At 32.5% G+C, this 60,948-nt stretch overlaps 6 protein-coding genes and 1 long non-coding RNA gene across 12 annotated transcripts; 4 read left to right on the top strand and 3 right to left on the bottom strand.

Annotated features, from left to right (window-relative positions):
• The first annotated feature begins 3,050 nt into the window (after window positions 1-3,050).
• On the top strand, window positions 3,051-6,742 carry LOC108461887 (chlorophyll a-b binding protein CP29.3, chloroplastic). The gene is made up of 2 exons (XM_017761862.2): window positions 3,051-3,688; window positions 6,202-6,742. The coding sequence occupies exons 1-2, from the start codon at window positions 3,185-3,187 to the stop codon at window positions 6,517-6,519; spliced, it is 822 nt and encodes a 273-aa protein (XP_017617351.1). The 5' UTR covers window positions 3,051-3,184; the 3' UTR covers window positions 6,520-6,742.
• Window positions 6,743-9,561: 2,819 nt separating this feature from the next.
• On the bottom strand, window positions 9,562-13,885 carry LOC108464354 (arginyl-tRNA--protein transferase 2). 2 transcript variants are annotated; one of them, XR_001868277.2, is made up of 7 exons: window positions 13,590-13,884; window positions 13,348-13,386; window positions 12,788-12,938; window positions 11,369-12,508; window positions 10,714-11,035; window positions 9,715-9,964; window positions 9,562-9,635 (listed from the first exon to the last, which is right to left on the bottom strand). XR_001868277.2 is itself a non-coding variant. In XM_017764621.2 (6 exons), exons 1-6 carry the CDS (start codon window positions 13,705-13,707, stop codon window positions 9,848-9,850), a joined length of 1,887 nt encoding a protein of 628 aa, XP_017620110.1. In that variant the 5' UTR covers window positions 13,708-13,885; the 3' UTR covers window positions 9,562-9,847. The 2 variants fall into 2 exon arrangements, 1 of the variants encoding a protein (XP_017620110.1); XM_017764621.2 differs by having other exon boundaries at window positions 9,562-9,964; window positions 13,590-13,885.
• A 1,330-nt stretch (window positions 13,886-15,215) lies between these two features.
• LOC108461109 (uncharacterized) lies at window positions 15,216-19,691 on the top strand. 2 transcript variants are annotated; one of them, XM_017760808.2, is made up of 5 exons: window positions 15,216-15,702; window positions 15,800-15,923; window positions 17,263-17,371; window positions 17,906-18,976; window positions 19,179-19,691. In XM_017760808.2, exons 1-5 carry the CDS (start codon window positions 15,510-15,512, stop codon window positions 19,434-19,436), a joined length of 1,755 nt encoding a protein of 584 aa, XP_017616297.1. In that variant the 5' UTR covers window positions 15,216-15,509; the 3' UTR covers window positions 19,437-19,691. The 2 variants fall into 2 exon arrangements, with proteins under 2 accessions (XP_017616297.1, XP_052876581.1); XM_053020621.1 differs by lacking the exons at window positions 15,216-15,702; window positions 15,800-15,923 and adding an exon at window positions 16,261-16,553.
• Window positions 19,692-21,851: 2,160 nt separating this feature from the next.
• On the bottom strand, window positions 21,852-28,130 carry LOC108464024 (uncharacterized). 4 transcript variants are annotated; one of them, XR_008271983.1, is made up of 6 exons: window positions 27,750-28,130; window positions 27,263-27,344; window positions 26,795-27,121; window positions 24,956-26,709; window positions 23,585-24,870; window positions 21,852-22,219 (listed from the first exon to the last, which is right to left on the bottom strand). XR_008271983.1 is itself a non-coding variant. In XM_017764084.2 (5 exons), the coding sequence occupies exons 3-5, from the start codon at window positions 26,987-26,989 to the stop codon at window positions 23,655-23,657; spliced, it is 3,165 nt and encodes a 1,054-aa protein (XP_017619573.1). In that variant the 5' UTR covers window positions 26,990-27,121; window positions 27,263-27,344; window positions 27,750-28,130; the 3' UTR covers window positions 22,271-23,654. The 4 variants fall into 4 exon arrangements, 1 of the variants encoding a protein (XP_017619573.1); XR_001868216.2 differs by lacking the exon at window positions 21,852-22,219 and adding an exon at window positions 22,271-22,486; XR_001868217.2 differs by lacking the exon at window positions 21,852-22,219 and adding an exon at window positions 22,271-22,481.
• A 15,384-nt stretch (window positions 28,131-43,514) lies between these two features.
• Window positions 43,515-46,635, top strand: LOC108462272 (probable LRR receptor-like serine/threonine-protein kinase At3g47570). Its single transcript, XM_017762243.2, is given in 4 exon segments — window positions 43,515-45,831; window positions 45,834-46,217; window positions 46,384-46,483; window positions 46,572-46,635. Coding segments are annotated over 4 exon segments (2,865 nt in total).
• A 117-nt stretch (window positions 46,636-46,752) lies between these two features.
• Window positions 46,753-47,189, top strand: LOC128282486 (uncharacterized). Its single transcript, XR_008272763.1, has 2 exons — window positions 46,753-46,797; window positions 46,897-47,189. It is a non-coding gene; the product is annotated as an uncharacterized LOC128282486 (long non-coding RNA).
• Window positions 47,190-50,240: 3,051 nt separating this feature from the next.
• Window positions 50,241-52,182, bottom strand: LOC108462273 (kinesin-like protein KIN-7K, chloroplastic). Its single transcript, XM_017762244.1, has 6 exons — window positions 51,970-52,182; window positions 51,424-51,922; window positions 51,316-51,367; window positions 50,857-51,124; window positions 50,527-50,775; window positions 50,241-50,324 (listed from the first exon to the last, which is right to left on the bottom strand). Exons 1-6 carry the CDS (start codon window positions 52,180-52,182, stop codon window positions 50,241-50,243), a joined length of 1,365 nt encoding a protein of 454 aa, XP_017617733.1.
• Window positions 52,183-60,948: the final 8,766 nt, after the last annotated feature.

Genomic DNA, 60,948 nt, shown 5'->3' with positions numbered 1-60,948 from the left:
TAAGACCCCGAGTTACCAAAGGACCACCCTTGACTATAAATATTTGTCTCTAATGGTGGGAAGGGATAATGTTTCTCCTTTTACCTTTCTACTTAACTAGAGACATCATAACCTCTCTCTTACAGTTCTCCGCACGTCTTTGTGTGAACTGTTACCCAACCTCAAAGGCGAACCCAGAAATTCTACTTAAAAAGAGGCCGAAATAAAATTATAAAATTTTGGAGGGTTAAAACTAAACATTTTAGAGTAGGAAATAAATTTATAAAACATTTAAATAAATCACATAAATCAAAATGCCATTGAGCATGAGTGTGTTGCATGAACATTGTTAGAATTGAGCCAAAGCCCTATTATTTTTGGGTCATTGTAAGGTCAAGAATGTAGTAATCACAAATTTGGGCTTTTTTCATGGTGAAACTGTATCCTCTTTCTGGAAAATGTTGGCCCAATTTTGCTAAGAATAGTTTCTGATCAATGCATATATAATGGACTAATCACTATGTTAAAATAATAATAATAATAATGGACTAATCACAGCTTATTAAAGCTTATTATGTTATCAACTTATGGCCTGATAATTAAGGGTGTTCACCGCCTTAGGTGTAATTTAGGTTCGAGTCGTGATAGTTGCATTAATTGTTTGAGCTTTACCCTGTTATTATAATAATAATAAAAACTTATTATGTTATAATATTGTGTACATGTTCAAATATTGTACGGATTTAAACTTTGTCATCTCATTAGCTGGGATTAGTTTTAGGTCATATTAACTTAAATTGTCTCAATTTAAGTTTTAAAAATTTTCAGTGGTTTCGGCTTGTGTCAAATTTAGTATTTAAGTTATTTGAGTTTGGGTTATTTAAGTTTAAGATTCAATTTCTTTTTTAAAATCTGGGTCAAGTTATAATGAAATCGAATTATTTTGAGTTCAGATCATTTTAGTTTTAGATGGATTTGAATTTAAATCAATTTGGAATCGAATTATATGAATTTAGATTGTCCACACTTTATGATTAGGGGTTGGATTCACGAATGATGTAATGTGACTGGTTGGAGCCAAAGTTCAGCAGCTGAAGAATTGAACCATAGTATCAAGTTTATCGCCATTACACACCAACAAAAGCAATAAACTAATAAAGCTTTGAAAAGTTAACGCAAGCATTCACTCAAGCAATAGCTATCTGTTTCATCCATTGTAGAAGAACATAAACTCAAACTATACATTGTTCCTTTCATCAACACAAACAGAGACTGGCGAAGTATACAACATGCATGATTAGGTTGCATGTTCCTCAATTGTTAGCATCCAAACCAAGTCTATATATATGGTAGTACTCTTCGTTCTGTCTCGAATCTAAAATTCGAATATATCTGAACTAATCTGATTTGACTATATAAAGTTAATAATTCAAAATTATTCAAACTTAAAAGCACCAATACTCAAAGTAACATAAATTTGAAATGACTTGAGTTGATTCTTAAATGGCCTGATCTATAGAGGCGAATCTATAGAAAGGGCAAGTAGAAGCCTGGGTCTCCCAAAATTAGAATATTGCTTTTTAATCCCTTTATAAATTATAAAATTAGAAATTATCATTGTACTTTGACCAGCAAAATAAAAAGATTTATTTTTAATCTCTTCAAAAACAATGAAATTATAAGTTAATACAAGATAAAAATTCACTTTAAATACATAAAAAAATTATAATTTAATTCTAGCCCGTAAAACGATTATGATTTCGCCCCTACTAATCCATAAAACTCAAAATGATTCAATTTTAAAATGATCTAAATTCGAAGTAACCTGAACTCTAAACATATCGAACTCGGAATCAACTAAATATAATTTATATGGGAAAAATATTCTCTTAAAATCATAGTTAAATCTGCCCATATAAATCTTGTCCACTTGATGTTGTAACATCTTTCCCATTGAGTAATTGGATGAAGATATTTTCACCAATTTATTTATTTTCTTCAATATAGCACCCCAATTTTTTTTTTCTTTCTCATTATAAAACAATCTAATTGTTTGTTTGGTTAAAAGGAATCCTAGAAAGCTGTGCTGGAAAATGATAGAAAAAAAATTCCATAAGACCCCACAAAATAATAAGGTGAAGAAGCCATGAAACCATATCCAACCTCACCCATAGATGGATAAGCCAGAAATGAGAGCCCTAAAATTCTCATTCTCATCAATTTGATAAAAAAAACTAAACGTAAAATTATATTTTGGTCCCTGTACTATGGTAATTTTATAATTTAATACTTATATTTTAATTTAACATAGTTTGATATTTCTATTTCATAATGTTATTAGTCAGTTGAAATTGTTGATACAGTTAACTATTCTAGGTAAAACGGTAACGTGATTTAGAAAAAAACAGTCAAAATAACTTTATCAGATCAATAAATTTACATGTTAACTGAATGTTTAAGGATTTTTTTATTTATTTCATATCACTATTTTATTGAGAATAATTAATGGTTTAACAATTTGTGTTGACTAACAACGTTATAAAAGTAAAGACTAAAATGTGTTAAATTAAAGTATAGAAATTAAATGCATAATTTTACATGGTAGAGAAATTAAAATAATAATTTAACTGAAACTAAAATAATAGGAACAACAAAAAAATTGAGTAAAAATACAAAGGTTAAAATATGCTCCAAGTCCCTATCTTATTCATATATTTGAAATTTAGTCCCACTACTTTTATAAAATGTCAGTGCAATTGTTAATATCGTTAAATTTTTTCTATTAAATCTAAGTAGATTACGTTATTTTTTTGCCACATGACTACTAAATGAGAAATGTTTTACTTCAAAAGGTTAGGCCAAAAAATTTAACAAAATTAGTATTAAGGTGTTAACAATTGGACTTAATTTTTAAATTCGAAAAGTAGATGAAATAATTCCAAATATATGAAGAATATAGGGACTTGGATCATATTTTAACCAATTCAAAAAGTAAAGAACTAATTCTAAATGTACAAAAAGCATAAGGACTTGGAGCATATTTTAACCAAAAATAAAACAAAGGGCATAATTAACTAGACATTTTTCAATACATGTGATTCCCCAATTTTCATAACACACGATATATATCGTACAAACTTTGCATACGTGTAGACTCAATATCCTCCAAAGCAATTCAACCACCATCACTGCCTACTCCTCAGCCATGGCAACCACCACAGCTGCCACCGTGTCACATTTTTTCGGTACCCGTATCCAAACCTCTAACCCAAGCTCCGGTAGAATCCAAGCTAGGTTCGGCTTTGGAACCAAGAAAGCACCACCCCCACCAAAAAAGGCCGCCCCTAAACGGCCATCCGATCGCCTTGTTTGGTTCCCCGGCGCAAACCCACCGGAATGGCTTGACGGTACAATGATCGGAGACCGTGGGTTCGATCCTTTCGGGTTTGCTAAACCGGCTGAATACTTACAGTACGATTTGGACTCGTTGGACCAAAACTTAGCCAAGAATGTGGCTGGTGAAATTATAGGGGTGATTAGCGAGACGGCGGAGCTGAAACCGACGCCGTTTCAGCCGTACACGGAGGTTTTTGGGATTCAAAGGTTTAGAGAGTGTGAGTTGATTCATGGGAGATGGGCAATGTTGGGTACGCTTGGTGCTATCGCCGTTGAGGCACTCACCGGCGTTGCATGGCAAGACGCAGGGAAGGTATGTCATTTTAGAAGTTCTTGCATTTGCATGTAATTTTATGTGTTATATTGCATAATCAGATTGCATTCTTTTTTACTTAAAAAATAATAAATTAGTGGAGAGTAAATTAATTTTTTATCAAAAACATAATTTATTAGAACAATTATTTTGGAATCAGAATTAAATAATAAATTTTGATAAGAGTTAAAATATAATTTTACTATTATATTAGTTAATATCTTTATAAGTTTTAAAGAATTAAATTAAAATCTTATTATTTTTAGGATTAAAGTAAAATTTTATCATTAATAATTTATAATTTTATACATTTTAAGGAGGAAATGCAATTTTTCAATTTTTGGGAGGCCTTGCCTATCACTCTCGTCGCTTTTGAAAACTAGCGTGATGACAAAATAACGATAGAATATAAGGATAAATTAATTTTCATTATTAAATCTTTAATATAAATATTTGTTAAAATTTGTGAAGTGTTATTTGAATTTTAAAATTCTCTCACCTAATTTCTTTTATATATATATATATATTAATATATATTGTCTATTATTTGGAATAATATATTAGGGTTTGACATGTGATTGACTTAAATTTAATGGATTTTATTTTATCAATAATTTTATTAATAATTTTTTTATAATCAAAGTATTATTATTATTATTATATTTTTATGTGTAGAACAAAAATTTTAAAAACTTCAATTAGCCTCTCAAAAATTTTAAAAATTCTAACTCCAAAAACTTTAAAAATTTTAATTAAACCATCTAATTGTTTTTAAAAAATTATTAATCCTCTCAATTTTTTTAAAAATTCATTAAATCTTTAGTTTTTAATAAAAAATTCAATTAAACCTTTTAATTTTTTTGAAATGGGTGTTAGTGACACGATCGTCGACCCACCTAAACATGTAAAATTATTGTTGTTTAGGGAGGAAACTAAAAAAAAATGAGTGGAGGAAAATGATAGATGTATAAAAAAAAATCTGTCCTTTGGAGGGATATAAAATGGGTTGGTTTCCCTTTCATTCATAAAAGCAAATTTTCATCGAGGGACCATCTGAAAATTACAAACAATGGCTGTTTTCCACAACCCATTTTCTTCTTTTTCTCAATGCAATCGTGTCTTCATATGATCCAAACGAAATTTATGGTTGCATTGGCTGATAATTGACAAATGCTGATGTTGATATCCATGGCAGTATCAAAGATGAACAAACTTCTTTTGTCATCATCATTTAAATGCTGATTTTTTTGTTCTTTGTAGGCCATGGAATTTACTTAATTCATGTTTTTGGGTTAATTGTAGCAAACATTTTCGATTTAAGATATAAATTTGTTGCTAAACTTTCAAACGTTTTAATCGAATTCTCAAAGTATTAATATTGTATTGGTCAAGTCTTTTATTCATTGTCTTGAACATTAAATATCAGTTCAAATTTGACGTGGAGCATATTTGAAACATACGAGATCAAATTGCAATCTTGTCTGTACCTATCGTGTGGACAATGTAGATCTAATGTGTTAAAAAAAAAAGAAATAGTACTTTTGTTGTCATTGTCTATTTCTTTTAACGTGTCATATTCAAGTTATTCATGTGATAATACACATGTTTAGAATTTGATCCACATATTTTAAATATGTTCCATGTCAGATTTAAACTATAGATGTTTATGGATTGGGCTAGGCTTAAGTATAATATTAACACACTTTGTGTTTACCCAAGCTCGGCCTGAAATATGGGCTTAAAATTTTACACAATCTTGTCCATATTTGCAAATGGTTAACTTAAACCCATTCTAATAAACCCATCCATATTATGTTTAAATTTTTGAAAAATATTTTTATAATTTTATTTTTTTCATTTTTTAAAATACAATTTAACATTTTTTTAATGTTTACATTATAGGATTATATATTATTATATATTTATTTTTTTATGTGTTATAAATTACATAATATGATTTACTATAGGCTTCGAAAAATGAGTTGAGCTGGGATTTGGCCTTGAATGCATGAGTCGAACCCATAATTTAAATGAGTCTAATAGCTTATTTTTAAAATCTAATATTTTTACTCAAACCTTACTAAATTTCAGGCAGACCTTCAGGCTTGGGTAGTTAGCCTGACCCATAAACAAGTCTAATCTGAATTAGAATTTGAAATTTAGCCTAACCCTTGAATAGGTTTAATTTAAGCTGGTATTTAACATCTAAATTGAAAGCTAGGTTGATGAAAAGTCTTGATTTTTTGGTATAACTAAGGTTTCCTCCATATCTATTTTACAATCTACGAAAGCTAATCATTTTGGGGATTTGTGATTGTCCCTCTCAACAATGCTATCTTGTGTCTTACTATTGCACCAAATACTTGTTGCTGAGAGAAAGATTTGATAGATGCAATACTAACACTTTGAGGACTCAATTTAAATGTTCTAAATTTTAGGAACCAATTTAAAATCTAGACAACAATTCAAGGATGTCCAATGCAATTAACCCTTTTTATGTTTTCCTTTTTCAGGTAGAGTTAGTGGAAGGAGCATCATACTTAGGGCAACCACTTCCATTCTCATTGACCACATTAATATGGATTGAGGTATTGGTGATTGGTTACATTGAGTTCCAACGGAATGCTGAGCTTGACCCTGAGAAAAGGCTATACCCTGGTGGCTATTTTGACCCACTTGGCTTAGCTTCTGACCCTGAAAAAATTGATAACCTCAAGTTGGCTGAAATCAAGCATTCTAGGCTTGCCATGATTGCTTTCCTCATCTTTGGCATTCAGGCTGCTTACACTGGCAAGGGTCCTATTAGCTTCATTGCTAGCTTTAACAGTTGATCTCATATGGCTCCTATATTAGGGATATGGCCATTTCAAAAAATAAAAAAACACTTAATATATGGTATGTTATTGTAAAAGAATGAAAAAGAAAAAAAAAAACGTTAAGTGGCTTATTTGTATGACATTTGCCTCTTTTTTAAAATAAATTTTCATGAAAATAGGCTTGTCTATAGGTTGATGAAATAATTAATCCAATTTAATTAATATTTGAATAAGAAAATTTTCATCTCAAGCAAGCTAGTTTTGCTGAATATGAATATGATTTTTTTTAACATTAATCTCATTGTAGATTTTTATTATATTTGTTATTTTTGATACAATGCTTAGAATTATCTATAGTCCCTCTCCAACCCTTAAATAGGAGGATAATGCGTTTCAACACACTCGAACCTATATTTTGCTGCACTAAAAACAATATTGATGCCAATCAAATTAAAATTCAATCGACGAAGACTTAAATAATAAAAATATTTTATTAATATATTAATAGTGAAACGGGTTGTCAAATTGGAGTGGTTTTTTTTTTTGTCTTTTCTTTTCACAAATAAAATAAGAATTTCATTTAAAAAAATGTTGTGCATCTTTCATTATTGTTAAAATCAACAACTTTATACATAATTATGGATTCATTGGTGTATGAAAGTGGTTGGTTTTAACCTCGTTTTAATTTTTAATATAATATGAAATTTATAACATATAAAAATTAAATTTATAGTGATATACAACATTTAGAGTTATTCATGGTTAGATTATTTGTCCAAACTTGAAGATTCACTTAAAACTTGAAAGGATTTTGGCAAAAAATATTTGACCCAAAAATGGGGCTTAAAAAAAAATAATTAGGCTCATTTAAAATATGAAACATGTTTGGGTTTAAACAATCAACGCCTAATCTCGACATGTTTTCTAATTTTTGATATATTATATTATATTATATTTATATATTATGTAAGTTATAATACAAAAATTATATCGATAGTAATATAATATTATAATTTGAAAATTAAAAATATTAAGATATCCATATATGTAATTATAATAAATAAAAATATATAATCAAATATTAAATTAAAAAATATAAATATTTTAAAAAATTAAAAAATAAATATGGGCTAATCCAAATTGTCTTAAATTAACCACTTATAAATATAAATAAAATTGAATAAAATGTTAAATTTATACTTTATATCGAGAAAATATATTAATATTGCGCTTCACTCCTATTCAAACCTGATTTAGCTCAATTATTCAACCACTAGTGAATATCATTTGTGGGGTAAAAATGTGTAGAGCTTTAGCGATACCATATTTCAAATTTTATGGTTTATATGGATGTACTTGTTGATGTCATTTTCATGGATATTTTTGTTATAGGAAACTTCCCATGAAGAAGAACCCGATGTAGAAAGGAAAATTCGTCCTTGAATAGTAGGAAATATAGAAAGAAACCTGGTTTTGGTTATGGATTAAAAATATTAGGCTCGAGTTGGATTGATATATAATATCGATATCATACATAATTGCTTAAACTCAGTTCAATCTAAAATACGAATATCAAATTAGTCACAACTTGTACATAGTTGTAAATATCCAACCTAAACCCATCTAAATCTGATTGATAAAATTTTCAAAAGATTATTTAATTTTATATTTAAATATATAATTACCATTATAAATTTCTTTTATTAATTTTTTAAATAAAAACAATTTAATATATTTTAAATAAATTTAATTTTTTATCTAAGTCCATTTATAAATTTAATATTTTATTCAACCACTCTCAAATATTACACCGACCTTCAAATTTGATAAGTAATCTGACATTTGGAGTACATTTCGGATATTGTTTGATTGGCAATGAATTGTAAATTTGAGTTGGGTCAATTTGAACTCAGTTCCTCTGAATCCATTTAAGGCCTAGCATGTCAATCTTGATCTGAATCTGGAAAGATGAATGATTAACCCGAATTTGATCCAACTTGATTTGACCATGAAAACTCAATAACTTGAACTCAAATTTACCTTAAATTCAAATTGACCTAAACTAATTTGATCCAACTTGATTTGACCATGAAAACTCAATAACTTGAACTCAAATTTACCTTAAATTCAAATTGACCTAAACTTGAAACGATCCAAACATTAAGCAACCCGAACCCAAAATTAGTCAATAAATAACTTGAAATGACGCGAACTTGAAGCAACTAAAACATGAAATAACCCAAACCTGTTATGGCTCAATCCAAAAACTCAAGCCTCAAGCCGAATGACCTAAACTCAAAACAACCCAAATCTGGAATAATCCAAACCCGAAATGACCTAAAATTTTTAAAACCTAGGAATTTTTGAACCAACTAGAGCCATCCAAATAACATGTCTAAGACGCAACACATAGGCACTGGGTAGAAACTTCACTGTCCATATCATACGGCATGCGAAACAAAAGGGTCCCATTCATCTGGCTAGGCCCTACTATCCTAATAAGGCACCAATATGCATAATTGATTGATATTGACCCATCCATTTGTAAATAAACTAGAGATTGTCCTGAAATAAACCCTTCAGACAACAGTATTAATAACTTTTGTCTTTTGTTTATTTTCCCTCATTTGCAATGTAAATTTATCATACACCTTGAATACACACACACACACACACACACACACACAGATATATATATATACTGTGGCTGGCTTGGCATCCATTGAAATGTGGGAAAGGTGAAACATGACATAATGCAAAACTAGGTAGCACTAGGACATTAAGCAGAAATACTTAGCAGTTCCTTATTCAGATATGATTATCTAATACGGGTGTATGCCCGACATGGATATTTCATGTATTTGTAGAATTCTTGAAGCATCATATCATGTACTTATGTTGAAAACTGTGTAAAGAAAAATGGAAAACCAAAGCAATATAGCATTTCATTTGATCTGATTGATTTCAACACATAATCAGAATATGCCACTTCTAAAGAAGAAAAAGGTTGGGGAAATGACCAAATTGTATAAACACTAAATGTCAAAGCAACTACAATAATGGCAAAGCAAATCTTATTTAATGGCATATAATTGTCACTACAAGTAAAAAGCATAAGCATATTTGAGTTCCTGAAACGAAAAAACGCACCCAATTTCATTTGCCAAACCAATAGAACATGTCGGATGTGTATAAGAGTGATAGACGTACCTATTAAGGAATCTTTGCTGCTTTAACTGAATGGATTTACACTGAAGTGACCCCTACTCCAAGTAAAGCTTAGAAGACTTAAGGTACATTGACTCAAGACCAAACTTTTCAAGCCATCCAAATCGAATTAAGTCTAGCCAAGTGAATAAACCATTCGCTCGGACAGCTCTACACCCACCACTCTCTGGTAACTGTGCAATTGTGTTTCCAAATAATTCCTTTCGGAGGGACCAAATGCTCGTTGTAGATCCTTTGCAAAGAAGCAGTAAATTAGAATAAAAAGCAATTATAGAAATGCCTAACAGATGCCACTATGTGACAATTAAGGGGTGAAAGGGAGGCCCTTGTACTATGAGTCAGATTGCATTTTGTCCTATCTACAAAAAATGTCAGATTGCATTTTGTCCTATCTACAAAAAATGAGCAAATTAGTTTCTGTACATTAGATCAAAGAATAAACTGGTCCTTCTGTTAAAAATTCTATCCATTTCTCCTTTTAAAAACTGGTTTCTGCATGTCAGCATAAAGTACATGTGGCATGTCACATGTAATTGTCTGGTTATTTTGTTAGCTACACTAATTTTTAACAGTTGGAATAGATGAAATTTTTAATAGAAATTACAAGTTTGCTCTTTAATCTAATGTACAAAAACTAATTTACCCATTTTTAAGTAAAGGGGAAAAATGTAATCCGACTCCTAGTAAGGGGCCTCTATGGTACTTTTAACCAATTAAAGGAGATTTATATTTAGCTTCTGATCCGAAGGCCCAGTTTCTTAAATATACCGGTAAGTTATATAGCATAGATCATAGAGGTACGGTTTAGCTGCATCAAATTCTTTTAAGCCACTTGTGAACTAGAAAAAGAAATCAAGACATAAAAAGCCTGCAAACTCCCTGTGGGGTGATTATTACCAGCTCCTTTTCTTAATGTTCTGATCTCCTCTTGTTAGCATATAAATAAAAGCTAAGCATAAAAAGAACCTAGCATTTACTTACCTTGTATCTTAGTCGAGAACCTCTAAGTCCAACTAAAACATTAGTCACATCACCACCATCTATTGCAGCAGATCCCAGGACACTAGTTTCCGGCTCCAATTCTTCATCAGAGCTCTCAGATTCAATCTCAATCATCTGTTCATCTTCACCCATAAGAACATCATTTGAGTCTTCTAGTCCATTCTCATCATGCTGCAATTCCATGGCACTTTCAGGAATACAGGATTGGGAGGACTCCCCATCTTGTAAACTGGCAAAATCAGATAAGACCGCATATTTCCTTTTATCAAGCAACGGCCTCGCTATGTGACATGCAACCCACCTGGAAATATAATTTCAGCTTCGTAAGACTTCAAATACCACCACCAGTACATGCAAATATAAGATCTTCAAGTCCAAGTTATATACAATAAGGGCAGCCTAGATGAAATTTTTGCATATAGGCTAACTACAAAAGACCAAATAGAGTATAAGATATTGAGAGCAAAGAAATGTAAAAAATATTGAAAAATGGAATGATTAAAAAATTGCTGGATGCCCCGTGTTTCAGGATATTTGCTTAAGAAAATTTAAGTTCAATACCAATGCACATTCAAAATGTAGAAATCAGCAAATGTGTGAGTCAATGCACATGGTCAGTGGAGGCAGAACTTACTGGTAACGAAGAGGGCAAAGAAGCTCAGACGGGTAATATGCTGCTTTATATATCATCTTGCGGCAGGAATGTATATAATAGCCCATATAATAATACTGAAGACTGGAACAATGGGCTTGGTTCTCTTTCACCCAACCAATCTCTTGCAAAGCTGAATATTTACCCAATGATAAAAATGCATAATCAGGATCCCAAAATAAATACTTACTTGACAAGCATCTGGGAAGGACATCCACCACACCAACAGCAACTAGCTTGCCATCAATGATGTATTGCTGATGGAATGAGCCGAAGCCACATGGAGGAACCATGCCATCAGTGGATGGAGAAACAAAAAATAAGGGAGTGTCAACAAGAAACCTCTTGTATGAGCTTTCTGTGACACGATCTGGTGTATCATTGTGCACTTTAATTTGATAACACTTATACAATGCATACTCTTCCGGATCAAAAGTGGACCTTTTCATACGAATCTCAAGCTTCCTCTTTTGCCCTTGACAGTGTTCAGAGCTCTTCTTTGTAGAAGAGCTTTGATTTCTACTCCCAGATTCTTCAGGCAAAGAAACAACTTGATCATCTTTACCTGAAGATCCACATTTTGCAGTAGAATAAAAATTAATATGGCCATTGCATGCCCTAATAGACAACTCAGGAATATTTGCTAGTTGATTTAAAGAGGCTGCCAATTTTTCAGCAATAGATTTGGGGCACAGATCAACTTCTTCTGCACTATGCTTTGATGTTCTTAATTGTTGGACATCCCTCTCAGCTGATCGTGTCCTCCTCAAAGTGGCTGCTATCTGGAAGGCAATGTTGCTGGAGTATAGAAGATCTTCCGACCCTTGAACTGATAACTTTCTTTTGGCATGTGAAACCATTTTCACTGCAGCTTTTGGCAATTGAATTCCAGAAGGAAATTCACCACTTTCAGTATATGCATGTACCACTTTGTCTATTTGGTTAGACAAATGGTTCATAAACTCTTCTGCCTTATTTTCCCTTTTAGTGCCACAAGATAAAGATTCATTCCCTGATGAGCTTGAGACTAAATCATTGACAGAGCTGCCTGTATGCTTAGAAGCATTTGGATCATCCGCAAGTTCCATTGGTTTCCCCACCTCAAGTGTGCCATCCAAAAACCTACGCACACGCTACTGTCAGAACTCAGGATCTACGCATTACAAAAGAAAGTAACCAATGAACGTTGAAATATATGTCCATATTCAGAAATCCTTTTGGTCGTTAGGCATATGATGGTTAATCGGCTCAACTAGAAGAGCTTATTTTAGAATACAAAAGCATGTTCCTTTAGCAGTCCAATTAAAAAAAACTTACTACTGTATAACACAAAAAGGCATCAAAATTAGAAATTCGCAATTAGAAACTGAGACAAAAAAAAAGGTATGAGCATGACTATACCTCTGCATTCGTCTATAAACTCGACGTTGCTCCTTAGAAGGAACAAAATCACTTGCCTTCAAACGAATAGTATAAGATGGACAGCATGTCCTTTCCATCTCAGGTTTATAGAGGAAACAGCCGGATCTCCTCCAACCACGGTCAAGAAGATCTAATAAAAAGCAATGAAGAAACAGTGTAAACCAATAAATCTAAAGATACTAATGATCAGTTTATCACTACCCCCATTACTCTAATTACACACATTCCTAACAACAAAATAATAGTTTTTTCTTTCGCAATAACCGAAATTTCTAATGCCTAATCACATGTTCTACTTCTTCGTTCCTACTTTTCGTGTTTTTTTTTTCATCACATGGTCAAAATTTCATTTTCACAGCTAAAAATTCGATAAAATTTATAATGCCTAATCACGCATTCCACTTCTTCATTTCTACTTTTCATGTTTTTTTTTTTTCGTTTGAACATAACGAGAATCACACGATCAAAATTTTATTTTCACAGCTAAAATTCGAAAGCATAAAATCCGCTTAGAATATTTCTGAGAATTAAAAGAAAACCTTGATAATCATTAACTGTAATACTATGCGCCCATAAACCTGCAACAAAAAACACAAAATAAAAAAAAAATCAGAAATTATCAACAAATATTTCAAATAGTTCAGAATCATTACCGATATATTAAATTAATTAACTATTGTCTATATCTAAATCGATGAAAATTAAGTCAACCATATCGAAATTAAAAATTGAAGTAAATCCAGGGAAATTCAGTCTCGAGAAAAGAAAAAAAGAACCAGACCGTGAGAGATACTGGTTCGACCCGCGGATTTACAATAACCGCAAGAGCTTCGACGGCGGCCGCAATCGACGACCAAGCTTTCTTCTTTGCTATTGCTACTGCTTGCTTCGTTTTTCATTTTCGAATCCTTTGGAAATTAAACAAAAAGGAAGAAGAAAAAATATTGGGATTTCTAAAGCCTATAAATTCCAAAGCTGTATTTTTTTAACCTTTAAAGTGCTAAACGACGACGTTTTGTACTAGAGGAATCTCTCTTTGTTTGTCTATAAATCAATCTTCAAGCATCCCTCATAAACTAAAATGTAAAATATGATATAATAAAAAAATAAATAAATGTTAAAGTTATTAAAATCAATGTTTTTAAAATTGAACTAGAGATTCAATCGATCATATCATTATTTTGCCAGTTTAGTAAGTTCTATCAATCCGTTTAATTCAGTTAAATAAATTATTAAAAATTTATAAAATATAATAAAACTATCAAAAAAATTAATTTAAACAGTTTTTTTCTCAAAAAAATTGGTCTATAGCAATTCCCGAGTTAATCAGATTAATACACTTCTTCATATCAGCATCCTGGTCGATTTCTGTTTTGATTGGCTGATTCAATTCGGTTCAAATAACCTTCATTTACATAACAAATTATTATCTAAATTTAAAAGCCTAATTTGATCTACTCTAATCTAAATTTGATTCAATTCGATTATAAAAAAAAATTAACAACTTAAAATTACCTAACCTAATCTTAAAATGACCTGAAACTAAAGTTGATTTGAACTAAAAATAATCTAAACTTAAAATAACTCAAATTGAAATCTAAAATGACAATAAATCAAAATGATCCCAATATATTATCACTTAACTAAGGGAAACTTGACACTTAAACTCGATATAGCTTAAATAAAAATAATTCAAATATAAAATAACTTGATATTGTAAAATAAAATAAAATAAAACAACTTGAGTAGATCTAGATTGTCCTAATCTAAGATCAATGGACCTTTCTATTTAAAAAAAAAGGGTTATTTAAACAATACTTAAACAATTCCAAGGACATAAATGCAGAAGTACAAAAGGAAAATCTATTTCTCCAAATATACATGGTCAAATTTTGCTATTAGACATTATATTATGTAGAGGTTATGATTTAGTCCCTATACTTTAATTTGATAATTTTAGTCCTTTAACTTTTTAAGTTTTGAAATTTTAGTTTTGACCAAACGATAATTGTTAAATTTGTTAAGTTAAATTCTATTATTTCTAAAATATTATACTGTAACCATATTGTCACCTGTGTAATACCATGTCTGTTTGTTATTTTAACGTAATTCTCATAGAAAAAGCTTGTTATTTGAGTTAATTAAATTAAGGACTATCATTTGAGTCAGGGTTGAAAATTTAAAATTAAAAAAATATAGGAACTAAAAATGATTAAGTTAAAGAATATGGACTAAATTTCTAAAATTTCTAAAATCAAAAAGTAAAGCCATCAAAATTGGCCGATTTAAAAGTACAATAATCACCAAATTAGAGTATAAGATTAAATCCACAAATTATACGCAGACGGGGACTAATTACACAATTTGACCTATATATATTTAAAAAAGAGGGTATTATCGTGATTATCCATCCACCTAAAACCAGAAATCTGAAAACGTAGCCTTTAAGTGAGAGGCAAAACAATGAGAGCTCTCTAGTTTTCAGCTGTCTCGTGATTCAACAATTTCCCTTTTTCTTCCCATTTCACCCTTTTCTCTTTCTCCTTATTTACACTTCTTTGCCACTTTCCGCCATTGTCGATTTCCTCTTCTCTCCCATGTCGCTTCACTTTTTCAGCTGCGAAGCTCATTCTAGCTCTTTCTAACGCTGCGTTTAAGTCTCCCTTTCGATCCGTGAGAGTAAAATTTCTGAACAAGAAAGATGAATCGGAGCTTTAGGGCTCAACAAGAAACGGCAATGCAAACGGCGGCGTTGAAACAACGGCAACAGTTACGAGCTTCGATGATGAAAGATAAAGAGGAAGAGCTCGCATTGTTTCTCGAGATGCGGAAACGTGAGAAGGAACAAAGTAGTTTTCTTAATCACTGCTCAGAAGACTTCGATGCTCCTTTAGGTATTTTCTTTTTGAAAAATTAGGCTTTCTCTTTCGTGATTTGATTTTGTAGGTTTAGTTGTTGTGTTAATTTGGTAATTTTTTGAAAAACGTTTAGGATCTAAACCTGGAACTTCTCCGATATTTAATCTCTCGGCATCGGCAACTGCTCCGGCGAGAAAGATGGGAGGTGCTGCTGACGATTTTCTTAATTCTGAATGTGATAAAAATGATTATGAATGGTAAATTTTTTTTGTTTATTTTTAATTTAAGCTATTACTTTTAGCTGAAAGCAGAATCGAAAAAGCGCCTTTCGATTTAGAAGTGAAATTTTTGGATAACGGAATAGCTATGTCGTAATTGGCTTTAGAGTTTAGTTACTTGTTTAATTTTAGTTAATTATCATATTGGATTATATAAGTCATATTCATGCTTAGATTATGTTTGCATTTGAATGTTCTTTTGAATCATTTATTGGTAGTTTTCGGTTAATTTACTTAAAAATTTGCCAAAAGATAAATAAAACAATAGGAAAAGAGAGAGGAAAAGAACAAGACAGTAGGATGATAATTATTGATGACATGTGTGATTGATTAAAGTTAATAATTTGATGGTTTGTGTTGGGCAGTTTTAGCATGTGCTCTGGGGTCAGTAGCAGCCATTTGAGCATTTTTATTTGCAAAAAGTATTTGTGGCTGCTTTTGTTTTGTCTGCTTCAAAGTTAGTAAAGTAATAATGATGATGAGGACTTGTTATGGTGTCCTTTGATGAATTGGTTTCAGTCTCCTAATGGGGACTCAAACCACTGTTTCCTAGCTAATTGCGTTGAGTTGAACTGCATTTCTCATGGTTCTATCTCCTTTTTATGTGCTGTATGATCAGATTCCGATTATTATTTGTGAATCCTATTACATTCCTTTTAGGTGTACCTTTTCTTTTCCTTTGTTTTTCTTAAAGAGTTTGGAAAGTTTGTCGATTGTAGCTGCTTCTTTGCGGACAAGTCTAGACTAGTTGCCTTAAAATGTTAAGTTGATTCCTGCAACAAGCCAAATATTCAATAACAATGCCACGAATCTTGAGAATAGTTCCTTAAATGATTTTGATATTTAACTTTCATTCAGTTGTTTGATATAAATAGAGAAATGGCCCCAATAAAAGGACTGGAACTCTGACTCCCGTTATAATGCTTGTCTATCAGAAATTTTGGACTTGTAAATTGTAATAAAATTCAGTGAAATTCTTAATCTTTAACTTTTGAAAAGTAAGCATGTTCTTTCTTATTTCATGGGTCTGATTCTTTGCTTCCTGAAATGTTCTGGGTCGTGATGTTGTGAATCATAAGATGTGCATTTCCTTGATGTGAAGAATGGTTAAGGATTTTGAAATACGGGCTCTGATTTCAAAATCTTTTAAACGGCAATTTTTGGAAGAATTCCCACAATCTTTTGAAAGTAGTGTTAAGGTCTTGCACTTGCTAGAGCTCTGTGCTAATCCTTTCCTTTTCCCACATGAAAGTAGTTAAGTGAAAAATATTTATTTTAATATGACTCTGTAACATGAACTGTCTCATATTTATTTCAGGCTTTTAACACCTCCTGGTACTCCACTTTTTCCTTCCTTGGAATCACAAAAGACTGTAATGAGTCAGATTGGCGCTCCTAAGGCTAGCCCGACTGTGCTGAAATCCAAGGTAAGAAAAGTTTTCTTAATGCTATAATATGGATTGCACACCTTTTGAAAAGTTTGGATTATTTAAGTATATGATATGGTAATTGCTTTAAACAGGAATTTATTCCATTCCACATTTATTAAATGGATTTCCTCCTTGTCCTTGTTTGAACAAAACTTTGATTAGAGTGTGGTCAAGAATCAGCAAAACTGAAGAGACTGTTTTTGTAACAATATTAACTAAAGAGCCTTTATTAAGTAGGAATCAACTTGGATGACTGCCTGTTATCTTGGAACTCATTAATCTTCCTCTATGTATGTTTCCAACTTGCCTTCAAAATCATTGATCCCCAAATTTAGAAAATGCTTTGAAGTTTTAAAATTTTGTGTGCCTGTTAAAATATTATGGATGATCTATATTCTCAGATATATTTTTGTTTTCGAAAATTTCCAAGGTTATTTCTATGGTTTTGTTTAGTTTTTTGGACCTTTAAGTGTTATGGTTATCAGGTTCATGAACTTATTGGCAATAGATATTTGTTCATTGTGTTTATAGCTAGCAAATCCCCAGGCTGAGTCTGCTGCCAGGAGCAACTTATCACCAAAGCAACCTGCTTTGTCCCCTGGGTTGAATTCTACAGGGATTCGCAGGCCTTCATCATCAGGGGGTCCAGGTTCAAGACCTGCAACACCCACTGGGCGCCCTACATTGACTGGAGCTTCTAAACCTACAAGATCATCAACGCCTACATCTCGGGCCACATTGACCTCAACAAGATCCTCCAGTTCTGCAGCTAAGCCTGTAACATCTACAGCAAAGCCTGCAATATCGGCAACTAAGTCTGCAACAAAACCTGTAGTGCACACAACTAAGCCCACAGTTTCTGCCGCCAAGAGTGCATCTTCTGCTACTAAACCCACAGTTTCTGCAAGATCTGCCACACCGACAAGGTCCACAGCAAGGTCTTCAACACCACCTGCAAGACCTTCTATACCTTCATCCAAACCTGTATCAAGAGTAGCCACGCCAACTCGTCGTCCATCAAGTGCTGCTAATGTATCTGCTCCTCCAATCAAATCATCTCCGTCGGTTACAAAGCCAACTCCTTCAGTGTCCAGAAATTCTGTACCATCACGTGGTGGTGCCTCTCCGGTGGTAAAGTCTAGGCCATGGAAGCCTTCTGAGATGCCTGGTTTCTCACATGACGCTCCACCAAATTTAAGAACAACACTACCTGATAGACCACTTTCAGCGACAAGAGGCAGGCCTGGAGCACCAAGTTCTCGATCTTCTTCTGTTGAACCAGCTCCTGCTGGTAGACCAAGGCGACAATCATGCTCTCCTTCAAGAGGACGTCTCCCTAATGGTTCTATGCTGCATGTTAGTGGGAGCTCCGTTCCTGCAATAAGTCGTGGATATTCGAAAGTCAGTGACAACGTGAGCCCTGTTGTAATTGGAAATAAAATGGTTGAGAGGGTAATAAACATGCGGAAACTGGTACCTCCCAAGCAAGATGATAAACATTCTCCTCACGGTAACTTGTCTGTGAAGTCTTCATCACCAGACAGTTCAGGCTTTGGAAGAACACTTTCAAAGAAGTCACTCGATATGGCTATAAGGCATATGGTAAGTATCTCCTAAGATTTTCTGAGGCATATCTTTTAGATTGCTTAAATCATGATCTATTACATGGGAGTACAATAATCTAAATATGTTGTTTACAAGGTATCCCAAATCCTCTAGTTAATAGTTATATCCCAATACACTAAGAGATTGAAGGTTGGGGAGGTGGCTAAATCTTTATCTGACTTCACATTGTCTTGACCAGGATATAAGGCGACGCATTCCTGGTAATTTACGGCCATTAATGACAAATATTCCAGCATCATCTATGTACAGTGTGAGATCGGGTCCCACACGAAGCAGAAATATTAGTGTCTCCGATTCCCCTCTTGCTACAAGCAGTAACGCTAGTTCTGAGCTTAGTGTCAACAACAATGGCATTTGTTTAGATGGTAGTGAAATAGAAGATGATATTGGCAGCGAGATAGGTGGTCGATCCCCTGCCAGCATGCATGCCCGATGATGGTCAGGGTGTAAAGACCATGAGGTATGGCAATACATTAATTGTTTTTAATTCTACGATATTTGACATTTGGCAGAGAACCAATTCCCAGGAAGAACCACGAATCGAATCATTATTCTAATATCAATGTAAAGCTAGTTAGATTTGCTTACTGTTTTGTAATTTGCAATCATTGTATTATTAGGGAAACCAAGGTAGATGCTAGACATCTTTCTTCTCCTATTCCGATTTCTAACACGGTGAGTTGTTATGAAACTAGCTTTGAAATGGTTAAATCTTGTCAATTGAAAACCAGGGTAGATGCTAGATATCTTTCTTCTCCCTCCTTACTAAAGCTCATAAAAATTGCAAATCCCACCTGTGTTACTCAGACCCGGGTGTGAATGTCAGATCTAGGTATGTACCCGACACTGGAATGATTAGTCTTTTTTAAGTTCTTCCATGTATCTTAAGGAGCTTTAGAGGTCATATTCACATATCTATGTGTCAGACACAAGAGTCCCAAGCAATGTAGGTTTCATCAATTTTATTTTCCATATATATAGCTCTGAATTAGTTTTAGAATTCAAAATCAAATAACAAATTCTTATGAGATGGTATACTTCAACCAAGGTTGTTTGAACCGGACCGGTTGGATTAGGAATTTGGTCTAAGTATCAGTCTTGAGAATGACATTGAACCGATTGACCAAAACTAGTACAAATTGATTTATTTAATTAAACTGGTGATCTGATCAGTTCAACTACCGGTTTGATTTTAAAAACTTAATATGCAATTTTGTCTTGTATCATTAAAAAAAAAAAATGAAGCTTGAAAACTGACTAGATAACTTTTTAGCATGTGAGCAGGCACTTTCAGATTCCCCAATTTAGAAGATAAATATTCAAAGGCTTTTTGCAGCTGTATTATTGCTTGCAAAAGACTAATTATTGAAAGTGACCTCAGACACAAAACTATCCAGTCCCAAAGGGAAGATAAATAAAGGTAAAATTCTAAAAAAGGTCCTTGTACTATGCATATTTTGGAATATTTAATTCTGCTACTATGATTCAATCATATTTACCCTCTTTACATTTTCAACATGTGTTTTTAATTTTGAAAAGTTCTCTCAAATAATATATCTTTTAAAACATGTGATAACTGACATTTTTTGAACAATTAGAAAAAGTTTTTGCATATGTAAAAAAGACAAAAGAAAATGCATAATACAAATGTTTAAAAAATAAATAAGACCCATTAATATTTAACTATTTGACGAAATTAAAGGAAAAGAAAATGATTTTAGGATTGAAATATTTATTTCGAAAAATAAAGGTATTAGAAATGATGAGGGGTTAAATTTGCTGAAATGCATAGTACAAGGGCCTTCTATAGAATTTGACCATAGTTGGTCATCACGATGTCTGCTTTTTTTTTTTTTTTACTTCTATTCGTATGAGTGTTACATCATGATTCTTAATCTTTGCTTTTGATACAATACTAGAACTATTTATACCTTCTTTTTAACTTTTAAATAGGAGGATAATGCATTTCAATACACTCGAATTTATATTCTCATGCATCGATAATAATATTGATATTAATTGAACTAAGACTCAATCGGTCTATCTTGGACCATTTTTATATTTTGATGAAGCACAATGCTCACATAAAAAAATCAATTTATTTTTTTATAAATTGTGATGCAATATAATTTTTATCTTACGTTACGCTTGTCCAAGAGCTAAGCTATCTGTGCAAATTTAAAGCACACTCCGAGCATTTGAATAATAATTAACCCATTTATATTTTGGATATTCAAGATTCAATATGCTTAACTTAACCTTGACCTGATTTATTTTTAATTTAATTTATTTATTATTATTATTAACATATTATGTAATAAAAAATAATATATTATAATGTAAATATTTAAAAAAAAAAAAGAACACACATTGGGTATGTCAACGTCAAAAGGCCAAATGAGGTGTAGGACACTTAGTCCAATCTTTCTTATCCTTATCACTTTAGATTTTTATCATGTTTGGCATGGGATGGTCTTGAAGATCATTAGAAGGGACGCCAGGTTTACCTTTTTGGTGTTTCTCTTTTCTCATATTAGTTCTTAATTTTTTTCTTTTGAATTAAAAATTTATTGATATTGATGTAGTAATATATAAAAACTTAAAAATAATAAAATATTTATAAATTTTAGAAAAAACATAATTTTTTCAAAAATTATCTATGTTAACAATGAAAATACATTGATAACTTGCAAGACACCACATCAATTTCACTAAAATTTTAACAAATTAATCAATTTTTCTGTTAAAAAATAATTTAACTAAATTTTAAAAGTGAAAAATCAAAATGAATTAACGTTATAGTCTTAATTTATCTTTATGCGTAAATAAAATTTATATGAATAAGTTCATTAAAATTCACTAAATCTTTAAAATTAAGCTCTCACCAAAATTTATGAGCCATAAATGTACATAAAAAATTCTAGCTTTCTGAAATAGGTGCCTTGATTGAACTACCCAATTTGGACAACCATTATTTCTCTGAGCTCGTTGCACTGTTTTAGGATTCAGACCCATTAATTGGACAGAAAATCCGTAAAAATCTTGATTTGAAATAAAACTCGATTAATCAGATTAATTAACCAAATTCAATTGAAATACCCCCTTTCTGAATGTATTTAATTATGTTGTTTTTCTCAGCTGCAGGTACTGGTTTCATCATGGCTTGAACTGAAGTTTAGCCCATTGGCTTGTGTTTGTTATTACCATCTTTGTTTAATCCTGTAACCATATTTGATTTTAGTTACAATCTCCAAAACTTAGTGTCTGCAATTTTTATGAATAAAAAAATCACATCAACCATAAAAGAAATTAAGACTTTACACTTCACCCACAAAGAAATGAAAGTGAAACTCAATTTAAATAAACAGTCGATGGTGATGTCCACAAAAGTATAATATATCCTCCATGGGTTCCAGCTTCTCCTCACTGTGTGTTGAATGTCTTCCTCTCTCTTATCATTTTTCTTTTAGAGGAAATTAATCTACTCTGAACATATATATATATAGATTAATAAATGTTCAATGCACAAAAGTGGGGCCACAGTGAATCAAATTATTAAAGATTTTTTAATTGCAAAGGCATCCATCCATTTTTTTCTTCAAGCTATTTTCCCCTGTTTACGAGGCTATCTATTCTACTCTTGTGTCTTAACCATTTCATTTCATGTATATATTCTAGCTTTTAGTCACTGGGCCAAACCTACTGTTGATATACACTCTTCATATATATTGGTAATACATGGCTGCATCCTTCAATGTTTTAAATCAGACCACCTATTTACCAGACCAATTAAAAATTCATAAAAGAATAAATATAGATTCCCTGTTCAACCGGTCTAATATCCAGCCAATTCATGACCCGACTGACCGATCCTGTCCGGTTCAATCATCACTGACATCAACAATCACAATGCGATTGATTTTTTCAAGCCACCTTGCAAAAAAGCTAAACTTAATGCACTGTTTTCAAAACAAGGGGCTCAGACAGTTAAACCGGTGTTCTCTTTTTAATATTTTTTAATGATTAATTCAATCGAACTGGACCAGTTAAACAAGAAACCCGTCTGGCTCCGGAAACCACGACTTAATGACAATTTGATCAATCAACAGATAAACTAATCATCTCCTACTATGCCACTGTAAACAATCTTTGCAAAACATACCATCAATATACTTCCATGGCTTAAAAATGCATCTTTTCTCAGTACTTTTGAATACATTTTTATAATATAGTAAATATGATGATTTTTTCCCTATGGGTGCAAAGAACCTAACAGTAAATAATATGCTTGTCTGTAATCTTGTATTAGAAAAAAAGAAGCATAATCATTAAAAGTAAAAACAAACCTCTTTTTTAACTTTAACTATGGAAAAGAGAAGTAAAAGAGGTGAAAAAAAATTCTATGCAAAGTGAAACTACAAACTAAAAAGAAAAAAAAATAAGGAGAGGGAATTTAGATGGCATGCTGCCCTGTAAATGGAATTGGTAAAAAAGAAGGTGAAAAAAAAATAAAAACAAAAATCTCCCACCAGCCAGGCCAAATACAAGCATATATGATTGGGTAAAAGAGAAAAGAGATATTACCTCTTACAAGGTTTCACATCTCCCTTTTTTCCAGCCAAATCCTGTCACAGTTGTGCATATAATCTTAAATTCACCTATCATCACTGGCTGTCCTAGGTGCATCAGCATCATCGGGGCGTCTAGATGAGACCCCAGTTGAATTAGTCACGGTTGAAGAGTTCTTAGCCATGTATGAATCTTCTTCGTTATAACGAAACCGACGGGCTCCACCATCTGTATCGTAACACCTCACTCGATGAATCATTGGATATCTGCTACTATGTTTACCATCTTCACTGGTTTCATATTTACACCCTTTACCACCAGTAGTCCTATCGGGAAATCTTCTAGGTCGAATCATGGGGTTGAAGTAATCGTGTGAATTTAATCTCCGAAAGGGGCGGACTTGATCAAACCTTTGATCTTGTTGAATCATTCTCATGTGTGATTTCCGTTCCCTAAAATGGTCTAAACCAGGATTACTACGATCCTCAAAGATCTTGGAATTTCGTTGTGGTGAAACACGACTTCGTGGTGAGGACATGAACTCTCCGTAACCTGCAGCAAATCGCTTTGCAAATGGCAGCCTCACCCTATCTATTCTAGCATCAGACCTAAAATCGGGTGACCTGTTGCGACGTCTTGAACCCTCATTTCGATCCCTGTGCAATAACCAATCAATGGGAGAGCGGCTCCTTGATCTTGATCGAACTCTCTTGTAAGGTACAGTATGGTGAGGTCTTCCGCCGTGGGGGGAAATGCTTCTTTCTCTCCTGTCTATACAATGTGGCATGCGACTCTCGTACCGTGAGCTGTCATCAGGAATATGCCTGAGATATTGATCTCTGATGCCTCTACTAACTCCTTGCGGATATCTTCTAAACCTGTTCCGATCAGGACTAGTATCTCTTACGTTTGGCATCCTTGGAAACATACCGTAAGAATCAGCCCTTTCAATTGGTGATCTCCTTCTAAGCAATGACCTGTTAGAGCCCGTAAATTGCCGGGTAATACGGTGGTCAGTTCTTGGAACACCAGCAGCTTCCGAAGGTGCTTGGTCTGCACCCATGGGATATTCTCGGTTGTCAAAAGCACTTTTCGGTCTGGGGCGCCCAAAACCGTAAGGGCCATGATAAATAGATGGATCCTGCCGCTTAGAATCCCGATAATTAGCTGAAGGATTGAAAAAATGAGCACCTCCTGGGCTTCTGACACGCATATGTGAAGAAGATCCATCACAACCAACAAATCTGTCAGAACCAGAGCCTCTTTCAGCTCGAGGATACAAACCATTAAAATTGTCAAACCTGAAATATTAGAATAAGCAGAGTAATCAATCAAAGCTAGAAATGTACATCCAAGAGAAGAGACAATTGCATCCAAAAAAATCACCTGCTTCTCTGTACAACATCAGTGGACAATGATCCTTCAACACATGAAAGTATTTCCCTTTTTGATACCTTGGATAAATCTACTCTAAGATCATAATTAGACCTATCCAAGCAATCAATTTTCATAGCCTCACCATCGGAAACTTCCACAGTTCCAATCTTCAAGCTCACTGAATTTTTCCTCAAACTCTCTCCTGCTTCGTAACATTTAAAACTGCCAGTTAGTTCCGGATTTGATCCTCTTTCTACCTTTAGTTCCTGCTCACCACTCTCAGCTTCCAAGCCAAATGATCTTTCTTCCTCAAATTCAGTGTCATAATCCACCTGTTCAGCTTCCTCCCAACATTGAACATCTGATTCCCTCAACTCCCCATCCTCAAATTGTGAATCATAACCAGAGCATCCTTCAGTGTCCTGTTTCTCTCCATTCAAGTCATCAGTCTCAACAGGCAAAGTTCTCAAATCTGAAGTCATCCTATTACCCCCATCAACATCAGGTGAAACCACATCATTCGTATTATCATCTTTTATATCCTGAGGTTCCTTAGCCTGCAACTCTTCACTTCTCACAGAAATAGTATCAAAAGAATCCTTTGGAGAATCATAGCTAGAGCATCCTTGAGATTCCTGTTTCTCTGTACTCAAGTCATCAGTCTCAACAGGCACGGTTCTGATGTCTGAAGTCATCCTATTACCCCCATCAACATCAGATGAAACCACTTCGTTCATAGTACCATCAACATCAGATGAAACCACTTCGTTCGTTGTACCATCAACATCAAATGAAACCACTTCATTCGTAGTACCATTTTTTACATCTTGAGGTTCTTTAGTAGGCGACTCTTCACTTCCCACAGAAATATTATCAAAAGAATCCTTTTGAGAATCATAACCAGAGCATCCTTGAGATTCCTGTTTCGCCGTACTCGAATCATCAGTCCCAACAGGCATGGTTCTTGAGTCTGAAGTCATCTTATTACCCCCACCAACATCAGATGCAACCACTGCGTTTGTAGCATCATTTTTTATATCATGAGGTTCCTTAGTCTGCAACTCTTCACTTCTCACAGAAATATCATCAATAGAATCCTTTTTAGAATCAACATTCCCACCATCACAAGGCCAAGCATCCATTGAAACATTTAAATCCCAAAGTAACCTATCATCTGGCAATGGAACAGAACTTTCTGGTGTTGTCTCCTTGTCACTAGGAAATTCATGCAAAACAGCAAAGGAATTGTCCTGGGAAGATGAACCCTCAGACTTACTTTCATTTACTGATTCTTTTGGAAAGCTGCACGCCACCTCCAATGATGCAGTAGTTTCTTCCAAATGAATTGAAGAAGCAGAAGACTGAATTTTCTCCTGCGTTGGTTCTTCTACTAATGGATTTCCCTCATTTTCAGTAACATCATTACAGATGCTATCGCTGCAAGCAGCAGCTGCAAGTATTTCAATCCCTGAGAAATCATCAACACCATTTATTACCTCTGAAATCTTCTCAACATCGATACTAGAGACAAATGACTTGGCAGAACAATCAGATTTTCTGAGCTGTTGCCCCTGCACAGCACCTGAACCAGAATCCTGATCTGGAGCAGGCTGAAAATCTACATGCCGTGCAGAGGCTTCCAGGTGCAGATTAGGAGTCGATGGGGGTGGGGGTGACGAAGACTGGAACATAAATCTCCTTTTCTTAATTGGAACATTCTCTACTTTTTCACTAAAGCGCCGTCCTAAAACATCCACACCAACCTGCTAATAGAAAAACAGATAATTAGTTGAAACAAGTGAGAAACCCTGAGGGTAGTTTTATAAGTACAAAAGAATGTAATTTAACCTTCTCTGACTCTGAAACCGTAACATCCTCCAGTGTTCTGGCATTTTTATCAGCTAGCCCCTTTCCAAATGTCAAGCTATCAGCTACCAGTTTCCTACTACGCCTTGTTGCACTCCTATTCCTCTTTGAAACAGTCTTCCAAGTCCAATCGGGATCTATAAAACTTGTGAGTTCCAGGCCTACTGTGCTCATCATGCCTGAAGATACAGACCCTATTCCATCAACTAATGGTCTACCACAACAAATCTTGCAGGATGCCGTGGCTTCTGGCTTACTACTTGACACCAGTGTAGAAGAGAAACTCCCGGTGCAAGTACAAATACGGCTCTGAAAACAATTAAGCAAAGCTCCAATAAAATATTGCATCAATACTAAAAAAAACTGAAAGGAAATACACAAAATAGCACCTATATTGTACCAGAACAAAATTACACTGGTATTATTTAACAACAAGGCCAAGAAACCTACAGCTAATTTGGTTCCTCCAATCTTGTCAGATAATTAGCAACACAGATCAGTATAAAACTCCAGTCTTCAACAGGTTAAGTGCCTGCATAACAACATCAAAGAACAAGATCAACAATATATAGTATATACACATAATAAAAAAAGAACAAAAGCTTAAGCATCCAATCCACTTAATAAAAGTGATATGTATCATCGCATATTGAGCCCCGGAGTTGACAATAAGACTATCAGCATATGCCTCGAAATGCCATTTACCTTAAGACAGATCATGATAACAAATTTCCCTTTGGATTAAAAAAAAAGGAATTTTTCGCTTGATTCTATTTTCGTTTTATTTTTATATTTACTTCTAATTTTAGTTTTAGCTTTGATTTATCCTCAACAATTAAATATTAGAAAAAAATAAAAAAAAAACAAGAAAAAGAAGAGCGGAATAAGTCAGAAAACCAAGGATATCAAAAGTAAAATAAATCATAAATAAAATAACCTAAAAATCGGCCAGGAGGGTATTTTTTGACCGATCCGAAAGGTCAGCGAGTAACGCTTGAGGCGAAAAAGAATATAGCTCGATCTCAGGCCGATTCAACGGTCAGATTCCGAGATCGGAATAAGGACACTTCGAAACTCGAGACTCCAGTTTTGCCTCTTTCCGAGGATTGATTTTTAGGGAATCTACACCGATAAAAAGGAATAGGAGACGCGGAGCTTCAATTCGGCGTAAAAATACGGCGGATCTGAGGCCAGACGGCGGCGACAACGGTGGCTTTGAGCGGCGGCTACGTTTCGTCTTTGGGGAAGAATGAAGATAGAAGGGAGAAAAAAGGTAGAAAATGGGAGAGAGAGAGAGAGAGAGAAAATAAGGAATGTTAAAAGAAAAAAAAAAGTAGGATCCGCGTCCTGACCCACGGGTCTCTTGATCCGGTTTTAACCCGACCCGTATCTGCTTTGTATCTGTGCTTCCTCGTATTGGGCCTTCATTCCAAGTAGACTTTTCATGACCAGTTAAAATCGAAATTTTGAAGTGTTTAGAAAAAAAAATTTATGTTTGAAAAATATAAATGGGTAAAAAATTAAATTCATTTAAAGTATGGGTTGGTTTCGAATTTAAACATATAAAATTGGGGCTTAATTTATTTTTACATTTGTAATACTTTTTATTATGTTATTTTTTATATTATATAACTTATAACACATAAAATTAAATCTATAATAATATATAATACTACTATAATGTAAACATTAAAAATGTTAAAGATGATTATATATTTTGATATATAAAATTATTAATATTAAGTTCAAATTAATATAAATATATTTTTAGTTTTTTTAAAAAATTAATATGAGTAAACCTAAAATGAGTTTAGATTAACCATTTATAAGTATGGGTGGACTTGAACACATTTTTAGCCACATTTTTCAAGTCTAGCCGAGCTAGGGCTAAACCTAGAGTAAAGATAAAATATGTTAATATCATGCTTAAGTCTGGTCTAAACTTGATCTAACTCGACTCGACCTATAAACACCTCTAATAAAACGATACTTAAGTATGAGATAGCCCAACTATCCATCTTGTACATTTGTTTATTTATTTATATTATTTAAGTATTCATATTTCCATTTAATAATAAATATTTATATTGTTATGTTTTGAATAAAAATATTTGTATATGTTTATATAATTATAATATAATATTTATTTATATATTATTATTGTGGAACAAAAAAATTCCTTTAAATACGTTTTGAAAATTAATTTGCAAAAAGCTTTTAATTGAATTACTTTGAACTTCCTTTACTTGCTATTCTAGAAGATATGGGATTTCCTTTGTTGTTCATCTCTTAGATCGAAGGCTGTATTCAGTGAATGGAGGTCTAGTAGGATAGTTGAAAGGTGCAAGAGGAGTGCATCAAGCAAACTCACTTTCTCCATACTTATTTCTAATAGTTATAAATATTATTTCTATTTTTTTTTATGTTACTGTCAATGGCCTCTTTCATTATCATCCTAAGAGTCAAAGAATTAAGCTAATGCATTATGTTTTATAGATGATCTATTGGCTTTTACAAAAGCAAAGGTGAAGTCCATTGTCTGGATACAATATGTGTTGCAACAATTTCATGGATTTTTTTGGTTTGCAGCTTAATTCCTTCAAAAGTGAAGTATCAAAACTCAAAATATCAAGGAAGCTATTGGATTTGTGTTTGAGCAAACTTTTTTGTAAGGTACTTGAGGGTACCCCTAATCACAATGCAACTAATGGAGAGGGATTGTGCTCCAATACTAGATAAAATTAAGTTAGAGGATACATTGTTGGTAGTTAGGGTTTTATTATATGCTGGTAAATCCCAATTGATGTAGGAGGTGTTATTCAATATACTGAATTTGGCTCTACATTTTATACTCCCAAAGGTAATTATTTAGAAAATTAATAAATTATGCTTGAGATTTTGGGGAGGGAGGACGATATGGGACTTCAATGGGAGTGAAAATTAGTTGGGATTTAATGTACGACCCTATGATCGAGGGGGGCTTGGATTAAAGAACCTTTATAGTTAGAGTCGGACTTGTATCATTCATCACAAAAGAGCCATCATAGTACAAGTAGGATCCTTATGGATTACTTAGATTAACGCCTATGTGGTCACAAGAAGATCATTAATGCAAATTTTGTATTCAAAAAATTGTAATTGGTATTGGAAGATGCTCCTAAAGTTAAGAAGCTTAGTTGTGTAGGTACTTAGACTATAAGTAGGTGATGAGATTATGTAAGGACAAAATTTTTTTATGAGCAAGGTTTAGAATGAATTAAGGCCAAAAGCAATTAAGGTATTGTAAAGAAAACTAATCCAACTTCCTTTTTATATACTAAATCACTCATTAGTTCCATGGGTGGTAATTTTGAATAGGTTGCTTGCAAATGATAAGTTATTTGCGTAGAGGAAAAATATAGGTAGCAAGTGAAACTTTTGTTTTATAAAGATGGAGAGACATGACAATTTATTTTTTAGTGTATTCAAAAGCAATTTAGCAAGAGATATTGTTGCTATTTACATTGCATCAACGACCTATGCAATAGTGTTTGGAACTACAATAGGACGTAACGAAGCTTAATGAAAAAACACTTAATGCGAAGGGAGAGTGATGCTCCTTAACAATAGTGAATTCTCCATTTAAAAAAGCATTGTTTATGTCTACTTTCTTGAGTTTCTAGGCTTTTAACACAACAACAACAAACATTGTATGAATTGTATTTGACATTACAATAGTTAAGAGTTCCTAAATAGTCATGGGTTGTAGTGTGTGAGTACCTTTTGGCTCTAAGCCTAGACTTGTACCTTGCAACTAAGCAATTTAGATTTCCTTTAATACAAAAAATTACATTTACATCTAACTGATTTCATTCTAGGTGGTAAGTGTTGCAATGTTTAGGTGTCATTCTTAAATAAAGCATCAAGTTCTTTGTTCACTACATCTTGCCATTTTAGATGTGTTTCCTCATAAATGTTATTAGGTTTTTGTTTGGAGAGGAGGTATATGATTTTAGGTATGTCTTGGTTTAAAGATACCAACATTGCTTTTGGTAACCATTGGATGAGTATTAAGAGTAGTGGGTGGACGGCCATATAGATTATTGTTAGGAATGTTTTATATAGTTGGAAATAACAAAATTATAGGTATCACATAAGTGATTTATAGCGATTTATTTTCTTTTCTTTTTTTTCTGATAAGTTGTAATATGTATAAATATGTACTTTGGGGTAGATTGCAATAATACTTGTCATCCAAATTCTTCCATTCTTCTTCTTTTATTAAATTTCATTTTCATGGTATCAAAGCCTCTTGGCTCAGTATGTGTTTCGTTGCTTTTAAAAAAATGTATGTGTATTTTTATGGGTCACTTTTAAAGTGATCGTTAGTGTGCACCGCCGTCATAAGGAAGTGTGCAAATGTCTCCTCAGCTAATTTGGAAATTTAGACAACCTGAATGCGAGTACATGAAGCTCACGCACAATAAAAAGCCCTTGCAAACCTTCTTCACTAACCAATACATGAAGGCACGTGTGACACCACTTATTCACTAAATCTCTACATTGATGTCAATTCACTACTTTGACCTAAACCTGGTGGTTGGGTGTTTAATTGGAGATGGCATCAAGGGTGTTTAGGGGTTATTTAGGGGTTGATCACTATTTGTCTTTGTTTTCTCACTATTTAAAGTCTGATGGGAATTTTATGGTTTGGATAAAAGTAGTAATGTTTTGGGGGTTTCTACAAATCATGCTTTGAATTTGAATTTTTGGGTCATTTGTTATTTTGGGTGTTTGATTTTATTTGTGATTGCTAAAGTTACAAAGTAAAAATGAGTGATATGATTGTTGTGAACAAGACGATTCTATTGATGTCTAAGATTATAAAGTATAAATTGAACAGATTAAACTATCTAGATTGGAGCAAGAATGGTCAAATTTTATTTAAGAAGTATCGAAAAATATGACCATTAGGTTAAGGATTCACCCCCTGATGATACAAATCAAGCTTGGCTAAGAAATGATGCACTTTATTTTTGCAAATCTAGAATTCTATTAACGGTGAGGTAACTGTATTGATCAATCATTGTGAATTTGTGAAAGAACTTATAGACTATTTATATTTTTTATATTTTGAAAAATGAATTATCTCTTATATGTGTGCAGTTTTCCAAGCATTCTATCATCAAAAAAAGTAAGAAAGGTATTTGAAAACCTATTTATGGATTCAATAGGGTGTATAAAAGGCTTAATCTTTTGTTACCATTTAATTTGGATGTGAAAGTTCAAAAAACTTAACATGAGAAAATGATGGTTATGAGTTTCTTTTCCTACCTTCCTTCAAATTTTGAGGCTACCAAATCTCAAATTCTCTTTACAAGATTTTTTCTTGAGAGTGTTACATCCTAAAGACTCTTATATAGTTTAGACCACTAATAAAGCTCTTATGAGTTATGGTAATAAAACAATAGGGTCAATTAAGAACGACAATTGTAGTGATAATTGCATTTAGTAGATAGGAGGAATTGCGTATTGCTATTATCATAAGCTAGGATATGCAAAGCTTTATTGTGTGAAGCTATAGAATAAGACACGAAGATCACAGCCAACAAACATTGCAAAATCAAGTACTGAGACCATTCTTCCATCTAAAAAATCAACTTCTTCTATCATTGCTATAGTCAAGTCAGGTAACTTGACTAAGTGTCTTCAATTTCCTCATCATCCAAATAGGTTATTCATTCTAGTATTACAAATAATATGATATGTAATTTGAAACTCTTTTTCACCTTTAAACCTCACACAAACATTCTTAAAGTTTTGTTGTCAAATAGTTTAACATATTGTGTCCTTGGATCTAAACCATTCATCAAACACCATCTATTTCTTTAAACTTTGTGTTAAACTTAATTTCCCTTTAACCTAACATCTATTAGTAAGCTGTTATGCGCCTTGGTGTAGGATCTAGTCACAGGTCTAGACGAGAAAGAATTCTTGCTTCGACCTATGGTTACTCAAAAGGCAGATTCGTCATTGACTGAACCCCCTCTCAAAATAATGTTTCTTTTGATAGAATAATTGCTTACCTCTTTATTTCATATTGGCAGCCTTTTATAGACTGTTAATAAAAAAGGAAAGAGTCCTAATTGACATAAAATAGAATTCATAACTTAGAGTTTATGAAGGAAACAAAAACCTAATATAGTAAACCTAAAACTCTTAGTAAAACCTGATATAATAAATAAATAAAACTAAAAACTCCTATTGCAATTAAAGCGTCCATATCATTACTCCCATTCTCGGAATTGAGCTTGTCCTCGAGCTCAAATTCAGAATAAACTTCAGAACTTATCCAAAATCATCTATCTCATCATCATCTCGCTTGACTTCAACATCTGGTACTTCTATCCAAAATAGCCTTTTACATTTTTGTCCCATGGAATAAGACTCGTCACAATTATAAAACAGCCCTTTAGCCCTTTTTTCCGCCATTTCTATCAGTGTCAATCTCTTAATAAATGGTGCAGAAGAACCTATTTTGCCGTTGTTCCCTGTTGGTCCTATTGTTTGTCCCCCTCCCTTTGCAATGTTCTTAGTTGTTGGAATGATTGAATTGCTATCAGTGTTTTGGGAAGTTAACCAGTTTAGATTAGTTTGAGATAACATCTTGGAAGAGACTTTTTGTTTACGTTCCAAAGCTCGAGCCATATTCATTGCAACTCCAAAGTTTCCCAGTTGTTGCATCTCAATATCAATTCTAAGTTCCTCTACCAATCCAACAGTAAAAAAGTGTACTTGTTGTCGAGGTTTAAGATCAGTAGTCCTAGCAAGTAGTGATTGAAATTGGCGTTGATATTCTTCTACCGTCCCAGTTTGTCTCAAGTTTGCAAGTTCCCCCAAGGGGTTATTACTCATAGGTGGCCCAAACCTAAAATGACAACACTATCTGAAGCGTTCCCAATCCAGATTTGCCTCCTCTTCTTCGATTTGATCAAACCATAAATGTGCCTCTCCTAAAAGATGGAATGAAGCTAGGCTGACTTTGTCTTCTTCTTTGGTCTGTTGATTGCCAAAAAAATTTTCGCATCTTTTTAACCATCCTAAAGGATCTCCAACCCCATCATAAGTGGGAAATTCCATTTTAGAGTATCGTGGCACCATGCCCCACCGTGTTGCGAATCTGAATTTCTTTTGTTGCCTCTACTGCTGCTTTGTTCTTCATTATTTTTTTTCTAAATCCCCTTTCGTTGTCTTTTGGACCGAAAGAGATAACATCGCCACCTGCTCCTTTAACGCTTGTTGCCTTGTAGCCATTTGTTCCATGAATGCCTCCAGCTTGGCTGTCAAAGTTTTTTTGTCACCCATGACAGTTGGCTCCGATACCAAGTTGTTATGCACCTTGGCGTAGGATCTAGTCACAGGTCTAAATGAGAAAGAATTCTTGCTTCGACCTATGGTTACTCAAAAGGCAGATTCGTCCTTGACTGAACCCCGTCTCAAAATAACGTTTCTTTTGATAGAATAATTGCTTTCCTCTTTATTTCATATTGGCAGCCTTTTATAGACTGTTAATAAAAAAGGAAAGAGTCTTAATTGACATAAAATAGAATTCCTAACTTAAAGTTTATAAAGGAAACAAAAACCTAATATAGTAAAACTAAAACTCTTAATAAAACCTGATATAATAAATAAATAAAACTAAAAACTCCTATTGCAATTAAAGTGTCTATATCATAAGCTTACTTCTTCCATAAATTGTTGTGTCTTACTGTTTCCTTATTATTGCCTATTTAGGATCTTGCAACGAAATAGATTATTGGTAGAGGCCATAAGTTTGCAAGTCTTTACGTTCTTAATACACAAGTGTAAGATCCATTGCTTGTTCTAGTGTCGTGTCTTCTTTTAAGGTACATTGCCAGTAGTCATCCTTCCTTATATTCTTTAAAGAAATTGTATAATCAATTTAAGAATTTCTTACCATTAGATTGTGAGTTTTGTCAATTTGCTAAGCATCATCATCTTACTTTAATGTCAATTTGTTTAATCTCATCTCTAATGTTCCATTGTGTTTATTGCTTGACATTGTTTGATTTAGATGAGGCTTTTTCATGTATAAGATTTGATTCAATTCCAAAGAAATGAAATTTTTTTCATTGCTTTTAAAATGGTATTCCTTCAAAGGGTATTAACCCAAGAACTAGGTAGAAGTAACAACTTTGGTTACTCATCAACTATCAAATGACTTTGGAAATCAAATCTTACATTTTCTGTTTTTCACCCAAAAAAATAAAAGGGAACTTTAAACTTTGCTCTAACTTTCATAATAACAAAGAACTGAAATAGTCAATGAATTGGGACCATGCTGAGTGTAATTTCCATGAAATCTAATTTTTTCTTTAGTGTTACTTGAAGTCTCCCTTTATCATAATTAATTACAATGAATTTTTACAATTATAATATTTTCATAAAATTATTTATAAACGAAATAGGAGAAAAAAATTATTTTACATATTAAATTATTAAGTCTAACCAAACAAAGGAAAGAATTATCCTTTCCCTTACTTTCTTTTCCTTTTCCATCCCAACCTCCGATCAAAACATAGGCTAAGATTTTTTTATATATTTTTTCAATAATTTTTGATTTAGTTCTTAATGGATCAAGCTTAGGTTTTTGTTTGTATAAGTGAATTTATTCGTAAATATTAATCTAGAATCTTCATAAATATATAATTCACCATTCTTTTTTCTTTTTCGAAATTAATGTATTTACTGTTGATTAGACTTTATCATAAGTTGGGCCACTCGGCCTGGTCCAAAGGCCCTCCCGAAAAGTAGGAGGATTTGGATAAAAATATAGATCTAAAAAATGAGTTTGGACAAAAAAATGAGGCCTGTTTTCTAAACAAGTTGAGCATTGAGTAAGCTTTTTTCTTTATCAGGCCCGATTTGACCCGGACTTACAAAAAAAGTTGTTTTTTTCTACTATTTTGTTGTCATTTCGCTATTATATTGCAATTATTTTGTTGTTATAGTTTAGATATTGTATAAATCTTGTTTTATTGTTAATTTTGCTACTATTTTAGAGACATTTGCTTACTAAGTTGTACTTATTTTAATGTTATTTGAGTATACATACTTTTTTAATTTATTCTCAATTTATTGAGAAAACATTTGTTTTAATGTTTTTAGTATATTTGATGTATTATATTTTTAAATTTATTTTATATAAAAATAATAATATAAAAAATAATATGGGTGAGCCAAACCGGGCTAGGGTTTTAATATTTTATCCAGTTGGATTTGGACAAAATTTTAGGTCAATTTTTCAGGCCGGCTCGACCCATGATCACCACTACTATAGATAGCTGTGATTAATCTTATTGTACTTTATGCTCATGAAGAGAGATTGGACATCCGAACACATAATTAAGGGACAAAATGAACTATCACCGCGTCATTTCTTAAATCCGCATAAATAAAAAATTATTCATACTTTAGAAAAATGTTATTCATTAATAATAAATAAAAATTCTTGATATTTAATATAAAATAATAAAGCATAAGTATTATTAATTTTTAATTATAAGTAAATAAAAATCTGGATACCTTCCTTCCTTTGCATTGTATGCTATTCTGTTATTTTAATTTGGGAACCTCACCCAACCAAAGTAAAGAATAAGTTCCATTGGCTTTCGCATTTTTAAAGATTTTATGTAACTTTTATTAAAAAATTTAGGTTATGATGTGGTATAATTTTAACATATGACATTAATATTATTATTATAAAAATAAAAGCAATTTTTTAATTTAAAAATATTATATTAATTATTATTGTTATTGGTAGTTTTGTTAAAAATTATGAAATTAACATATTTATTTTTTGTTAATTATATGCACGGGCATATCTAGGGGTTGGTAGGGCTCAACCCTAAAATAGAAACTATACATTTAGGATATTTAGAAAATTTTAAATTTTAAATTTGTAAATGTAAAGTTACACTTTGGCCCTTAAAATAAAAAATTGATTTAATTTTTAAAAATAATAAAGATATAGGCTATTAAAATTTAAAATTTAATTTCGACCGCCTAAAAAAATTTTCTGACTTTGCCTCTGATCATATGACACATCACATGAGGGTAGCTTGATCAACATGCCAATTTAATAAATTTTGATAGAAAATACTTATGATTTTAATGATTGAACTGGAATTTTTAAATCAAAATAGTCAAAGGACTTAATTTCTAACTTTATAAGTACATGTGTTATATCTTAAATTTTGTCAAAGTACATGGACCAACAACATATGTTAATAAAAATTAAATAAAATTATTTTATAATAAATATAAAATTAATGGTATATTTATATATTTTTACTTAAAATGATAATTAAATATTTTTTAAAAAAGAATTGCTCACATTTTCAGTTAATCAAAATCACACTTTTCATTTACAGGAATAAATGTTTGTTAGTAGAATGGAAAATCATGGATTTAAAATATTTATTTTAAAATTAATTGTGTTTAATATTATATGTAATTGCGGTGTGTGAATCTCTCTTACTTTGTGCACATGTTATGCGTGAGTTGTTTTCGAAATTTTTTGACTTTGTATAGTTTTATCAGATTTTTCGTCTGCTATGCTTAGTTGGACATATATTTATACTTATATTGTAATTATTCTTGTACTATATCTGTATTAATGACACTTTTAAAAAAAAAAACTAGATGAGGTTGAAAACTAATAATTACTAGAAATTCTATGATACGCGTATGCGTGTGGAAATTACGAATTTAGAACATCGATATGTGTTTGAAAATAACATACAATAAACAACGAATTGTATGGTTTGAAACTAGTAATATGTATGATATTAAAATAAAAAATAAAAATTATAAGTAAAACGAAATTTAAATACGTAAATACATCATATAAACAATACTAAATGCATTACAATTATTTATCATGGTTTTATTATCAATTGTGAGTTAGTATCAAGTTAACTTGTGACACCAACTCAATTAACAACATTATTAATAGGGTAAACTATCAAAATCGTCACTTTTGTTTACCTCAGATTACGTTTTAGTCACTTATGTTTGAAATGTTACGTTTTAGTCACTTACGTTAACATGTTGTAATATTTTAGTCATTGAGTCGTTAATTGCCGTTAATGAAGTAACAGTAAGCTGATGTGGCATATTAAATCATAATTTTAAACAAAAAATTTAGGTTAAATTATACAATTGGTTTTCATATTTTTTCGTTTAAAGAAATTTCATTTTTTTCTTTTATGTTATTTTTAACTTTTTTTTCTCTATTTTTCATTCGCTTCTGGTTCTCCCTTTGCTTTCTTCCATTCTCTATCTCTTTCAATGTAGTTTTTCTATATTTTTCATTTGTTAAAACTAGTCCCTAAACTTTAATTTTTTTTGAACAATTTAAATTTTCTTTTTATTTATTTATTTTCCTTTTCTTCTTCCCTCTAATTTCAATTATTGAAGTTCAAAAGTTTATATAAATGTAAAATATTATTAATATAATTATCAAAAGGTTAAAATATATTAGTCCCTATACTTTAATAAAATTTGGAATTTAATTTTTATATTTAAAAGTTATAAAGTTTTCTAATTATTTTAATTTAAAAATGCTAGTCAAATCATTAAAATTATAAGTATTTTTGTCAAAATTTGTCAATTTGGTATGTTGATTAAGTCGCCTTCATGGGACGTGTCATATGATTCACGAAAAATAAACACGTTAACTTGACAAATTCTAATAGAAACTACCAATGGCGATAATGATTGGACTAGGATTTTTAAACTGAAAAAATAAGAAGATTGAATTTTTAACTTTTAAGTGAATGGACTAAATCTTAAATTTTATAGAAGTATAGAGGCTAATAGCATATTTTAACCTTACCAATAATCAAGATGTAATTTTCATCGGCAATGGGCACCTAAAAGTCAAAAGATTCTGCCTTGTGTCTTGTCAATTACTGCACGCCACGGCCCACGCAAGTGGTTTATAGTGTTAATTTCTTTCTTTCTTTCTTTCTTTTTTTTAAATTATATTAGGAATAAAGAATTATTTGATAAATTGAAAATTAATTTTGAAAATTTAAATGTTCAAAAATTAAGCATTTAAAATTGAATTATAAAATACGTTTATCATGTTAATTAAAATTAAAATTAATTAGATTATTTGATAATTTAAAAATACGATTTTAAAATAAAATTTGGTAATTATTTGATACATGTAAAATTTTTATTCCACAAGAGAAATTAAGATTTTGTTATATGTCTTATATATTTTTAATTTTTATATACAACTTAAGGACACATGAAAAATATCAATCCACTTGTAAAGTTAAAACTTTCCACCGTAAGTATACCAAATAATTATTCATAAAAAATGAAAAGCAAACTAATGTAATCTTTATAAGTGATAAAGGAACTTTTATTTAGGTGCTATTTGATAAATTAAAAATTATATTTGATAAATTAAAAATTAAGTGTCAAAAATTAAATATTAAAAATTAAGTGCTAAATTTAAGTTATAAAATCTGTTTGATATATTACCTAAAATTTCTTATGGAATATAAATAGATTGTTCGATAAATGTAGATTTTAAATTATAAAAAAAATTATATTATATATTTTATTTTTAATTTTAAACATTTCACCTTACTTTTAAATAAAAGCTAAATTTTATAGTTAAATTTTGATAGGATAATATAATATTAAAATATATAAAATAAATAAAATAGAATTAGTTGAAAATATTCTCTATTAAGTGATAAGCAACTCTTATCTACTTATCATTTTCCATACTTTTTTATAGAAAGTCCTACCGAATTATTTTATTTTAGATTATCAAACATGTATTGACGTAATTTATTAAATTTTAAAATTAAAAGTAAAAAAATTGTATTTATTTAAAATCCAGAAATGATTTTTTTAAATTATAAAAGTAAATTAAAATTAAAATTTATTTTTAACTTCTAAGCTACAGAATAAATTAATCAAATCCAACCAAATATATTTAATCAAATTCAAAAAAGAAAAATATAAATTGAATAAAACAAATGGGTTAGAACTTAAAATCCTTCTTAATTTTCTCATTTGTGAATCCAATGGGCCTCAATTCAACTGTAAGCCCATTTTCTTGTCACCCAAGGCCCGTCATATGAAAAAGGAGGTAGTAGGCTTGGAGCACTAAGTTCTTGATGTTTTAATTTTCTTGCTAATTAAAGGTATTTATAAGTCGGGTCGGATAATATTAACGTAATTTATACTTTTTCAAGCTTGACTTAGCTTGAAATATGAATTTAAAATTTTATCCTAATTTTTCATTTTAAATATACTCATATTTGTTTTTGAATTTTTAAAAATATTTATATTTTTAATTTAATATTTAATAATTATATATTTATTTTTATTTATTAAAATATTTACATTATAACATTACATATTACTATAGAAATAATTTTTATGTGTTATAAATTTCATAATATTTGTAAATAACATATTATAAACATTGAAAATGGATTGGACTAGGCTTAGGTCTTGAATGTTCCAGTCAAGTTTAATCCATATTTTAAAGAAGGCTAACTTTTCTTTGCTAAAATTCAATTTTTAAGCTTAATAGTTTTACTTAAATCCTTTCAAATATTGAATTTTAATAAATAGCTCGATCCATCAACAAGTCTAATTATATTCTCTAATTAAAAAGTCATAAACATTTTGGGATTCCTCTCTTGCTACAAGCAGTAATGCTATCTCAGAGCTTAGTGTCAACGATAATGGCGTTTTGTCTAGATGCGAGAGGGGAAAGAACAGCGAATCAAATCATTATTCTAATAACAATCAATGTGAATCTAATTGGATTTGTATTATTAGGGATATCAGTTTCATCTATGGAAGAAGGGCATGCATCATTTCATGCAGTCATTTTAGCTCCATACAGTCAGAAATTCAGAATCACCAAGAATTGTGACATTAGGAGCATGCAGTCCACCCGCTGGAAATTGCCCAAACTTTTGGACATAAACTGATTCCGAGTGAGTTAAGACATGAAAATGGCTCAAATTTTCATGCAATCAGGAACATTCTTGTATGAAATATATATTTAATCATAATTTTCTGTAGCTTCTATCTATCATCTCTTGAATACCCTATGCTACATTTTCAAGAATAATACTACGATTCTTCATAAGTTCCCGAATATCAGTCTGGATCGGTTCAATCTTCTGATGCGGCCTCTAATGGCGATCGAAGAGCATTCTCCTTATGCATTTGAGCAGGATTTCACGAACAGCGATTAACCGAACAAGAACCGATTCCACGTTGGCGTGCAAACTTCCTCTGTACTTGACAAAATTCTACTCGGTTATTGGTCAAGTATAAGAGCAGCAAACTTGCCTTCGAGGTTCCCATCTGTCCTATCCATAAGGATTCGAAACTTCGGGTCAACTAGTTGGCTGATTGTTTGCATTCCTTTGATGTCTGCAAATGTAGCACATTACCACGGCCATCTGCTGCTTGATATGGTTATCAATCAAAGAACCATCCAAACTTCCTTCAATCTAATTAGCAGTCCATTTGATAATACTCTAAAATGACGTGTTTTTATATATTAATCATGTGTTTATTTTGAGCTTGAGCCTATTAATTTGAGCTATTTATGTCTTTTTATCTTTTAGGGACTAAATTGGAGGCGAAAAGTAAATTCAAGGGAAAAAGCATCAATTTGGAGATTAAATGGGCCAATATGCAACGTGGGACAAATATGGTGCCAAAAGTGTGAACATGGAAGGCACAAGGACATAAAAGCAAATAGAAGAGATTTTATTTTGGAAGACTCTATTTTATTTAATTCTATTAGGATAATTAATATTAAGATAATTATTAGGATTATTCAAATTTAGGATTTTATTTTAATTATTTTTGTTTATCTTTAATTAAATGTATTTATCTTTTTAGAATTTAAGTTCAATTAGACTATCTCCCTAGCACTATAAATAGGGGGTGAAGTGACTCTATTTGGGAGCATATTTTTCTGTAAACACTCTTCCCCAAAAGTCTTTTGTTCTTTCATATTTCTTTTCAATAAAATTTCTTTTTCCATATTCTTATTTATTTGCTTTTCCTTCATTATCATGAGCCACTAAAAAACCCTTCTAGCCAAAAGTTGTCAATATTTCCCCAAAAAGGGTTCTTGAGGCCTAGAATCCTTACTTAGCCTTCTCGCCAAGTATTCATCGTTTCTCAAGACTACTGGTGACGATTCCGTCCATGGCCCTTAAGAAGTAAGCTTTTCAAAGATATGCAAAGGCGGCGCTTTGTATGTTTTGGAAGGATGCATAGTCGGTTCGTTAATTTACTGCGTCAGAGGTTGGCGAGCCAAAGAGACAAAATGGCGTGGGATTCGCCATTGAGAAGCGTTGATCTAGCATAGATTACTGGCTAGAGTCAGGTTCCCTAAAAAATCGTAAATCTAATCTTTAGAGCTGGTGTTCGTAGGTGTCCTATTCCATTATAACTGGCTTACTTGAGTCGAGAAGGATCATCTAAAAGCCAATGATTGAGCCCAAGGCGGAATGAGACAACTGGAGGCTGGAACTTTCCCATAAGAATTCCTTTTCTCTTAAAACTCTCTTTATTATTTTTATTATTTTCGTAATCATAATTTCAGTAAACTTTAAATTCTGTTTTTATTTTATTTTCGCTTCCAAAATCAATTCTTAAAATTCTGTTTTTTATTTTTTTATCCAGGAACGCAGGTTTTCTTGAGCACGATTACGCTTGAGATTCGAGAGACAAGCATTCAGTATAATCCGGTCCCTGAGGATTCGACCCTACTTCCCCTTTACTATTTCTTTTTCATTATTTTACAGGGAATAGGATATTTTTGGTGCTCTCAAAGACCGCATCACCATTCCTGGAAGTCACCAACAAGATAATTATCGGCTCCCGATCTGACCTCAATATCAAACCAAATATCCCGAGCATGATTCCAATGCAATGGGACAGAAACATTTTGTATAACTTTATATCGATGTATACAATTAAATCAAAATTAAAGTTACCGTCTTTTTTTGTGTTAGCCTTCGTTGAAACATAGATTTCAGATTAAAATAATTCTTTATATATGTAATATAACAATTTAAAATGTTGTTAATTCAATAATGTTATTAGTGGTTTGAGAAATTTTAATCAAATTAAATTTTTTATATAAAATCAGGAAAAACTAAAATTAATGTATAATAGTATACATTTGCATGTCATCAAACTTTATCATAATATCCATAGCTATAACTTGATCATTAACGGCAGGAGGTACTAATTATATATTTAATCATAATTTTTTTTCAAAATTTTTACTTCTTTTGCAAAGAATCAAACCATGCTATGCCCTTATTTAATTCCAAAGAAATGACTTTTCAGAAGCTACTGTTTTAATCATTTCTCTAAAATGGCATTCCTTCAAGGGTATTGACCAAAGAATTAGGCAGAACCAACTATCAGATGACTTTGAAAATCAATACTTACATTTTCCAATTTCTTTTACACAAAGTCAATAAGGGACCATGTATCATTTTCTTATACAAGAAATATGATGTTTTTTTGAAAATATATATAGATGTACTTGAAGTTCCCCCATGGATAAGCCTACTCCCAAATACAAATCATTCTCATCAATCAAGAAATTGTTTTCAGATTGATGGAGCAATCAAGAAAGCATTTGGAAGTGTCTAGTTCTTTTTTTCTTGTTTATGTTGAAGTTATAATTCTTCTCTCATGCTTCAACTTGCAGGGTCTTAATTTGCTTGGTTTAGCAAGCCCTGTAGCTGGAGGAAATGAAACTGATCAACAAGTTTTACTCCAGTTCAAAGCAAAGATATTTGGTGATCAGCTCAGATCCTGGAATAGTTCCATTCACTTCTGTCAGTGGCTTGGTGTTACATGCGGTCGCAAGCATCAGAGAGTCACCAGGTTGGAGTTGCAATTCCAGAAACTATCGGGATCATTGTCACCGTACATTGGAAATTTGAGCTTTCTCAGGGAGTTGAATCTTTCGGGCAACAACTTCCGCGATGATATTCCACAAGAAATTGGTGGTTTAAGAAGATTGGAAACATTAAGTCTGATTAATAACTCCCTCAGTGGTGAAATTCCTTCGAATTTATCTGCTTGTTCTAAGCTTACATTAGTTGATATGACAGGCAACCAACTAACAGGAGAAATACCATCTGTGCTGGGTTCCTTGTCAAACCTGAAAGTCTTGAATCTTCAAAATAACAGTTTGAGAGGGAGCATCCCACCTTCGTTGGGGAACTTGTCATCCCTGGAAGTACTTTCTTTGGCGATTAATAGATTAACTGGGATCATACCTGAAGCTTTTCGACAGCTGACAAATCTTTCAGATTTCTCGGTAGCACAAAATGCAATTTCTGGTATTGTTCCTGTTGCAATGTTCAACCTCTCCAATATTAGAATCTTTAATATTGGTCAAAACAAGATTCAAGGTACCCTTCATTCTGACATATCAATCACCATGCCATATGTTGAGTTCTTTTCCATTACTGGAAATCAAATCTCTGGACAAATCCCTCTCTTAATATCCAATGCCTCAAATCTGAATGTACTTCACTTAGCGGATAACAAACTCAGTGGAAATGTGCCTTCATTAGAAAAGCTGAATAAGCTGTATAAATGTGCCCTAGCCATAAACCATTTGGGTCATGGGGAAGAAGGTGACTTGAATTTTTTGTGCACTTTAGTTAATAATACCAAGCTAGAATTTCTATATCTAATCCAAAATAATTTTGGAGGTGTATTTCCAGAATGCATTAGCAATTATTCTAGCACCCTTTTACATTTAGTAATAGGAGAGAACAAAATATCAGGAAGAATCCCAGATGGGATTGGAAATCTCATCAATTTAGAGTTTCTAGCAATAGCACAAAATCAACTATCAGGTCACATTCCCTTTGACATCGGGAGACTACAGAAACTAAAGATATTTTCTGCTGATAATAATTTTCTCTCTGGGATTATTCCTTATTCTATTGGAAATTTAACAATGTTAACCAAACTTGGTTTAGGTGTTAACAATCTTCAAGGCAACATTCCTTCTAGTCTAGGTAAGTGCCTAAATTTGCTTGAAATTGATATTTCTTTCAACAATCTTAATGGATCAATTCCGCGTGAAGTACTTGGGCTTTCATCCTTGTCCATTGAACTAGACTTATCATCAAACTATTTGACTGGTCAGCTTCCCGTTGAAGTAGAAAAACTGAAAAATCTGGGTTACTTGGATGTTTCTCAAAACAAGTTATCTGGTTTGCTTCCAAACAATCTTGGTAGCTGTGTAAGTATGGAGAAGCTGCTCTTGGATGGCAATTTTTTTGAAGGGTCCATTCCTTCATCTTTGAGTTCATTAAAAGGTCTTGAGGCACTGGATGTATCTAACAATAATCTTTCAGGTGGGATTCCTGAATTTCTTGTGAAATTTGGGGCATTAAAATATTTAAATCTCTCTTTCAATGATTTTGAGGGAGCGGTACCAAGTGAAGGAGTCTTTAAAAATGCAAGTGCTACATTTGTTGAGGGAAACAATAAACTTTGTGGAGGCATTCCTGAGTTACACTTGTCTAGATGTAACTCAAAACCATCATCAAATACTTCTCTTAGATTAAAAATTGCAATAGTTGTTGTGATTTTAGGAGTGACTTTTCTATTCTCTTTTCTCCTCATCATGTGGTTTAGAAAGAAGAAAGAGAAGCAGTCAACAACTTGTGTAGAAAGTTCCCTTTTACAGTTATCATACCAAAGCATCCTAAGGGCTACGGATGGATTCTCCACGCAGAATTTGGTTGGTTCAGGAAGCTTTGGTTCTGTATACAAAGGAGTTCTTGAAGCTAGTGGAGCAGTTATTGCAGTGAAGGTGCTTAATCTTCTGAATCGTGGAGCTTCCAGGAGTTTCCTGGCTGAATGCGAGGCCTTGAAGAACATTCGACATCGAAATCTTGTCAAGGTGTAACAGCTATTTCAGGAGTCAATTACCAAGGCAATGATTTTAAAGCCTTGGTTTATGAGTTCATGGAAAATGGAAGCTTGGAGGACTGGTTGCATCCATTTATTGGCATGAATGAACCAGAGACGGCTAGAAACCTAAACTTCTTCCAAAGAGTAAGTGTGGCCATAGATGTTGCTCATGCACTCGAATATCTGCACCATCTTTGTGAAGAACCAATCATTCATTGTGACCTCAAGCCAAGCAATATTCTACTCGATGAGGAAATGGTTGGCCATATAAGTGACTTTGGCTTAGCAAAAATCCTTTCTGCAGACAAACTTAACTATTCTGCTAATCAGTCAAGCTCTCTTGGATTAAGAGGAACTATTGGTTATGCTCCACCAGGTAAGTTCACTTTATTTGTTTCTTCTATAATTTAAGGGCAAGACATACAATCTAGAAGTATTTTTTCATATATTTAGAACTTGGTTGTAAGAGGCTATCTTATAAATTCTCAAGGATCTTTCTCCGCAATTATTTCTATATGTAATTTTTGATAAACCGATTGTAGAATATGGCTTGGGAAGTGAGTTGTCAACAAAAGGTGATGTGCACAGCTATGGCATTCTTTTGCTAGAGATGTTTACAGGGAAGAGGCCAACTCATGACATGTTCGAAGAAGGTTTCAGCATTCACAATTTTGTTATGGCAGCTTTGCCGGAACGAATAACTGAGATTATAGATCCCATTCTTCTTCAGGAGAGATCTAGACATAGAACACCTGGAAACATCACTTTCAGTGACAGACATCTTCAACACTTGAATTCAATATTCGAGATTGGACTCGCTTGTTCTGCTGAATCGCTGAGTGAGAGGTTGGACACGAGTGATGTTGTTTCCAAGTTATGTTCTATTAGAGACAAGCTTCTTCGTCCTACTCACTATAGTCATGAGCGCCAAACTTTAAATGCTGCTCAATCAACAGGTATACAATAACGTCTTATTGCATTGTTCTTAACAATATAATCATCATTGCATGACAAAAGGCAGTTGTTTGACTTGTTTCCTTGTATTCAACATGCAGGTATCTAAGGTGTCGTATGGATGAAGTTGAGAGGCTTGGGTCAGTCAAAGTGTTGGATTTTATCTTTTGTTCACATTCTATTTTGTATTAGCAGGTCTCCTCATTTCGCCTAAAAGCACTATGCTTTGAGAAAAGAATAAATATGCAATATCTATAGCTTTCCACCAATAATTTCTTAGTGTAATTTGTATTAATGCTTTGTTTTTCTCTTTGCTTCTTAAACTATTGGATACTCATCTAATAAGAACTCAAGAAAATGTCAATAAGCTTTGATTTTATCTATGTTACCCGAATTTGGAAGAATTTATTGAAATGTTTGATAAGAGTCTATTAGATTTTACATCTCAATTTGATCAGTAATCACTGAATATTAATCTCATTATAGATTCTAATAATATATTTAACGCACTCAAACTCATGTACTTTTGTATTGGCAACAATATAAATACCAATCAATTTAAGACTTAATCGAAGATTCTTCTTAATTTTTACCAAGTATTATAGTTGTTGGTGTTAATCACTTAATCTAAGTTTCATGTACTAAAAAATTTTAGAACCCTCATAGGGATATTTCAAAAAAATCTCTATAAATGCATTTCTAATTTATTTCCACCTCCTTTTCCTTCTTAAATACAATCTTAAATTGCTCATTGAATATTTTTTGTTTGACCCATTTTAACAAAGTTTCAAATTTTAGGACTGAAAAGCTAAAGGGAGTTTTACAAAATCTCTATAAATCCTTAAATAAAATAATTGTGAATTGTGAATAGATTATGGACATTAAGTAAATTCAAAGCTATAAGAGATGCTTGCAAACAAAGTTCGTTATGATCTAATTGCATAGGATCAATGTTTTCTTTCATGAGAGGACTTTGTGATTGTCATTAAGCACGAGTAAAATATCATCAAGTGTTGAGTACAGTGTTAAGATAAATTGCAATATCAAATAGAGATATTAGTTTAAATATTAGAAATGGCATTTTTGGGAAGGACTGTTACAAACACTAAATATGAGCCATAAAATGGATATGGAAGATATCTAAAAAAAAAAAACCTAAGCATAGACAAAACTATGTTTCTTTTGGATAATTTCCATATTTTATTATTTGTTAAATTCTATTATTAGTCCATGTACCTTGCGAAAGGTGTGGATTTAATCCATGTACTTTAATTTGATCAAATTTAGTCCATATAATTTTTAAATTTGTCAATTTTAGTCCCTCTACTTTTGAAATTTAAAATTTTAGACCTAACCCAAATGTTAGCAATTAAATTCGTTTGGTTAAATTCAATTACTAGTCTTGTACTATACATTCAGATGTAAATTTGGTCTATATTCTCCAATTGGATCATTCTAAGTCCTTATGCTTTTTGAATTTTGAAATTAGTCTTGATGCAAATGACAGTTGTTAATCTATTACCTGTATTTTTAGTGAGTAATATGTGGAAATGAAAAGCTGACATGGTATTGCACATATGATAATATGTTTTCCAAATTAGATTTTAGAAATAACAAAACTAAACTTAATGAATTTAACAATTATTGTTTGGTGATAAAAATGACCAAATTAAAGTATGTGGATTAAATCCACAACTTTTATAAAATATAGGGACTAATAACATAATTTAACCTTTTTTAATATTGAAATCAATAGATTTTTCAGATAAGAATTGTCCGTAGTTGCTCGCTTTCAAAATTGACATGGATTAAATTGTTTTAAAATTTTTTGAGAGGGACTAGTTTGCTTAATGTCGAAATTGAAAGGGAATTGAGAGGTCTTTTTACCAATAATTTGAGAGGAGGAAGTCTAAGTTGCTTTAGACAAACTGAACTATTCAACTAATCAGCCAAGCTCTCTTGGATTAAGAGGAACTATTGGTTATGCTCCACCAGGTAAGTTCACTTTATTTGTTTCTTCTATAATTTAAGGGCAAGAAATACAATCTAGAAGTGTTTTTTCATATATTTAGAACTTGGTTGTAAGAGGCTATATTTTAAATTCTCAAGGATCTTCCTCTGCAATTATTTCTATATGTCATTTGTGATAATCCAATTGTAGAATATGGCTTGGGAAGTGAGTTGTCAACAAAAGGTGATGTGTACAGCTATGGCATTCTTTTGCTAGAGATGTTTACAGGGCAGAGGCCAACTCATGACATGTTCAAAGAAGGTTTCAGGATTCACAATTTTGTTATGGCAGCTTTGCCGGAACGAATAACTGAGATTATAGATCCTATTCTTCTTCAGGAGAGATCTAGACATAGAATATCTGGAAACATCACTTTCAGTGACAGACATCTTCAACACTTGAATTCAATATTTGAGATTGGACTTGCTTGTTCTGCTGAATCGCTGAGTGAGCGGTTGGACATGAGTGATGTTGTTTCCAAGTTATGTTCTATTAGAGACAAGCTTCTTCGTCCTACTCACTATTGTCATAAGCGCCGAACTTTAAATGCTGCTCAATCAACAGGTATACAATAACGTCTTATTGCATTGTTCTTAACAATATATATAATCATCATTGCATGACAAAAGGCAGTTGTTTCCTTGTTTTCTATGTTGTAGGAACGTAAGGTGCCATAATATCAATGGAGTTGAGAGGGTTAAGACAGGCAAAGTGCAGCTATTCTCTTTTATTCACAATATATTTCTGTAATATGCATTAAACATAAATCACATCCTTTTGTGGATCAATAAATTGGAATATTGTGTTTATTTTTAGGGTAAATTATCAAAATAGTCACTTTTATTTGTCTCAGATTATATTTTAATCACTTATGTTTGAAATGTTACGTTTTAGTCACTTAAGTTGGAATAATGTTAGGTAATATTATAAAAAAATGAGTTGAGTAAATTCTATATAAAAAGTGTTCATTATGGTTCAAAATTTGGAGGCAATATTGTTGAAAGGAGTAAGCATGAACAAGAAACATAGACCGTAAAACAGATATGTAGGATCCAAAAAAAATAGAAACGACATTGTTGAAAAGTGTTGGTTTAGCAAAAAACTAATTGAAGTATAGAACAAACTATGAATGAAGGGATAATTTAATTGATTAACAAAGCAGCCCTTATATACAAGTCCCAAGTAACAACCTCAACAAGAAATAAATTCAAATTACTACTAACAAGCTAACAACTCCTCCTCCTACTAACAAGCTAACAAATCCCCCTAAGACTTAATTTTATTATTTTAAAAATAGCTGCAGCCTTGAGATACTAACATTCTCCTCCTAACTCAAGTGCTGAAGACACCAAATTTATTCTTAAGAAACTCAAAACAACTAACGTGAAAAATATAGTAAAATATCCGTCATCTGATCTCTGAAAACTAGTTTCTTCAATATTCGCCTTCTATGAATTCCTTCTCGACTAGTGTAGCTTCAAGAGTTGCCTCTAATTGTTTCCTAGCATGCAATTCCATCTAAATCAAAATTCCATAATTCAAAATCATCACAAGTTGCTCTAGAAAAGTCATGAGAGTGGCCAGAGTGCTTTCCCTCCTTCCAAGATCTTGTGTTGTCACTATACTTGCGATTAATACGATTTATAGTTTGATTAACCAATCTTCTTGTAACTAATAATTCCTTTTTCAATTTTGTATTTTGCATTGAAAGCTTAATCACCTTACCAACTAAATTCTTAAACTCAACAACATCTACAGATGTCAATTCTTTCGCATATGAAGCTTTTTCAGTCGGTTTTTGATTTTGGAAACATAACCCACTATTCTCTTCTAAAAGTTGCACATTACTCTTGATCTCCTGAGATAAATTCTTTTTTCGTGGCTCCTCAGCATGTTCTTCAGATATTTCATGTGCAAAAGATGATAGTTTATTAGAGAGAAATGTCAGTTGCTGCTCCAAGAGAGTTACCTTTGCATGCAACTCATTCTCAAAACACTTGATTTGCAGTTGTTCTTACACGATAGGATTATCTTCCTAACACTTGGATGCCATTTGCTCCTCTTCAAATGGATTCAATGAGAACCTCTTCTTCTGCATCTTGATCCTAAACAATTCATTGCCACTAGAGTCAAGGATCAGACACATTCCCTCTTCGAACATCACCTTGAATCTCTTCTCTACCAATTGCCCCACACTCAATAAGTTTTGATCAATCTCAGGTACAAACAGAACATCTAAAATCAATTTAGTTCCAGCACAGCTCTCTATTGCTACTGTACCTCTTCCCTTCACTTCTAGGTATTCTCCATTTCCTATCCTTGGTTTTTATTTAAATGACTTGTCAAGATCTTTAAATAGCTTCCCATCATAAGTCATGTGATTGGTACAACCACTATCAACTAACCAACTGTCACATAAAATGCTTGATGAGAAGCAGGAGACGACAAACAAATGGTTCTCTTCTTCTTTAATTACAGCATGTGCTCCAAATGTGCCCCATCGAGTTACATTTTCTGCACTTTACATCTGGCCTTCTCCAACACCTGAAATGAGGATGATTCTGTTTTTCACAAAACTTACATGAAGAATATTTGTGAAAATTTCCAGTACCATTACCTTTTACAGCAGTTTCTGAACCACTACCGCTATTGCAATCACTATTCTTCCCATTCCGCTTCTGTTCCTCTCCTTTTTCACCTTGCTGCATCTTAGCCTTTAATGCTCCTTCTATGCTTCTTTCTATGCTTCCTTCCTGCCTCATTAGCCTCCTCTGCTCTTGTGCTTGTAAAGCAATAATCAACTCCACTACTCTCAATTGAGTCAAGTCCTTAGTGTTCTCAAAAGAGGCAATTGTTGCTTCATATTTCTCAGGCACGGAGACAAGTATCTTCTGCACCAGTCTAGAATCAGAGAGATCAGCCCCAAGAACTCTTACCTTGTTGGCAATATCAATCAGCTTGTCTGAGTATTCTTTGATTGACTCAGACTCCTTCATTTGTAGCCTCTCTAATTCTCTGATCAAATTCAACACCTTTATGCTCTTGATCCTCTCATCTCCTTGATACTCAGCTTTGAGGTAGTCCCATATTTCCTTCACTGATCCAAAACCATAATTCTATTGAATATGGCCGGCGAAACCGAAGCATAAAGACAAGAACTTGCCTTGGCCTTCCTGGTGGTTCTCTCCTTGTGCATTTTGATCTGATTCACAGTTGGATTATTAGGAAGTAGAGTCACCTCATAGTCTCCCTCAATGGCTTCCCAATAATCACAACCCTCCATGTATGCTTGCATTCTCACTGCACATGCTTGATAATTCTCTCCATCAAACACAGGTGGGGCTAAGATGGACAGGTTACTCGATCCCGATTCCATTTTCCTAAAAAAAAACCCTCACAAGTGTATCTCTCAAAATTTTTTTCTCAGAACTCTCACAAAACTTTTCTCACAAGTCCCTCAAGAAAACTGGCTCTAATACCACTGTTGGTTTAGCAAAGAACTAATTGAAGTATAGAACAAAATATGAATAAATGGATGATTTAATTGATTAACAAAGCAGCCCTTATATACAAGTCCCAAGTAACAACCTCAACAAGAAATAAATTCAAATTGCTACTAATAAGCTAACAACTCCTCCTCCTACTAACAAGCTAACAAATCCTCCTACTATGGACCATAAAATGGATATGGAAGATATCTAAAAAAAAAAAAAAACCTAAGCATAGACAAAACTATGTTTCTTTTGGATAATTTCCATATTTTATTATTGGTTAAATTCTATTATTAGTCCATGTACCTTGCGAAAGGTATGGGTTTAATCCATGTACTTTAATTTGATCAAATTTAGTCCATATAATTTTTAAATTTGTCAATTTTAGTCCCTCTACTTTTGAAATTTAAAATTTTAGACCTAACCCAAATGTTAGCAATTAAATTCGTTTGGTTAAATTCAATTACTAGTCTTGTACTATACATTCAGATGTAAATTTGGTCTATCTTCTCCAATTGGATCATTCTAAGTCCCTATGCTTTTTGAATTTTGAAATTAGTCTTGATGCAAATGACAGTTTCTATTACCTGTATTTTTAGTGAGTAATATGTGGAAATGAAAAGCTGACATGGTATTGCACATATGATAATATGTTTTCCAAATTAGATTTTAGAAATAACAAAACTAAACTTAATGAATTTAACAATTATTGTTTGGTAATAAAAATGACCAAATTAAAGTATGTGGATTAAATCCACAACTTTTATAAAATATAGGGACTAATAACATAATTTAACCTTTTTTAATGTTGAAATCAATAGATTTTTCAGATAAGAATTGTCTGTAGTTGCTCGCTTTCAAAATTGACATGGATTAAATTTGTAATATCCTGATTTTGGGCCTAGTCGGAATAGTGGTTTCGTGACCACAAAATCTGAGATAGAAACAATTATTTTATGATTATTTTAAGGTCTATGATATGATTGCATGATTGTGTGAAAATTTCGTGAAGAAATTTTATGCATAAAGTGCTTAATTTGAAATTTGGGACTAAATTGAATAAATTGCAAAACTTGTGTTCTAGAAGTATTTGGCATAAAATTGAATTAGATTATTAATTAGAGGTCCTTAAAGAGTAATTTTACCAATTTCTAAGTCTATGGACAAAAATTGGACATGGATGGAATTTTTGGAAAGTTTAGTAGTAAGGGCATTTTGGTCATTTATGGGTAAAATGAATTAAAATACAAAATTAAAAGCCAATTTTGCTCATCTTCAACCCCATGGCCGAATATAGCAAGGAGAAACCATGGCTAGGGTTTTTCAAGCTTCCAAGCTCGATTAGCAAGGAAAATTGAAATTCGGGCTAAAATGGGGAAAATACAAGTTGTGGACGAAATGGTAAAAATAACCATTTTCGCATACGAGGTAAGTTCATATGTAAATGTTGGTAACATAGTTATTATTTTAAATGTTTTAATGTTTTTTTAAATGATATGATAATTATTATGAAATATTATACTTGTGATAATTGTTTGATAATATGTCAAATTATGTGATATACTTGGAAAATGTGAAATACTACCGAGTATCGGTATCGGCATTCCGTAGAAGATGGTTGAGACACATGATTGGGAAAAGGTCCCGTTGAACCTTAGGAATGGATTAGGATACAAGTGACATGTCACTGGGATATTTGGGCATCCGAACTCGTTGAGTTGAGTCCGAGTTCACTTATGGATGCGAGCGTCCGAACTCGTTGAGTTGAGTCCGAGTTCGTGAGATGTAACTAGGCATCCGAGCTCGTTGAGTTGAGTCCGAGTTCACTTATGGATGCGAACGCCCGAGCTCGTTGAGTTGAGTCCGAGTTCGCTTATGGGCGGGTTACATGATTGCTTGATTGCATATATGGCACTTATGTGCAAGTTATCCATGTATCCGAATTATATTCCGATGTGTTCAACGGGTAAAGTTCTACTCAAATGGAGGAATACTCAAGATGAAAGGGACGTATTGGTAAGTGTTGTGAAATGGATACTTTGAACAGGTATGTACTTAACCCTCGGGTTGAAAACTCGATATAACAACAATATGGTAAGATGATAAATGAAAAGGTGATATGAATGTCTTGGTGATGATTATGCAAATGATGTTTTATGTTTGGTTATATGGTTATGTTACTTGCTATTTGCATGTGAGCTTACTAAGCATTTATGCTTACTCCTCCTTTTCATTCCTTGTAGTGTTGACAAGCCAGCTCGAAATCGAAACGGTTGGAGGCACGCTCACACTATTCGTATACCATCTTGGCATAATGGCTTGTATATTTTGAGTATGGCATGTATAGCATTATAATCATTTTGTATATATGGTCTTATGATATGGTTATTGAGTGGTATGAAAATAGAAATGCTTGGTAATGATTAGCCATTGGAATGGCTAATCATGATCATATTTGGTATTATGTATGTCAAATTGCTAGCTAATCCATGGAAACCATGAAATAGGTAAAATTTACCATAAAATAGATTCAGACAGCAGCAGTGACGTGAGTTTTAAAAATCACTAAAAATAGTAGAAATGGAATTAAATAATGAATAAGTTATGGAATCGAAGCTTGATGAGTGTATTTTCATATGGAATAAGCGAAACAGGTATATGAGCTATATTTTATGAGATGTTTAAATTTTTGTGAAACAGGGCCAGAGCGATTTCTGGATCCCCTGTTCTGATTTTGGAAATTCACCATAAATTCTAAAAAGATAATTAGAAGTCACGCTTTATATGTAAAGATTTCTTATTGAGTCTAGTTTTATTAGAGACAAACATCATAGTCATTGAAGCTCTGTACAGGGAGATATCTAATTCGTAATACACAGAGGTCAGAGTAGTTGAACCCTGAAACAGGGGAGACTTTAACTAATAAACTGTACTAATTGCCCCAACCAAAAATTCTAGAAAAAAATTAGTAGATATATATATGAGTATAGTTTCAGGGAAAATTTACGGAATTGGATTTCGAGTTTCGTAACTCAAGATATGATTTTTAAAGCGACTGTGATGCAGTTAGCCAGCTTGTCTGGAAATTTTAAAATGAATTGTATGAGCTGTTTAATTAATGAATTAAGTCCGTTAACACCTCGTGTTCGACTCCGGAAACGGTCTCGGGTACGGGGTGTTACATTTAGTGGTATCAGAGCAGGTTTAGTCGGTTCTCGGACTAACCTAGCATGTGTAAAAGTTTAGCTATACATGCCACTGATCTGTAATAGTGTGATGTCTTCCGACGCGTATGAGTACCGTCTTATTTAGACAGGGTACTCTCCAACCGAGCTGTGCTGACCATGTTCAATGTTATGCGAAGGTATTTAAGTAAAGTTATGATTATGATAAGTCTCGGTTTAGAAAAGTATGAATAAAAGTTTATGATACATATGTGATAATATGTGAGATGAAAGTTCATGTTGTGATAAATATCCATATTTGCTTAATGCTCATACGATGTAGTGTATGTGGCTTACTTGATAAGATGAACGGAATAAATAGAAAGTTGTAGAGGTATGAATAAAGGTCATAATATCATGATACGAATGAAAATGTCCTTGTCTTGATTGGACGTTGAATGTTGATGAATGTTAATGATATACAATTTTTTATGAGATAAAGGATTATAATGAAATGAATTTATCTATGTTAAATTGTTGGACTGAATTATATGATTGTAATGATATGTACATGATGATGCACGAAATGAAAGTTGTGATTGTGATGCAAATATCTATGTTTATTTAGCCTTATATGATGTCATGAGCATGAATTAATTTAATTAAATGAATGGATAAGTAAAGCTATCTAGAAAACATAGAATGTATGCATAAGTATATTGTCTAAATGAGACAATAGGAAAATTGGTGTAAGCCAACATGAATGAATGACATGATTTTGATGATGTTGCTATGATGATGGGAGTTGTGTCATATGTGTATGTATAAGAAAGTCGAGTTAGAGGTCCTACAACCCCTCCCCCTTGCCAAAGTGGTACTTATAATGGAATTTCATGCGATTTGTATTGAATAAGTTTTGGTTGAGAACCCAAAGAGTTCAAATGATAGAATAATTATAAGTATGATCGAGATTGAAAATGAGCTCATAAGTAAAGTCGAGCCAAGAAAGTATCGGATTGACGTAAAGATTATTGGAATTATGCATCGTCCCGCTTAGAAAAGGGATTCTCCTTGGTAAATCAATTACTTAGGTGCAAGGTCGAGAAAATCAGAATCGAAATTTATTCGAATCGGCCTTCTTTAGTGAATGGTTTAATATGAAATTTGTGACGGCAGAACTAGTTGGGGAAATGATAATTGAAATGTGAACTATCTCGAGTGTGATGATTATGACTGGACAGATTTAGCGATCTCTTTTAAGATGTTCTATGTGTTTACCCGTTCTCGTAAATATTTCTATGGCTATTGATCTTCGAAGAAATTCTTGTTATATGGGAATGTCTTTTAATCCGGTGTTGGATGAAAGCATTGGTAGTCTGATTGGTTTATAATTTATATTGCTCTATTTCATCGGTATTCTATTTCATTTAAATCGATAAGAATTGATGAGAGAATACATATGATATTATGATTATGTTTCTTCTACTTGATGCTTCATCCGATATATATGTATGGGAAGATATATTGATCTTGTTATATTTGATTATGGGATTAAATGATGTTTTCTTCGGACTTTCTTTCTTTGAAGAATTATCGGGTATTCGTATTTTCTCTATGAGTTTGGTTTTGATTCTCCGATATAGTATCGTATCTTGGGTTTCTTTATTCGGATTCCTTTATTCGGATTTCTCTATCTTGGATCTCTTTATTCGGTTTCCTTGTTATCTTTGTTCCATAATTTGTCAATTATGACTCGTGTTCGAAGTGCGTTCTTCAGCTCGTGATAATCATGTCAAATATGACTATACTTCTAATTTGATCTTGGTAATGTGGTGATTTTAGTATTGGGATTTTTCTAATTTATGTGTAAGGATTTGACATCAAGAAAGGCATAGGTGATAAAAGCGAGTTTTAGTCGGTATGGTAAATTATTTATTTGAAAGATTTCATGTGACAATTATGTCAGGATTATTTTTCCCAAGTTTGATAATAGAATTTCATTTTGTACGGATAAAAGAGTAAATAGTTTGAACGAGAAGTGTATATTTATTAGAAAGAGTTGAATATTAGTTTAAGTCACTACGAATGATAAGGTTTCCATCTTGTGAAAGCTGAAAAGTTTATTACATGTTGACAGAGTTCGGATAGATGAGAATATTGGTAACCGAAGCGTCTGAACTAGACTAGTCTACATTGAGCAAAGACTTCCTGACTTTCAGTAATGTATTGTTGTATGGATTGTGATGTGTTTCAAGACAGTGAGGTAATGTGATAGTTTAGAGCATCCGATGTTACATAAAATCGGAGTTGTTAAAGGGTTAAAGCCGAGCATTGGGATCTATCAAAATTATCCTTGTCAATGTTGATATTGGGATGGAAATGAGAAGGATTATTCTTGAGGCCATATCAGAATTATTTCTATGGCGGAAAGAGGAAAATGTGATGTATCCTATTGTTAAATGTTTGGCGAGATCTATAAATCACATCTGTATTGAATGAATTCCTACTCATCAGAGTCATGGAATTTCAGGTCTCTTTGATTGTTGGATTTCTTGGAATTCCGGTCTCCATTAAATCAAGTTGAGATCCGGGTTTTATGTCATGATATCATGGGAAATTGAGAAGGGTTGAAAATTTAAGAACAGTTGAGAGTTGAGACTGTAAGCTTTTAGATCATATGAGAAATTGAAGAGATGTATTGGAGGTACAGTCTAAGTGCAAGTTCTTAGGCACCAAATATGAGATTAAAAGTGAAGACCACTTTTCTGGTAAGATTTTCGGGGACGAAAATCCCTGAAGGGGGGGAGAGTTGTAATATCCTGATTTTGGGCCTAGTCGGAATAGTGGTTTCGTGACCATAAAATTTGAGATAGAAATAATTATTTTATGATTATTTTAAGGTCTATGATATGATTGCATGATTGTGTGAAAATTTCGTGAAGAAATTTTATGCATAAATTGCTTAATTTGAAATTTGGGACTAAATTGAATAAATTGCAAAACTTGTGTTCTAGAAGTATTTTGCATAAAATTGAATTAGATTATTAATTAGAGGTCCTTAAAGAGTAATTTTACCAATTTCTAAGTCTATGGACAAAATTGGACATGGATGGAATTTTGGAAAGTTTAGTAGTAAGGGCATTTTGGTCATTTATGGGTAAAATGAATTAAAATACAAAATTAAAAGCCAATTTTGCTCATCTTCAACCCCATGGCCGAATATAGCAAGGAGAAACCATGGCTAGGGTTTTTCAAGCTTCCAAGCTCGATTAGCAAGGAAAATTGAAATTCGGGCTAAAATGGGAAAATACAAGTTGTGGACGAAATGGTAAAATAACCATTTTAGCATACGAGGTAAGTTCATATGTAAATGTTGGTAACATAGTTATTATTTTAAATGTTTTAATGTTTTTTAAATGATATGATAATTATTATGAAATATTATACTTGTGATAATTGTTTGATAATATGTCAAATTATGTGATATACTTGGAAAATGTGAAATACCACCGAGTATCAGTATCGGCATTCCGTAGAAGATGGTTGAGACACATGATTGGGAAAAGGTCCCGTTGAACCTTAGGAATGGATTAGGATACAAGTGACATGTCTTTGGGATATTTGGGCATCCGAACTCGTTGAGTTGAGTCCGAGTTCACTTATGGATGCGGCGTCCGAACTCGTTGAGTTGAGTCCGAGTTCGTGAGATGTAACTAGGCATCCGAGCTCGTTGAGTTGAGTCCGAGTTCACTTATGGATGCGAACGCCCGAGCTCGTTGAGTTGAGTCCGAGTTCGCTATGGGCGGGTTACATGATTGCTTGATTGCATATATGGCACTTATGTGCAAGTTATCCATGTATCCGAATTATATTCGATGTGTTCAACGGGTAAAGTTCTACTCAAATGGAGGAATACTCAAGATGAAAGGGACGATTGGTAAGTGTTGTGAAATGGATACTTTGAACAGGTATGTACTTAACCCTCGGGTTGAAAACTCGATATAACAACAATATGGTAAGATGATAAATGAAAAGGTGATATGAATGTCTTGGTGATGATTATGCAAATGATGTTTTATGTTTGGTTATATGGTTATGTTACTTGCTATTTGCATGTGAGCTTACTAAGCATTTATGCTTACTCCTCCTTTTCATTCCTTGTAGTGTTGACAAGCCAGCTCGAAATCGAAACGGTCGGAGGCACGCCACACTATTCAGATACCATCTTGGCATAATGGCTTGTATATTTTGAGTATGGCATGTATAGCATTATAATCATTTTGTATATATGGTCTTATGATATGGTTATTGAGTGGTATGAAAATAGAATGCTTGGTAATGATTAGCCATTGGAATGGCTAATCATGATCATATTTGGTATTATGTATGTCAAATTGCTAGCTAATCCATGGAAACCATGAAATAGGTAAAATTTACCATAAAATAGATTCAGACAGCAGCAGTGACGTGAGTTTTAAAAATCACTAAAAATAGTAGAAATGGAATTAAATAATGAATAAGTTATGGAATCGAAGCTTGATGAGTGTATTTTCATATGGAATAAGCGAAACAGGTATATGAGCTATATTTTATGAGATGTTTAAATTTTTGTGAAACAGGGCCAGAGCGATTTCTGGATCCCCTGTTCTGATTTTGGAAATTCACCATAAATTCTACAAAGATAATTAGAAGTCATGCTTTATATGTAAAGATTTCTTATTGAGTCTAGTTTTATTAGAGACAAACATCATAGTCATTGAAGCTCTGTACAGGGAGATATCTAATTCGTAATACACAGAGGTCAGAGTAGTTGAACCCTGAAACAGGGGAGACTTTAACTAATAAACTGTACTAATTTCCCCAACCAAAAATTCTAGAAAAAAATTAGTAGATATATATATGAGTATAGTTTCAGGGAAAATTTACGGAATTGGATTTCGAGTTTCGTAACTCAAGATATGATTTTTAAAGCGACTGTGATGCAGTTAGCCAGCTTGTCTGGAAATTTTAAAATGAATTGTATGAGCTGTTTAATTAATGAATTAAGTCCGTTAACACCTCGTGTTCAACTCCGGAAACGGTCTCGGGTACGGGGTGTTACAAAATTGCTTTAAAATTTTTTGAGAGGGACTAGTTTGCTTAATATCGAAAGTGAAAGGGAATTGAGAGGTTTTTTACCAATAATTTGAGAGGAGGAAGTCTAAGTTGCTTTAGACAAACTTAACTATTCAACTAATCAGTCAAGCTCTCTTGGATTAAGAGGAACTATTGGTTATGCTCCACCAGGTAAGTTCACTTTATTTGTTTCTTCTATAATTTAAGGGCAAGAAATACAATCTAGAAGTATTTTTTCATATATTTAGAACTTGGTTGTAAGAAGCTATATTTTAAATTCTCAAGGATCTTCCTCTGCAATTATTTCTATATGTCATTTGTGATAATCCAATTGTAGAATATGGCTTGGGAAGTGAGTTGTCAACAAAAGGT

This window comes from Gossypium arboreum, chromosome 10 (assembly GCF_025698485.1).
Source record: "Gossypium arboreum isolate Shixiya-1 chromosome 10, ASM2569848v2, whole genome shotgun sequence".
Taxonomy (NCBI): domain Eukaryota; kingdom Viridiplantae; phylum Streptophyta; class Magnoliopsida; order Malvales; family Malvaceae; genus Gossypium; species Gossypium arboreum.
The sequence above is the reverse complement of the archived record's forward strand: the minus strand, read 5'-3'. Positions and strand labels throughout refer to the sequence as shown.

Coding starts and splice junctions, on each gene's coding strand:
- LOC108461887 (XM_017761862.2), top strand. CDS start 3,185: ATGGCAACCACCACAGCTGCCACCGTGTCACATTTTTTCGGTACCCGT. Junction 3,689..6,201: donor CATGGCAAGACGCAGGGAAG/GTATGTCATTTT, acceptor TTCCTTTTTCAG/GTAGAGTTAGTGGAAGGAGC.
- LOC108464354 (XM_017764621.2), bottom strand. CDS start 13,707: ATGAAAAACGAAGCAAGCAGTAGCAATAGCAAAGAAGAAAGCTTGGTC. Junction 12,939..13,347: donor TACAGTTAATGATTATCAAG/GTTTTCTTTTAA, acceptor GCTTTTTATTAG/ATCTTCTTGACCGTGGTTGG. Junction 9,965..10,713: donor GTTCTCGACTAAGATACAAG/GTAAGTAAATGC, acceptor TTCTTTGCAAAG/GATCTACAACGAGCATTTGG.
- LOC108461109 (XM_017760808.2), top strand. CDS start 15,510: ATGAATCGGAGCTTTAGGGCTCAACAAGAAACGGCAATGCAAACGGCG. Junction 15,703..15,799: donor AGACTTCGATGCTCCTTTAG/GTATTTTCTTTT, acceptor AAAAACGTTTAG/GATCTAAACCTGGAACTTCT. Junction 15,924..17,262: donor GATAAAAATGATTATGAATG/GTAAATTTTTTT, acceptor TATTTATTTCAG/GCTTTTAACACCTCCTGGTA.
- LOC108464024 (XM_017764084.2), bottom strand. CDS start 26,989: ATGATGAGCACAGTAGGCCTGGAACTCACAAGTTTTATAGATCCCGAT. Junction 26,710..26,794: donor CGGTTTCAGAGTCAGAGAAG/GTTAAATTACAT, acceptor TTCTATTAGCAG/GTTGGTGTGGATGTTTTAGG. Junction 24,871..24,955: donor GATGTTGTACAGAGAAGCAG/GTGATTTTTTTG, acceptor CTAATATTTCAG/GTTTGACAATTTTAATGGTT.
- LOC108462273 (XM_017762244.1), bottom strand. CDS start 52,182: ATGGAATCGGGATCGAGTAACCTGTCCATCTTAGCCCCACCTGTGTTT. Junction 51,923..51,969: donor GAACCACCAGGAAGGCCAAG/GCAAGTTCTTGT, acceptor CATATTCAATAG/AATTATGGTTTTGGATCAGT. Junction 51,368..51,423: donor TTCAGAAACTGCTGTAAAAG/GTAATGGTACTG, acceptor TGTGAAAAACAG/AATCATCCTCATTTCAGGTG.